This window comes from Salminus brasiliensis, chromosome 13 (assembly GCF_030463535.1).
Source record: "Salminus brasiliensis chromosome 13, fSalBra1.hap2, whole genome shotgun sequence".
NCBI classification, from domain to species: Eukaryota; Metazoa; Chordata; class Actinopteri; order Characiformes; family Bryconidae; genus Salminus; species Salminus brasiliensis.
Genome location: NC_132890.1, coordinates 18787896 through 18859984, shown reverse-complemented (window position 1 = coordinate 18859984; position 72089 = coordinate 18787896). Strand labels below are relative to the sequence as shown.

At 41.1% G+C, this 72089-nt stretch overlaps 1 protein-coding gene across 1 annotated transcript; it reads left to right on the top strand.

Moving 5' to 3' along the window:
• Positions 1-51733: 51733 nt before the first annotated feature.
• Positions 51734-58677, top strand: LOC140574660 (uncharacterized). The gene is made up of 5 exons (XM_072694539.1): positions 51734-54952; positions 55122-56186; positions 56445-56600; positions 56858-56950; positions 57072-58677. The coding sequence occupies exons 2-5, from the start codon at positions 55149-55151 to the stop codon at positions 57234-57236; spliced, it is 1452 nt and encodes a 483-aa protein (XP_072550640.1). The 5' UTR covers positions 51734-54952; positions 55122-55148; the 3' UTR covers positions 57237-58677.
• Positions 58678-72089: the final 13412 nt, after the last annotated feature.

Here is a 72089-nt window from a genome sequence, read left to right as displayed (position 1 = left end):
ATAATAAGAAAAAGAAAATAAAAACAGTAAAAGCTATGAGTGGAGAGGTAGGAGTAGCAATAGTGGAGGTCCACCAGCATTAGGACCGAAACTAAAGCACAAATCTTTAATATATTACAGTTTCCAAATGTTCACATTTCCAGAAACATAGTTTCTCAAAACTCTAAACACAAACTCAAGAGTTAGCAATTTTTTTCATATATGTTTAGCATCATGAGGGCATGCTACACATTCAAATACATACAAGAGTGTGAAAATATATATTTTTTCTCATTTTGGTGAAGTGTCGGGTGTTCCCAAAAAGCATTTACTATAATGTATGTATAAGCAACATAAATGTGACCAATTTATGTGGCATGTGGCAAAACTAATAACATTTTACCTGTGTGAGTACAATAAGAAACACTAGAAACACTATAATGCAGCAGTACAAAAAAGTCCTGTCTCTTCTTTTAATGACTACAGTAGTACTGTAGTAAGGTTTGTAGCCATGGCCCTTACTTCCCGCGTCAGGTCTTAGAGAGGCTAGTGTTGTCGCACCTTAGACCTCAGGTCAGCCCTTTTTTGGACCCCCTACAGTTTCCTTACCAACAGAACATAGCTGATGCTATGATGATGCTATAATCTAGTTACTGCAGGGGTGGCACAGCGCCACTGTGAGGATCACTTTTTTTTTTTTTTTTACCTCTCTAGTGTGCTTAACACAATCCAAATGCTCATGCTGGGAAGAACCCCAATATGAGCAGCTGGGAAACTGCCGATCTGATTGTCTAGTCAGTAGCAATGGAGCATCTCATGGAACTGTGCTCTCCCCTTCCTCTTTACCCTGTACACCACTTCAAGTACAGGTCGGACCTCTGCCATCTTCAGGAATTTTCTGATGATGTGGTGGTCTGATGCATCAGGGATGGGCAGGAAGGAGAATACAGAGACCTGGGGAACAGCTTTGTTTAGTGGTGTGCAAGAAACCATCTACTTCTCAATGTGACCAAAACCAAAGAAATGGTGTCTAGTGGACTTTAGGAGGAAGAGCACCACGATGAATCCCGTCGCAATTACGGGTCAGAACGTGGATCAGGTGAAAACACAAAGATTGAAAACACAAAGAGTGTACTAGTAATGTACAACAAGAGCAAACTTAAACCACTGGGTAAATGTCAACTGAAACTGAGAAACCCCAGAAATCAGTCAAGTCAGAGCTGGAGGAAGAAACCTTGGGAGGAACCAAGACATACAAGGGGGACCCATCCTTCTCTGGTCAGAACTATTTAAACATTATTGATAAAAATTACCAAACCAGATACAACAGATAGTTAATAGTGGTGATATTAATAGTGGCAGATAGTTACCAGTCCATTTAGGTTTTAACATGGTCTTAATGAGGTAGCAGTGGTAGGAGGGTGTTCCGCTCGTCTGGTATGGGTGGTGGTGGATGGGGGGCCTGTAGGTGGCAGCTGGTCTGCCAGGCAATCTTCCAGCAGGTCGGTCTGGGTGACCATTTACTCAGAGAAGGTTAAGAGACAGAGTTAGTTCTGAATGGATTTATGGAGAGCAGAGAATGTTGAGCAGTCTCAGAGTGTTTCAGAAATCAGAAACTGTTGGAGTTGGAGTTCCAGGTTGTGGATAAATGCAGTTTGGTGCCTCTACTCTGTAAAAGGGCAAGTGAGGGCATGCAGTTGATAAAATGCACTAGAAGAATATTATGGCAATTGAAAGCATAGTTACAGCTGTACCAGAGTATGCTGACATGTTCATGGGTGATGGCTGCCTGGAAGAAGAGTATAGTCTGGAAATAGATGACACAGTGAATCCAGTACAGCTGCCAAAGAGGCGGGTGCCAGTAGCCATGATGAAACCACTTAAGGCCTAACTGCAGGACCTACAGCACAGAGGAATCACCGCAACCCAGTAGAATGCAGCGCAGATTGGATTAATGGGATGGTTGTCAAAAAACAGGCCATGGAGTTAAGGGTATGTATTGATCCAAGACCCTTGAATAACAGACCATGGGCTATTTGTTTTCTTTAGACAACAAAGACTTATCGTTGTAGATTATTATTCTAATTCCTGGGAAATAGATTATCTCTCAGACCCCAAATCTACAACCGTGATAAGGAAACTGAAAGCTCACTTTGCCAGACTAGGTATTCCAGACATTGTCATTTCAGACAACGGATTGTAATACACATGAAAAGAAAAACCCTGTCAAAAGGCCTGGAAGTGGAACCGGCACAACAGATACTGAGAAGTAAGCAACAGCGCCAGTGTGCCTATTAAAACAGATCAGCCAGAGACCTTATGTGCGCATGCAGCCATTCGAACCTCAAAATGTCTGGAGACCATGCCCAGTCATCAGGGCTATGGGCACAAGGTCCAGTTGTAATCAGGGGGAGTTCTCAGGAGGAATCAGAAACACCTCCAAAAGGCTCAGGGACTGACTGTTTCACCACAGATTGTCCCTGAAACACACACCGGATCAGACATGGATGACAAAGACATGGTCTTTGGTGACAATTCACCAACTCGCTAAATGGCTGGATGTCCAAGTGGTGATCGGGAAATCATATGGGCTTCACAGATAATTGGTTAAAGTTTGAAGGAAAGCCTGTTTTTTAGGTTGAGACGACATCCACCCCATGCGGGAGGGTGCTCTGGAATGCCTCACTGAAACCTGAATTAGACCTGATCAATATTTAGCATTAAATGAAGCCACCCCCAGGTTATAAAAAGGAGTATGCATAATCTACCAGAATACATTTGATATTATTCAAAAACACTAACACCTTGACTTCTTTTGAGATTCTCTACAATAACATATCCAATCCAGTCACAAATAAGAATGCATTGGTGTTAGCATTGATAACTTAAATATTCTACCTCAAAGCAAAGTAATATAAGACCATTATCTAATCTCCAATGAGCTACATTTTAGGCAAAATGTTAATTTGTCCTGTCTAAAGTGCACAATACTGTCTAAAGTGCACAATAACCCCATTGACCGCTGTCATCACCACCCATGCCAGACAATGTTAAAACTTAAATGGACTCTTCTCAAAATTGTGTGCATACTTCCATTCTATAATTCATGAAGAAATTGAAAAGATTCTACTTTTTACACAGATTATTTACTACTAGAAAATGAGAATTCAAATGAAAAGCGTTTTACCAGTAGCATAATATATGTTTTTAAAAGTAAGGTATGTCACAATACTATCTGTAAGATAATATAATTATAATATAATATGATGATATAATAATTATATGTAAAATGTATCACCATTTAATTTTAACTTTTGTCTTTAATTTATTACTTCTGTATGCTGTTTACTGCTGAAATCAGATATTAATGTCATTATTAGTGTGCATGTAAACATATTTATAGATTCTTATTTTAGATCAACAGCATAGAGTCTAAGACACCCAGAGTAGAGTTACTTTAACAGCATGTTTATTTTGCCAGTTTTAGCAGAAGCCAGACATGTATGTTTTATCCTTAATTTGATTTTCCAAGTCAAAACTGTTGGAATCTGCATTCCTGTCTGTCTACATCCTTATTGTCCTAACATTACTCAGAGTAAAGTGTCGCATTTATGTCTTTGTAGCATTCCAGCTTACGGGGCTTAAACAATGTCAAAAGGAAGGAGGGGGGGTGCAAAACAAAAATGAAAACATAGGCCAAAGTAGGCCAATTATCAGTGACTATGAAAGCAAATGCTAATGCAGACTGGCAGGATCCAGGAAAGGATACGTGGGGTGTCTTTAAGCTCTGCTCTCCCCATCAGCCACTGTGAGTGTGCACTCGGAAGGAACACGCAAACAAGTCACTCAGTTACATAACCCAGATTTCTCTCTCTCTGGCTGGAATGTCCAGCAAGTACTAAAAAAGCATACTCAGAAAAGTGTGAGGAGAATATATTAGAACAATGGTGTATCCTTAGCACATTTTGTGACAATGACACTAGCAAAGAATGAAAAAAATTAAATGCTCTATGCTCTTCAGCTAAAGGCTAGCAAAACATATACTGAATATAAATCATTTGATAACCATACACATTAGGAAATTTAAGCTTTAATATTTTCTCAATGCTGGATTTATACGTCTTCCCAGTGACTTCATTCGCCTTATGTTCTTGGTAGGGTGGTGGAAATACATCAATGCAAATCAAAGAGCTTTTTAACAAATAACAAACTAATTAAATTGTTTAGGTCAGAGGTATACAGCCTGAACTTATATACATGTATCTTCAATATAAATCTCTCCACTTTGTTTCTATTAAAGCAGGATCATAGTGAACTGTTGCTTTGTGGAAATTCTTTTTAAATCCCATATGCATCATAATATACAGTGTACAGAAGACACTAAACAGACATGGAATACCCATAATCCATTGCATTGTTTGTTTTGAAGATTCATGTCACTCTGCAGCCAAAACACTAGTTTTTGCAAAGCAGGGGGATCTTAATGCCACTGTGTTGACTCTCTTGGCGTATTACAAATGATGGTGACTGAAACTGAGTGGACTATTTCAGAGTTGGAGCAAAATAGTGGTTTAATTTTAGTAAAATGTCTGCAATTAAAAAGAGATAGGAGGCCAGAGGAGAGGAGGCCACCGAACTGAGGCAGAATGAGAATTAATTTTGTGCTCGTCTGGAAACTGACATACGTGGATGTGGAAATGCAGGTAGGTTTGACAATCTATGATCCATGGTTGACCAGCTGAATTTAAACGTTGCGGTCCGTGTCACAGCAACACATAGTTCTATTTCTAGAGAAGTGTGTGTCAGGCTATGGCGTAGGGTATTGAATTTCGATGCAGAAGCATAAATTGGCATTAAGTCAACATAGCACGGTATCTTGTTCATGCAAGTCATCAGGCCAGTTAATAAATTTCAAATAAAATATTGATCAGCATGCTTGAATAAACTTCTGAGCTTTTGTATGAGAACAGATTTCCAGGTCAGCTTCAATCTAAGGTAGCATACATTCTGAATGAGAGTTACAGTGGCGTACTGGTATTTTGATACTCACTCAGAGAAAGCTTTTGGAAGAAACACAGTCATGCTGGTCCCTAGGGGTGAGTGGAATCCGCTTGTAGAATGTCAATCTGAGATTTTCAGATGTCTCTATTTGCCACTGCTCACTCAGGCACAGCAATCTCTTTGTGAATGGTAGGAACCAATGCACATATGTTTGAAATATAAAAGATATGCCTCACAGTACATTTCAGAGAACTGACAGGCTTTGCTTCTGTTTTGAAGTTCTTGAGCAACTGGCACAATATGTCTTGACCAAAGTAATAATATGCTTGACAAAAGAGCCATTTTCTTAACGCTAACTTTATGTTGTCAATGTCTTCTTCCAATTGTTAAATTTTACTTACTTAATGTAAATTCTTAAAAATCACTTAACCAGTTAACCAGCGCCAGGCAACCTCTGTGGCCTCAGCGTGCTGTCTCCCAATTTATGCTCATAGCACCATTGTGTCAACACAGATTAGGCACTCAACACCCCTGTTAGGCCATTGTCAATAAATACCACAAAAACAGAAACAGCCTGGGTTCATTCCACATAATGACAAAAGCAGGTTTTGAAATGGTTTGTGTAAATCCTTGTTTCTCTTGTTGGAAGAGCTAAGCTCCTTACTTACAAGAAACATACTCTGCCAGTTTTTAACGTTAACCGTTTTAACTCCTTTAGGTATTGAATTCTCCCCTGATTTTGAGGGTAATTTGCACATGCAAGGCTGTGTGAGTGTATCAGTTAGAAGTTATCTGTCATTGTAGTTCAATACATTCAATACAAGATCAGTTTGTGAAACTAATGTTGCAGTTCTACCATAAACCGTTATTTACACTCATGGTTGTGTTCATCTATCACTCAAACATTTCAATAAGGATAAATAAATATGCCTGAAAAAATATATTTTTTAAAGTACATTTTCTATTAGTACATTTTAGTCTCTAATTTTAAACGTTTACAAAATGTAAATTGTACTTTAACTTCTACTTAAATATTTTCTGAAATATTTGTACCTTTAACTAAGTGTGGTACCTCTGCCACCTGTGGCTAACACAGTTTTAGCTTTGTGTGAACCTGCAAGTCAAAAACACTGAAAACTGCTGTAATTTTTTTTTTATCAGAGAAAGCTGTCATTTTTAGTCACTCTTCCACAAGCCGCACACTTTAGCTAAAAGGTGCTAAATGCATGCAATTCTGTCTTAGCAAACTAAGGACATGCTTCTTTTCAAACAGCATATGATATATATTATGTACCCCATATAAGTAAAGGTGCTGCAACAGGGTCTTTGAACAATGGCATAGAAAATATAACCATTTTTGTAAAAAAGCTGTAAGTGTGAAGAACCTTCAAGTTGGTGAAGAACCTTGACATTGACTCCATTAAGATGGTTTTACAGTCACAAACACCGTCACAGTTGTGGAGCTCAGAGGCGGATGTAAATGCCAGTAATAACTTTAGAAGAGAAAACGAAGCAAAGAGAAAACAATGAAGCCAAGTACCCAAACCATTAACTGGTGTGAAACAAACACAAAAGACCAGACAAGGAACACTAAAACAAAGAATATATCTACACAAAGACTGAAATGTTACACCTAGGGAAGACAACGAGAGACACAAACACAAACAAACAAAACAAAGTTATTTGCTGAAGAGCACATGGGGAAAATCAAAATAAACAGACAGAAGGAAAACAAGAGACACAGAGCAAAAGTGTGACACACACCACTTTTACAAAAAAGGCTTATTTATGGAACCAAAAATGGTTATTTTATGGCATCAGTGTTATGGCCCGGTCTAGGTAAGGTTGCTACACAACGGTTATAAGGGGTAGAATGAAACCCAATCAAACAGTAATGACTGAACGGAATTATGGTTATGATGTATATTATGAATTCACACAACACCAGTACAGACTTCAAGAGTGACCTTGTTTAATAAGGGACCAGCGCATCAAGTGTTGATTCATGTTAGCCATGCGCTGTAGAAACACTTAAGGGTTGTGATCAGTGAATGCAGTAACAGGAACTGATCTGCTGCCAAGGTAAACATCGAAGTGCTGAAGTGCAAGGAAAAGAGCAAAGGCTTCCTTTTTGGTGGTATTGTTTGCTAACTGGTGTTTAACAATTTTCTTTTTAAAAGTAGCAAATGGGATGGTTGATCTCATTTGCATTAGACTGTAGGAGACTGGAAAGGCAGTTTTCAGCAGCTGCATGTGGCGTTCCCAGGAGTCAGAGTAAACAACAACAACATCGTCTAAATAGGTTTCACAGTTTGGTATGTCGCCTAGAACAGCAGTCATAAGGCATTTTGTGACCCGAAGAGCATCACTGAGTAGTGCATAAAGTTGTCTGGCATAGCGGATGCAGAGATTTGTAAAGCATGAGGGGTAACAGGGGTTTGCCAATAACCTTTTAGAAGGTCTAGCTTGCTAACAAATTTGGCAGAACTAAGGCAATCACAATCTTCCATTCTGGAAAGAGGAAATTAATCTGGGACAGTGATGGCATTCACTTTCCAGTGATCTGTACAGAATCTATACGTGCCATCAGGTTTCAGAACCAAAAGGCAAGGGGAACACCATGGGCTGCTTTTTACCTTACTACCCATCAGCTGGAACTAGTGGTAATAAGCTCTGTCCATGCAAGGCCAGTGGACATAACACAATGGACTCTTGGACATACACATTTAATACTGCTGAGCATTCTCAGTTAAAATACCAAAAAACATACTTTCTGCATTGCCATGCATTGTTTCTCAAACTTTGCCATTTTTTACATTTTTTAAAAATTATATAGCATATTATTTAGCATCCAAACATTTATTCAAACAGAATAGCAACTCAAACATATAGCTTAATATCCACTATAAGCATCTGTCTCAAGCTTCTTAAAGAAATGTTCAATGAACTTTCTCTATATGTCTACAACAGGTGTAGTGGATCATAACTGAACGCTATACAGTGCATCAGTCCTCTTTCCCTAAAAGGTTTTTTTTCTTGTCATCCTATATATAACCTGGATTTCTGTAAAGCTGATTTGTGACAATGGCTAATATTTGTTCGACTTAATAGACAAACATCACATTACACCTATTTGTGAGCTACATGTGTGTGCAGCACTGTGCATAAACAGAGCATGTGCAATTGCAGGATTAGTCTGACTTGGTTTGCCTCAGCTCCAAAAAAGAGACGAAGGGCGCCCGCCCATAGAGCTGCATTCCAAAACTGATAGAAGTGGACAAGTGAGCACTAGTGAGCAAGTGTTGCAGAAGAGGGTTGGGGGAAGGTTTTATTTTAGTTAATCTATGCTTTTTTAACCGCTTTTTTTAGGATTTTGATTGAAGGGGATGAATCCTATATTAGCTCCTGTAAATTGTTGTAAATTGTGATTCATGAGGTTGTGTAACAATTATGAGGTGGGTAGCAACTATGTAAATGTGTGAAAATAAATATGATCACGTTTTGTGTGTGTCAGTATGTTTGTGCTAATATATTTGTTTTTCTAAGATGAGGACAGATTAATCAGAATGTGATAAACATGTGCATTCACCAGAAACCAACAAGCAGCCTATAGATCATGGCTTATTCCTGCATATCATAGAAACAATCTTTTTTGAGATGTCACTATTTCAAACTGTGGTAGCACATCAGAGGAGCAGAGATACAACTGCAAATTGAAATTACCTTTTGAAATTGCATTTTACTTTGGATGAAGAGTCATGCATATAATTTCTGTCCACTTTCAAAGTAACATCTAAGGATTCCCATCTGCTTAACCTTTGCAGTCAGATGACAGGGCAGATGTTCTAGCTGTGTGGTAACATAGCTGCAGCTCAAAAATCTCAAGTTGACACATCAGAGGCTTAGTGTGATGACTAAAGGAGGTGTGCGGTAACACCCAGTGCCAGGCTTGTATGCTTCATCATATCTGTTTGAAAAATAATTTTTTGAATTGCCTGAATGATGTCTCCTAGCAGTATCCCAAATACAGCAGCATGTTTCCTTTCATGCTTTTTGTTTAACAGAACTTGCAAGAACATATGATAATTGATTCAACTGTACTCCTCAAAATAGAGCAATTGACTTTCTGTACATGAAGCCACATCTAAAGGGTACAGACTCATCAATCTGCTTTACTGTGAAGTTTCTGCCTGTTTATTTTCACCACAATAAGAAGCTTCTTCATGCACTGTAAAGCAGAAATACAAGAGGGTAATTTTAGGGTTGCTAAAATTAGTCATTTCTCACACTACTTTATTTGCCAGTGGTCACTGTGAACTGGTTAGAATATATTGTGTTGCCATTGTCCTACACAGCATTTTCTGTATAGAATCAGAATGGTAATCCAACAATTTATTTTAGAACAGTCTACATGTGAAAATACACAATCTAATTTTAAATTCTAAATCTACTTCTAATCTCCACAGAAGCGGTTCCTGCTTAATTGATTTATTGACATCATCTTCATGTCTAGCCTCAAATTTCGAAAATGCTTGCAAGAGAGACAGACAGAGGCAAAAAAGACAATGGTGTGAAACAGGCAGAGCAAGCAAAGGAGAAAGCACAGCTGACTTCCTTTGTCGTTACTTACACCTGCAGTAGGATGCGATCTCCATAGCAACAAGACTTGGCAACAGTGTGCAGAGCTGATATTTGAGGTGGTGATCTTAAACACCCTCCTTTCTCTCCCTTTTACTGCAGTGTTACTGGGAAAGCATTTGTAACTCTCTTTGCATCTACGATCTGGTGTCACTGCTTCCACTGCAATGATAAAAACGGACACCATATTCAGAGTTTGTGTTCATTTGATTTTCAAAATCTAAGCAGAATTTAAAAGCTTAATATGAATACTAAGGGACAGCTCTGTAACAGATCTTTCTGAATTCACACTGGAAGAAGGGGTGGAATTGCCTGCCGGTTTTTATCAAAGGCTCAAGAGCGTTGCAACGTTTGCCAAGACACACATCCACCCCTATTGAACTATGTCAGTGGGCTTGCCACAGTGAACAGACACTTGTCTGCATATAAATGCATGCATGCATAAAATTGAGTCACAACTCAGATCACTGCAGTCATGCAGCCTCTGTATGCACACTGCAGCCATATGTATTTAATGTAACATGCAGTCGCCCTGTCCCTCTCTCAAAGCAGCAGTCGTAGCACCTTAGATAGGCTCAACACATACAGGACCATTCATCCCACCAGTTCATCAAGCTCATTGCTGTAAAACACTATGTTAAAGAAACAGGACAAATCCTGACATCATGGTGCTTCAGCCCTATAGATAAGAGGACAAAGTGTGCAGTTAAAATAAATGCCCTGGCACTGAGCCCTATTTCTAGCTCACTCAGACGCATCCCTTTAGCCTGATGACCATGCAGCATTGTATTGTCAATGGATTGTATGTGAGCTCCATCTGGTGGACAGGTTGACCACAACCCCCACTTTTTTTCTCCCACTAGCACAACTGCATTGGACAACTCAACACGTTTGGAAGAAAGCACTAACTGTCATTTCTGTTAAGTCAGCTAACAGATGCCTAAAGTGACGAGAAACATGACAAGTCATGAGGGAGCATGCCATCCTACCCACTTAGACAGAGTGAGGCCAGTTATCTTTCAGGCTTGGTCATCGCTGGGAATCAATCTCGCTCTTTCCAGATTATTGTGTTAATAATCTGAGTGTTAATCTAGAACATCTTGATCTGAAACTAACTAATTATCTATTCTCAGGAGGATAACTCTGCAAAAGCAGATTTGTAGATAGAAAAATATGTTTAGTGTTTCTAGTGAAATTATTTTAAACACATTTTGCTTCTTTTAAGGATTATTACTATGTGAAATTATCTGCCTAATTTCTTGCAAAATGATTTGCCATACTTAATAAGACACTTGTCCTAGACAACTACTTACAAGAAGTAAAAAATGTCTAGAAATGAAATAATGAGATATTTACACTAGAGGATTGCAAGATGTAATTTTTGTAGCATACAGTGTCATGTGAGCAACAAAAATGACAAACTGTTGCAGCCAATGAGAAAAGTGCATGTGGTAAACAAGAGACATTAGTTCTAGAATTTAAATCTGGGTCCATATTTATTGAACTTCTCCAAGAGTGCTGAGCTAGGATCTATTTCTGTGGGGTTTTTTAGTATGCTCACTGTAAATAAGAGAGAAATTGCACCACTTTCATTTCCTATTATTTGTAAATTTCTATGGTGAGCAGTAAAATATACTTTACTACTGTACCTAAGAACTGTATTTTACATATCTGAACTGTATTAACATATTTTTACTTTTACTTTCACTTCACTACATTTCCAAATAAAATAGGCCTCCTGCATTTTCTACACGTCATTACACATTAATATGAAACTGGAGAACACTGGACTAGCGATATTTTGCCAATATTCATTACACAATATAGCCTGAATATAGCCAAAATAACCTGTCTGCATTCTATTCTATTCTCAGAGCTGAAATGACAATAAATACCTCTTGACTCTTGTGCAATACTGAACCATTTGCATGGTTGGTTTGCATGCATATATATCAAATTGAAGAATTTATGCATTTAACCACTGCTTTCACTCAAGAAACATTAAAGAAACTTTAGTAGTCAGTCTGTTTCTCTGCATTGTTAGCACCCTTTTACCTTGTTCTTCATTGGTCAGGACCACCCCAGAGCAGGTATTAATGGATGGTGGATCATTCACAGTACTACAGTGATGGTGACATGGAGGTGTGTAGTAATGTGTGTGGTGCCCTCAATATCACTGCTGGACTAAGAGTAATCCACCACACAAACAGATATATAAAACCACATCAGTGTCACTGCAGTGCTGAGAATGATCCACCACCCAAATAATACTTGCTCTGAGCCATAACCACCTCTCCCTGGGTCAGGTTTTCCCAGGCTTTTTTTAAAGTGATATTTCTGGTGGCCAATCACAGCACTGCACACTAGCAAAGCAAGAAAAACACAAGAAAGCAGCAGCAAACACATAAAATTAACAGTGACATTCAATGAGGCTATACCTGCAGAACACCTATATGGTCAATGGAGCTGATGTGTGGCAAGTGTAGGGTTGCTTGTCTTAATTTTCATTCCATTACGTACATAGCTTAGTCCTACTCCCTGTACCATCACAGGATAATAAATGCGGCCATTAGAACTGAGATGAAACTTTGTTGATCAATTTCTCTGGAACAATTAGATTAACAAATCATATCACTGATGCACTAAGTGGAAGTAATACACCATACCATCTGCATTGTAGACCATTTGCATTGTAGACCAAGAAACTAGAGGTCCATCAAAAATTGGCCGATTTCTTAGTTGGTTCATTAATAAAGTCTTAATAAAATCTTAATTAAGAAACTCTTGTCTAGGACCACCACATCAATTCCAACTTCGAAATGTCACAACTTTCTAAATAGGTTGCATGCTTGAAACCTCGAACTGCTCCATCCCACACATCTGACCTTAAAATGTTGAACCGGCTGACTCATCCATGATCAATAGGATGTGACAGGTTTGCAATAACATCAAGAAGTGCAATATCTGCATTCTCCCTATAATTACAAAGTGACCTATATTGGTGGAAATTCAAAACAGTACACCATTTGCTGTTTTGCACAAAACTGATGTGAAGTACTAGGTTGTTTTCAAACATTATTACAATTGAACTACATCTTAATTAGCAAATGTAAAGAGAAATCTGAGTTGCCATTGTCAGCTTACATGGTCGTGTCTAGTATACTTCCAACGGTTTACAAGGAGGTAAACCAGGGATGTATATATAGATAGATAAAATAACTAAACAATAATCAAAATAATTGACATGCAATAAAATTAAGTTTAAAACCCTACTGCCCTTCCAAGTATAAAGCACAACAGACCTTACTAAGCCTCTGTTGAACCAAAATATTGGCCAGCATTGTTATTATTAAAATGTACTTTTCCCTAATTATTTGTTTAATGTTAACTCACCACAGTGTCCGCCTGATTGAATTCAGCTCTGCTACTAGTTGTGATGACAGAATCAGAATCTGGGCCAACATCAACTGCTGTTGCAAGAAACAAAGTCAATGTCATGTATGTCACAGTATTTTAAAATGTGATATGTAAAAAAAGTAAAGTACTAAATTGTCAGATCCACAAGCCTTCTCTATAGTGTTTTTCCTAGACATATGAACAATGAGATCCAATGGAAATGGCCTTTCAGTACCAGGCACATGGAGCACCTGAGAGCAATCTGAATACAAAAGGACGTATGGTCCCTCATCAACGGCCTAGTAAAATACTCTCATTTTCTGTACAGCTAGTTTTAGGAAATCAGGTGCTGCTATCTCCGGGAGTGTAAATAAAGGGAGGGTTTTCTGTAATTACTGTAAATATAATATAGCCTATTTTTGTTTGTTGCACAGAATGTTGAATATCAAACTGGCCTACTGATTAAAACACAGCTAAACTGTAAATCTATTCTATTGCAGATAGCTGTAATTTATACATTACACAAAACAGCTGAGTCACCTTACCTGAACGTCTCTTTTTGTCTTCTCTTTGGCCCACAACTTAAGGTCTTTTTTTGTTTTGATGTTTCTGTACTCTCTTTCTTTGTTGTTTTGCATCTCTCAGCCACCGTACACTTTCCAGTGTATGGTTGAACACAACTGTCAACTACAGCACCACCCTGTGGTAGAATCAGGTAAGGGCATAACACATTGGGTTGGGAACACAGCGGAGGATACATGAGAGAATTCTACCGGGAAAATGGAGAAGGCCATACACGTCATAAATGAATATAATAACTTGGATTCTTATCCAATACAGTAAAGCAATAAAGCAAACAATAACAATACAAATGATTATTGTTTATATTATTATTTATATTATTATTATTATTATTTATATTATTATTACAGCAATAATATACATTTAGAGTTTAGATAAACTAACATGCTCCCCTGCTTATTTGCCACCTGGCTTATATAGCTATTGGAAATTAGCTTAAATGTTTTTCATGCAGTTATCACAACCGCAAGTACTCGATGGTCAGTAAAACTTTAATGGCCCTATTTCTAACAACTTGTTATTATATTTTACATTATTATATTTACATTATACTGTTCACTGTCTCTCTGCAAAGACCAGGAGTTTATTTCACAATTAACGCAGTTAAATGGACAAAATTGCTCTATGCAGTTTGCTGAGATTGGCTGGGCAGTGCTAGGGTTGTGCTGAGTGAGTGTTGGAATTGGCTCAGGTCATCAGTAGTCATCATATCTAAAAGGGGTTCAGCTGTCCCATTTCCCCAATTACTGCTCCTTCTCTCCATTCCTCCAACTGGGGTAAGAGAGGAGCAGTAGGAAAAGAGGAGGAGTAGCAAAAGTTTCTGGACGCAGCCCATTCCTCCTGCTTCTCCCCTCAATTCCTTCACCTTTTTCCGGAGTAGGAGAGGCTTTTAGCACACCCCTAGTACTGCCTAGCCAATCACAGCTGTTGCATAGAGCGGCACATATATGACAATTCTGTCCTTTTAAATTAAACTCTTGCTCATTGCAGACATACAGTGAATATATATAGGGGCATTAATACTGAACATACAGTACTTGCGGTTGTGTTAACTGCATAAGGAACAAAATAAATTAATACATTTATATTATTGCTTTAGATAAGGATCCTAGTTAATATATATCCACGTTTATGAAGTGTGTTTTGCCTTGATCTCTGGGCGTGTATGCAATGATGTCACTCTTTAAAATACTTCCTACGTCCTGGGAACGATACTCTCATGTATCGTCCGCTGAAAGCTGCTTCAAGGAATATTTTAAGCGGATTCTTTCATTTCGAATCATGAAGGAGAGGAGGAGGAACAGTAGTAAAAAAAACTTTAGGGGTTTCTGAATGCAGTTATTGACTGGAAGCATAAGGCTGTTCACACAGGTGGAAGAGAACAATACTCACTTAGCACTCAGTAGGTATCTTGTCACTGGGGCCCTGTCAGCCGGCATTGCTTATTAACTGAGCAGTAAATAATAGCTATTGAAATGTGTGAATTCAAGCTCTCCAAGCCATTCATTATTAGAGAAAAAGCCCCTTTGGTTCATCACACAAAGATGGCGACTGGTCAAAAAAAAAAAACATACTCTGTACTACAATTAATGATGTGTATACACACACAGACACACACACACATACACACACACACACACACACTGTACCCTGTGTACATTTTTTCTGCCTTCATAGGTACTATACAATATTTAATGTCTCAGTGATGGACATTTGTTTATTTAATTTAGTCTGAAATACGTGTTTACTTTCAGGTGATCATTTAATTTTTATTACTGACAGCTAAATAAATAATAATATAAAACCTACTAAAGGGGTTGGCCTACCCTAATGGTATAGCAGTGCAATATGAATAGAATTGTAGTTTCTTGTTGTAATAGCTGGATATAGGAATAGAAGGAATAAAGGAAGAAAAAGGAAAACAGAAAATGTTATGTTAAGAGAAAAATATAATCTGTCTTCATAGCAACTAAATGCTGCACAGCGTTGTCAAGTCAAGTCAAATTTATTTGTATAGCGCTTTTTACAACTGTTGTCGTCACAAAGCAGCTTTACATAATTAGCACTTAATAAAGGACAGAGACAGAGAAAAAAGAAGAAATAACATGAAGGGTCAAAGACCCCCGTAAGCAAGCCAACGGCGACAGTGGCAAGGAAAAACTCCCTCAGAGCTGGAGGAAGAAACCTTGGGAGGAACCAAGACTCACAAGGGGGACCCATCCTCCTCTGGCCAGACTACTTAAACATTAATGATAAAAATTACCAAAGCAGATACAACAGAAAGTTGATGGTGGTGATATTAATAGTGTCAGACAGACACGAGTCCATCTAGGTTTCAGCACGGCCACCAAACAGGCAGCAGCGGCAGGCGGGTGAGCCATGGGTGGTGGCGGGTTGGGGGGGACCCGCTGGCCGGACTGGTAGGTGGCAGCTGGTTAGACGCAGGTAGAGGGGACCTCAGCGGGCAATCTTCTAGCAGGTCGGGCTGGGTGGCCATTTACTCGAAGAAGGTAAAAAGAGAAAAGTTAGTTCTAAGAGGAATTTTATGGAGCGCAGAGAATGTTGAGAATCAGCATCTGGGTATGTCTGACGACTCCGGCAGGTCTGATTATCACAGCATAATTAAAAGGAGAGAGCCAGAAGGTAACACGGACACGGGCGCACCCTGAGAACACCAGCATCTATCTGCTCCACCGTCAACAAACATGAGTGATCACGTGTAAGCAGTGAGACGACAGCTCCAGCATCTCAGTGTACTACAATTCCCTGGGTCCGCGAACCCCTGGACCTGCAGCCCTTATCTAAGAAACATTAATTACCAAAAGCTAAACTAAACATATAAGTTTTCAGCTTAGATTTAAAGATTGAGACTGTGTCTGAGTCCCGAACATTATCTGGAAGGTTATTCCAGAGCTGGGGGGTTTTATAAGAAAAGGCTCTTCCCCCTGCTGAGGTTTTCTGAATTTTGGGAACGAGTAAGAGGCCAGCACCCTGAGATCTAAGTAGTCTTGATGGTTCGTAATATACAATAAGATCCTGCAGGTACTCAGGAGCGAGGCCATGTAGGGCCTTATATGTTAATAGAAGAATTTTGTATTCGATACAGAATTTAACTGGGAGCCAATGAAGTGCTGATAGAACTGGACTGATATGGTCAAATTTTCTAGTTGTCAAAAATGGTATAGGGCATTTCTAAAGTGTAAGACGATATATGTCCTCAGCATATCCTGAAGACAGAACAGAATCAGATTTTGCATCATTGGCAGGGCACGGCAGGATGCACGTCAGACAAAAGTTTGACAGCATTATTATCTGATATCATTATTATTTTCAAGCCTAGACTCAGTAACTGTTCCTCTAATGTTTCCTTTTTTAAACAACCATAGACAGAAAAAAAAAAACTTAGGCAAACTGTATTTATTCAGATCACAACTGCTGCTTCATGTGCAAAATATCTCGATGGCTCCTTTAACATGATCAGCATTGTGTGCAGGGATGTTATGTGCAGTTATGTCTAAGATAAATGCAAGCGTGCTTTGTTTAGAAAACAGAGGAAGTCTATCTGCAAAAGCTGCTCCCTGCACAAATAAATTGCTATTTCTAGAATCTCACCAGAAACCCCTCTGCTGGAGAGAACAAGGCACTTTTTTGTGGCTGAGGCTGCGCATTTGAGAGGGAGGATATGTTGCTAAATGCATAAAGGAATTAGGCCATTTTAAGCATTGGGCCAATAAAGCAGCTCTCGCTGGGTTAGTGTGAAACATATGTAGACTATAAATAAAACCAAGGTGAAAGAGATGGGTATATTAAGCTTAGATATCTTCATATATGTGTGTTGTTCAGTGCTGAATGAAGATTTCATTAATAAACTGTACAAAAAAGGAAAATAAAACAAAAAAGACAAGTAATGCATACTGACTGAGCTGAAGCCTAGGTGGAGAAGAAATGTCTTCATGGTGGCAATTATAACACAGAGTTCTCAAGCTGAGCCTGCTGTCATTTCTTTTTTTGAGAACCCTTACATTAGGTCTGCAACACACAGGCACTTGGTGAACAGCCATTAGCTCAAGCCCTCCTTGCGTGAGGGTTTAATCAAGTCTCAATTAATTGAACAACCCTTGGTTTTTAAAAGATAATAGAGAGGTAGCAACCTGTCCCAGCCACACAATTATCTTTCATCAACTCACAATTAGTGGGATCTGAGAAGCTACTGCAGGCATGTTTTCAACAGGGATTTCAACTGCATTTGTTTGTGCGTGTATATATAAGTGGCTGCTGTGTGTGTTTCCTGTTTGTGGGCCTCAAAGTCCTACTGACGATAATACAACAGAAAGGGACATTTTCTGACTACTGGAAAATTGTAATACACAGTCATATGCAGTGGTAAGCAACATTATTTGTACTGTGAATTGATAAGCAAGATGACCTAATTTTCATAAAGTTTAAGGCATAAAGATAAAGATGACTCATTTCAAATTAATCATGTTTTTTGTCCCATCACATTAACACAGGTGTAAAGTGTCATGCTGGCTAGGCGAGACAAGGGAACACTCGCAGGGACAGAGCAATGCAGAGAAACAGTCTTTAATGACAAAACCAAAATGACCAAACACAAACAAAACGAGGCAGCAAAGTACAGGGTCCAATAAACAGAAACAGAAAACAAACAGGTGACAACTGAAACGGGGATAAACCTGGCAAACCACCTGAGGCTGGAAAGCAGTCCGGGAGCAAAGCGAGAGGGGAGAAATCAAGCGGGGGGAGGAAGGCTAGAACGCAACAGAACCAACGAAACTAACAAACCAAAAACCTCACCCAGATGGCCGGCCAGATGCCTGAGAACCCAGAACGTCCGGGAGCGGGCCCACTCGGTCCGACGAGACGGGCCGTGGCACCTGCCGACTGGAGAGCCCTCCACGGGTGGGGGCCCGCGACTTCTTGGGGCGACCGCGAGGCCTGGGAGCCGGCTTGTCCGGACAGCGTTCATGGAACTCCTGGACCAATGCCGGGTCCAGGACGTTACTAGCCGGTTCCCAGGAGCGTTCCTCCGGACCATACCCTTCCCAGTCCAGCAGATACTGCAGTCGGCCCCCGCGCCGTCAGGAGTCCAGTACTCGCCGGACCGTGTAAGCGGGAGTCCCTTCCACCTCTACAGGCTCTGGCGGCGTGTCCGCCGGGGTGGCCTCGTCCAGGGGACCAGACACCACAGGCTTGAGCTGCGAAACATGAAACACAGGATGTATACGTGAGTGTGGGGGTAAACGAACCTTAACAGACAACCTCGAATGGACCCATGTACTTAGCTGCCAGTTTCTGAGACGGAAGACCAGTCCGAATGTCCCGTGTGGAGACCCATACGCGATCTCCGGGCGCGTATGACGGGGTCTCCCCACGCTTCCGATTGGCCTGTGTCTTGTAGCGCCGCAGGAAGGTCTGGATGTGCTGATGGGTCTTGGCCCAGACGGCTTCGCTGCGGCGCATCCATGCATCGACTGCTGGTACCTGGGTCTCCGCAGCAGTCCAAGGGGCCAACGGGGGTTGGTAGCCTAACATACACTGATAGGGGGTGAGGCCAGTGGTCGCGCACCTCAGCGAGTTCTGGGCCATCTCGGCCCAAACCAGATACCGCGACCAGTCGCTGGGGTAGTCGTGACAGTAGATCCGCAGAAACTTCCCCAGCTCCTGGTTAGTGCGCTCGCACTGGCCATTGGTCTGAGGGTGGTATCCTGAGGAAAGACTTACACTCACCCCCAGGTGCTCGCAAAACGCACCCCACACCCGGGATGTGAACTGGGCCCCTCAGTCTGATACTATGTCCTCCGGGATTCTGAAATTCCGGAGGACGTGGTCTACCAGGGCTTGGGCTGCCTGCATGGCTGTGGGCAACGCAGGGAACGGGATGAACTTAACCCCCCTCGAGAAACGATCCACCACCGTCATCACCACTGTGTAACCCCCGGATTCGGGCAGATCCGTGACAAAGTCTACCGCCAGGTGAGACCACGGGCGGTCAGGGATGGGCAGAGGCATGAGCTTCCCCGAAGGGAGCGTCTTGGGGGTTTTGCACAGGGCGCAGGTGCTACATGAAGCAATTATACGGTGAATGTCTGCCCGCATCCCTTCCCACCAGTACTTGGCTGCCAGTAGGTGGAAAGTACGGGTCTCACCTGGGTGGCCGGCCGTTGGAGAGGCGTGGGCCCAGCCAATGAGCCTCTCCCGGAACGTGCTCGGTACGTAGACCTTGTCTGGGGGGCACACCGTGGGAACGACGTGCGGGAAAGCGCCTCGGCTATCTCCGTATCTAGGTACCATTGAATCGCCGCAACTGAGACCGAAGGTGGTAACAAGGGTACCGGGTCGACCTCCCCCCCCCCCTCCGCCGTTTGGTGGATGCGGGAGAGGGCATCCGCCTTAGTGTTACGGGAGCCCGGTCTGTACGTGATGTGAAACTGGAACCTGGCGAAAAACAGGGACCACCTGGCTTGCCTGGGGTTCAGACACTTAGCTTGCTGGAGATACTCGAGGTTCTTATGGTCAGTAAGGACTAGGAATGGGTGGGCAGCTTCCTCCAACCAATGACGCCATTCGGACAGTGCCATCTTAACCGCCAGGAGCTCCCGATCCCCTACCCCGTAGTTCCTCTCTGCTCCTGTGAGCTTCTTAGAATAGGACGCAACGGGGTGTAAGCGGTCGCTTACCTCCTGTCTCTGTGACAGGACGGCCCCCACCCCTGTACCGGAGGCATCCACCTCCACCACGAACGGCCTACGGGGATCGGGGTGTCGCAACAATGGGGCCGACGTGAAAGCACGCTTGAGTGCTTGGAACGAGTCCTCCGCGGCCGGCGTCCAAGTGATGCGCCGCGGGGCTCCCTTAAGCAATGACGTGATGGGCGCTGCCAAACTACTGAAGTCTCTAATGAACCTCCTGTAGAAGTTTGCAAACCCTAGAAAACTCTGTACTTCCTTGACCGAGCCTGGTGTCGGCCAATCCAGGACCGCCTGAACCTTTGCCTGATCCATAAGAACCCCCCGCTCGCTGATAACGTAACCCAGAAAAGGTATCTCCGGCACGTGGAACACACGCTTTTCTAGTTTAACAAACAGCAGGTGGGACCTGAGTCTCGCCAGGACCAGGCGGACGTGGCGCACATGGGTGACCAGGTCGGGGGAGTACACCAGTATGTCGTCCAGAAAGACCACCACGAATCGTCCGAGGTAGTCCTTCAGGACGTCATTAATGAATGACTGGAAGACGGAGGGGGCGTTGGCTAGGCCATGCGGCATGACCCGATACTGGTAATGCCCCCTGGTGGTCATAAACGCCGTCTTCCACTCGTCCCCCTCCCTGATCCACACGAGATTATACGCACTGCGCAAATCCAGCTTGCTAAACACTCGGGACCCCCGCAACTGTTCGAGGGCAGACGGGACCAACGGCATGGGATAGGGGAAGCGCCTGGTAATAGCGTTAAGTGCCCGGTAGTCTATACACGGCCTCAACCCCCCCCCTTTCTTCTGAATGAAGAAAAACCCTGACGCTACGGGAGACTTAGACGGCGTGATGTACCCCTGTGCTAAGGCTTCGTCTATATAATCCTCCATCGCCCGTTCCTCCTCCCTAGTGAGGGGGTAAACTCGTGCTTTAGGTAAGACTGCTCCCTCTACTAGGTCGATGGCGCAGTCGTACGGGCGGTGGGGGGGAAGCTTAGCAGCACCGGACTTAGAGAAGACCTCTACAAGGTCCTCATACTCGGACGGCAAGACGACTAGGGATTCTGGTTCAGGGCTCTCCACCGAGGTGGACCCGACGCTAAGGGGGGCGAGATTGAGGCAGTGTGTGCGGCAATATGAGGACCAAGATACTATCTCCCTGTCTGGCCAGGAGATGTGAGGGTTGTGTTTACTAAGCCATGGCAGACCTAGTATCAGAGCATGCTCGGAGGCCGGGAGTACCAGCAGTGAGGCCTCCTCCTGGTGTAGGAAACTCGCGGCTAGGTGGACCCCAGTGGTCACGTGGGTAATGGGGCGAGGACCCATGGGCTGCCCGTCCAGGGTGGTGATGCGGAGAGGTCTCTGGAGTTCCTCCACCGGGATTCTCAGACGCTCCACGATGTCGACCCTCAGGAAGCTCCCCTCCGCGCCGCAGTCGATCAGCGCTGCAACACACACACACTGGGACCGGTAGGTCACTAATACTGGCAACGTGATCGTCCTAGACACTAGCCCCGGAACGGGCAGACTCACCGCATTAGTGCGAGGAGTCCCCTCCCCGCGCCCATCGGTGTTTGGGCGAGAAGCCATCAGGATCCTCCTCCGGCAGTCTCTGCGACGATGCCCCGCATCCCCGCAGTAGAAGCACAGCCCCTCCCTGGTCCTACGACTGCGTTCCTCTGGTGCCAAGCGGCCGATACCCACCTCCATGGGCTCACTCTCCAGTGTACTTGGTGAGGCGGGGGCCGCCTTACCCGCTGAACTGGAGAGCCCTATACTCCCTGGCGCACCTTGGCTGGCCTGCTTCTTGGGGCAGGCGACCGATCCCCCAGCTCCGTGGGGTCTGAGGTGAGTAGGGCGACCTAGGAGCTGGTCCAGCCGGATCGCGAGCGCGATGAAGTCGTCCAGCTCCAACGTCTCGCCCCGACAGGCCAGCTCCCGCTGCAGACGGGGGTTCAACCCGTTACGAAACAGGGCCAAGAGGGCCGGCTGATTCCATCCGCTCCCTGCCGCCAGAGTACGGGACACCTGTTGCTGCGCCAGGTGGCCAACAGTCTCTGACACGCTCAACAGTGTGTTGCTGCTGCCCCATGAACTGACCTTGGGCGCGAACAGCATGATCCAAGGCATCCATCCCCACTGTTCGGAGGGTGTCGGCCGAGAATTCTGTCATGCTGGCTAGGCGAGACAAGGGAACACTCACAGGGACAGAGCAATGCAGAGAAACAGTCTTTAATGACAAAACCAAAATGACCAAACACAAACAAAACGAGGCAGCAAAGTACAGGGTCCAATAAACAGAAACAGAAAACAAACAGGTGACAACTGAAACGGGGATAAACCTGGCAAACCACCTGAGGCTGGAAAGCAGTCCGGGAGCAAAGCGAGAGGGGACAAATCAAACGGGGGGAGGAAGGCTAGAACGCAACAGAACCAACAAAACTAACAAACCAAAAACCTCACCCCAAAACCGCGCTCGTCAGGCGCCGATGAACTTACTCGACTCAGGTGCAAGGGAACCGGACGCCAAATCACCCTGGCGACCAACCGGTGAACCAGACAGCGAACTCCTGAACGTGAAACCGCTCCGATAGAGCATATACTACTTGAACTTGTAGACCTCCCTAGAAGTCTCCAGAACATGAAGCCAACCTTACAGCTTGGCATCGCAAGAGTAATTCTCGGCGCCGAAGCATCTGCGTTTGCTCCCTTTGTACCCCAGCACTCAGGTGAAACAAATCGGACATAAACATAAAACATGGCGCCTTACTGCGACCGCTGTCAACATAAAAGTCCTTAGAGAGAAAACCAACGGGAGGAACAGAAAGTACGTGAACACTGAAATTAACCAAACATTGACTGAAAAGTCCCAAGGAGCCTGTGGACCGCAGCCCGAAGCCGCCCCTGGGGGGGGCGCGGTGCCGCAGGGCTGACATAAAGGTGAGTGAAAAACTTCCTCATGGTAGTAAAACACAAATATAGACAATATAAAAATACAGAATACACACCCACTGAAATCATTTTTAATATACATAAACATATGGACATTTGATCTTCATTTAAACAATATAAAGATATGGAGATACAATAACTAAACCATTAAACCTTAAGAAAAGTCAGCAAGAGAAAAAACAGTTGTTAGGACATATGGTGTCCTAACTTTGCTGATTTCTAATTTCTAATTTCTGAGATGTCTAAGATCTTTTTAAATCCCTTTCTTGACTCTTATGCATCTAAAACATTCTTTCTGAAGGCCTCAGAAAGCTTTTTGGATCTCACCATGGTAATAGCAGTCACTTTAACAATAAAGAGCAAACTAAACTAAATGTCTGAGATTTAAAATTTTAAACTTACATAAGCTAAACTTGCATACAATACATTAATTAATACATACAATACAATACATTAATGTCTCGGATCAGTTTTACTTCGTCTTGGGATTCCAACTCTGGTGGTGATTTTGCTCCTCCTTCTCCTGCCCTGTCTGTCTCCACCTCTCTCGAGGATCTGCGGCTCTTCTCTCGACCTGTTGCTCCTCTGCCTCAGTCTGCTAGGTCTCTGGACTTCCAGGGTGGCGCTGCTCCCGATCATCAGATTATCTGCATCCTGCACTTGATTGTGTCCTCTGTGCAATGCTTGGAATCTCGGGTTGTGGTGATGGAGGATCCCGGGGAGCAGTTGGATCTCCCCGGCCCTTCCGGCTCTGCTGCTCCGGCCCTCGACCCTTCTCAGACAACAGCGTCTGCTGCTCCTCTCCCCGACTCTTCAGCAGCTTCACAGAAGGTACAGAAGCTTGAATACCAGAACCAGTTGGTTCAGAGACAGCTTATATCCTCAAGCAATTAGGTTGCTGAGTGAACAATAGCTTGTGGACTATCTAGACTATCATCTGTATCATCACACTTCCTCCCCATACAAACACACTCTGCACCCTGCACTTACAACTGGAAACCCTATGCACAGTCACAACAATTAAACTCACACCCATCCAGTGCATTTTGTAAATAATGTAAACATTCAGATTATATCAAACCTTTACATTTAACTTGCTTTTACCAGTGCTATATTGTAAATACAGAGTATGTATAATGTGTGTATATGTATAATACACTGTTAAAAAAAAATAAAGGGAACACTCAAATAACACTGAATGAATGAAATATTCTCATTGAATACTTTGTTCTGTACAAAGTTGAATGTGCTGACAACAAAATCACACAAAAATCATCAATGGAAATCAAATTTATTAACCAATGGAGGCCTGGATTTGGAGTCACACACAAAATTAAAGTGGAAAAACACACTACAGGCTGAACCAACTTTAAAACAAGTCAAAATGAGGCTCAGTATTGTGTGTGGCCTCCACATGCCTGTATGACCTCCCTACAACGCCTGGGCATGCTCCTGATGAGGTGGCGGATGGTCTCCTGAGGGATCTCCTCCCAGACCTGGACTAAAGCATCTGCCAACTCCTAGGCAGTCTGTGGTGCAACGTGACGTTGGTGGATGGTTGGTGGATGGAGCGAGACATGATGTCCCAGATGTGCTCAATTGGATTCAGATCTGGGGAACGGGCGGGCCAGTCCATAGCTTTAATGCCTTTATCTTGCAGGAACTGCCAGTCCATAGCTTCAATGCCTTCATCTTGCAGGAACTGCTGACACACTCCAGCTACATGAGGTCTAGCATTGTCCTGCATTATGAGGAACCCAGGGCCAACCGCACCAGCATATGGTCTCACTAGGGGTCTGAGGATCTCATCTCGGTACCTAATAGCAGTCAGGCTACCTCTGGCGAGCACATGGAGGGCTGTGCGGCCCTCCAAAGAAATGTCACCCCACACCATTACTGACCCACTGCTAAACCCGTCATGCATAAGGATGTTGCAGGCAGCAGATCGCTCTCCACGGCGTCTCATGACTCTGTCACGTCTGTCACATGTGCTTAGTGTGAACCTGCTTTCATCTGTGAAGAGCACAGGGCGCCAGTGGCGAATTTGCCAATCCTGGTGTTCTCTGGCAAATGCCAAGTGTCCTGCACGGTGTTGGGCTGTGAGCATAACCCCCATCTGTGGACCTCGGGCCCTCATACCATCCTCATGGAGTCGGTTTATAACTGTTTGTGCAGACACATGCACATTTGTGGCCTGCTGAAGGTAATTTTGCAGGGCTCTGGAAGTGCTCCTCCTATTTCTCCTTGCACAAAGGCGGAGGTAGCAGTCCTGCTGCTGGGTTGTTGCCCTCCTGCGGCCTCCTCCATGTCTCCTGGTGTACTGGCCTGTCTCCTGGTAGCACCTCCAGCCTCTGGACACTACGCCGACAGACACAGCAAACCTTCTTGTTTGGGTTGTGTGGGTTGTAGAGTCCGTCTCATGCTACCACGAGTGTGAAAGCACCACCAACATTCAAAAGTGATTAAAAAAGTGATTTCGGCCAGAAAGCATAGGTACTGAGAAGTGGTCTGTGGTCCCCACCTGCAGAAGCACTCCTTTATTTAGTGTGTCTTGCTAATTGCCAGTAATTTCCACCTGTTGTCTATTCCATTTGCACAATAGCATGTGAAATTGATGGTCAATCAGTGTTGCTTCCTAAGTGGACAGTTTGATTTCACAGAAGTTTGATTTACTTGGAGTTATATTGTGTTGTTTAAGTGTTCCCTTTATTTTTTTGAGCAGTGTATAAGTTGTTCTATTTGTAAATTTGTATTTTGTTTGTACTACTTTGATGGCGTGAAACACAAGTTTTTCACTCACCTTTATTTGGTTGGCCCTTTTAAGTCCCCTCCCTTTGCTCCTTTTTGGATTAATTCATTAGGTGTGGCTACTTGCAAATATTCTGGGAAGAAATGTTTGATGTCCTCGCCCCATTCTAAATTGTGATGCTAGTGTTATTGATTGCATTCCTCAACTTTATTCCTTGTTCTATGCTTCTGTGGATAATGTCTATTTGGCTCATTAAGGTGGTGGGTTGTGGCACACTGCTGGCTGAGGCCGATAGTTGATGCTTCCCCTTTACCCTTCCGACTGGCCCTTATTCGGAGTTAGGTAAGCTTCTTGGTTCTTTTTTGTTGTCTGGCTGACATTTGGATTCCGGAGAAGCCCTCGCATTTTTGATAGTTTTGCAGAGGCTCTATGTTGGATTTTGCTGAATCTGTCTGTCTGTTGTCTGCCCATCATTTTGCATCTCTTGGACAATTTTCTGCTGGTTGATTTCCTATCTTCCCATGGCTTTGCATTGGGGGTTTTGGTTGGAGTGTTTCGTTTGTTGGGCGTTCCTCTGTCTGAAGATAAGACCATTGGTCCTTCCACTTCTCTGGAATTTTTGGGCGTCCAGTTGGAGTCGATCTGCATAATGGTGTCTCTGCCTTTCAATAAGCTGTCTCGGCTTCGGCCCCTACTGAAGTCTTTTCTTGACTCGATGTGTTGTCCAAAGCCATGCAAAGCAATCTGGCCCAAATCACTGCGGATATATCTGATTACCTTATTACTGCAACCGGGTCACTGCGCCGGATCAGGAACGCTGATCTGAACGCAGTCTGATCACTGCAGATGGACTACTGCAGCTGGATCACTGCAGTGGGACACAGCCGCCGTTTATATTTTCTTATTCTTATTTCTATCTGTTTTTAGGATAATTTTATATTATGTGTCAAACATATATTTTTAATTATGTCATAGATTATACCTAAAAAAAATTATTAATCTCCCTGCGTTTCTTTCAAAATCTTCAGAATGAAATTGGCAGTTATGTGCACACAGTGCTTTTGCATCCATCCAACCACGGTGGATCAATGGTGTGTGACTGAAGTAGTTAATAGAGCATCAGTTCCTTTTTCCAACATGTGAAAATAAAATGCATCTTTCACACTTAATTGCAAAAGTCCTACACTTGGCTATTGTCTGTAGTCTGTGGTAATATTGGTGTGAGGTTTATATCAGGGTTGTGGGTTTGGTACCAGGTTCGCTAGGCTGCCACTGTTGGACCATTGAGCAAGACTGTTAACTCTCTCTGCTCCCTGGGCATTGCGGTGAAGGCTGCCCACTACTCCAGGCACATGTGCTCAATTTATCACTATATGTGTTTGCTTACTAGTTTGTATGTGTGCATTCCAAATCCCATCTGTGTCCGACACCAATGGTGAATGTGGTTGTCTTTGTCTCTGTACCACCAAAGTGTTAAATACATGACCACACAGACACAAAGCCTGATGAGGGCAATGTGCAGTGCTATGACAGCAGTGCTTACCCAGGGGCTATAAACCCGCCTGCCAACTCTCTCTCATCTCTGTGGCGAGGAGACGACCAGCACATCCCCTCATCCGTGTGCGCGCTGGAGTGGAGAAGTCATCCGGCACTGGATCAACAGAGCAACAGAGCACACACACCCATTCCTCCCTTCGTTTGCTTTGCTTTCGCGTTCCCACACAGCGCTGAGAGAGGAGCTGGATTTAGATGAATTACTAAACACACACAAACTGAAACGTGCGCGCCCCCACGGCCCCCTTTCTAGGGTAGCAGCGCACTGAGGCGTCACCAGAGATTAGCAACAGGCCATGCGTAAAGACATCAGCTCCGGCGCTTCAGGGCGTTTATTATCAGTGTGTTTGTTCGCATGACTGTTCTAAAATCCTCCCGTTCACGTCTGCTAAAGTTCTCAGCCGCTGAAAGTGTGCAATCTGAAACCGATGTCGAGTTTTACCTGACTGTGTTGCACCTTCACATGGCCAGGCATGTAAATGAGCCATTAAAGTGGTGATTAAAAAAAACTCAACCTTAACATCTTCTCACCCAAAATGTAGATGATGAATCAATCCACCGCTGTGTCCTTCCTCCACTTCCTTACTCAAATACACATGCCTATGTTATCTGTATATAACTTGCCAAAATAGAGAAGAGTAACACAATTAGTTTTTTGCCAAATGTTTTAAAACATAAATTGGATAATGTTCTTTCTCAAGCAACCTATAAATCTGTTTTTAATGAAAATGAACTTTGTTTCCAGCACCTACCTCTTATGAACTCAGCATTTCAGCCAAAAGTAACATTACTGGAAACCTTATAACTACTCACGTTCAAAACAAAGATAACTGTAATTCAGATGAGCTTTACATTCTAAAGACATAAAATAATCTGCATCACAATACATTGATTAGTGACCATTTTTTTACCAGAAAGTTGGACAGCTAGTATCAGAATGATGCCATTTAAATATATGTTATTCACATAACATCTGTAGTTAAATGAAAAAAACTATATAACTATATAAAATTGTGCTCAACTCACTGTTTTTACTGCATAAAATGTCAGTTTCATTTACTTTACATTAGTTTGTGCCCTCCATTCCCTTACTTATTATTGTCTATTTTTACACAGAATAACGTGTATTCACAATTACTTCAAGCAGGATTATGTGAGAATTGGCATTTCTTGCTCTTTGGGTGCCCAGCAGTCGGAAAATGTAATTCACACTTTAAGACATGATTTTATCTTGGCAGTATAAGAACGTTGTGAATGATTTTTGCAATCATTTCCTGATACTGATGATATTCTGTTCTGTGGTGTGAAGATGATGGGATGGTAAAGCCAGTTGACCTGCACGCTTCCCATGCTTTCGCTTCCTCACACACAGCTTTTAACTCTCCATTTTTTAGGTCAAGCCAGCTTCAAATAGCAACCCAGTTTATTATCTTGGTTTGGTGGTGATACGCATGCTCACAGTAGATTCCAGTCTCAGAAAACTAACTTCAAGTAAAAGACAAAAACCAAAATGTTTCCTGTTCAATTTTCTGTTGTATGACACCTTTCAGGGTGCTGTCAGTTTATCTTGTCAATCTGTTTATGCTATATGGTCCTGCAAGAATTTAATATAAATTCTACTAAAGTCTTTGATTTTACTATTGATTCATTTCTTTTAAAGGATGTTCCCTCTGTTGGATTTATGGTGGGCAGAACCATATTGAAAGAAGCTGGTGTATAATATTTCTTTCTGCAGACTATCAAGATAAAATAACATTATAGGATTTTACACAAATATGACTATGGCTACACAGCATGTTCTTGTGAACATTGTCCTAGCTAGCTAGTGTACCAACACAGTGTACCTACACCAAACTGATGAGGTCATCAACTAAATGTTGCCAGATAACATCTACCAAAATGTCATGCACTAATGACTTATTTTAGTAATGCTATGCACACTGGCATTCTAGCTAAGAAAGGTGAGGTCTCTAGAACATTTTTCTATCTTTCAGTGAAGTGTAGTTAGTGTAACATAACACTGCAGTACCAAAGAATGGCAGCAGGGAGAGTTAAGGTCAAGTTCCTTATTACTATTTTCTCAAATAAATTGAAGGAAATAAAGCTTTCACTGCCACTTTCCATGTTGATATCAGTTTACTACATCTTCACAGACTGACTATCAAAACTAGTATCAGATTTGGAAATAATGAAAAATGTACTGCTGAGGACTTGCAGTGCCAAACATGTAGTGCCAAACTGCTTCCAGCCCCACTACGAGCGACAAGACACTAGACCATTGCTACACTCCAAGCAAGGACAACTACAAGGTTCAGTGTCTTGCACCATTTGACAAGTTGGACCATACCACCCTCTTTCTCATGCCAAATATAAACAAAGGCTGAAGCGAGAAGCTCCGGTACAGAGGGAGATGCCTTGTACTCTGCAATGTCATAATGGTAGCCTGATTTTGGGACTGTATCATCCACCAGTTTCCCAACAACACCCACAACTACTTCCGTAAACACAATGTCCTCAGAGCTGCTTGGGAACATGTCCCAGTCTACATCCTCCAGGGCGTTCTGCAGACCAGCCACTGATTACAACCTTCCTCTGTATCATGCTGAGGTGGTGCTGCGGAATGCCCTTCTACATGTGTTGGGGTCAGAGTTGTAAAAAATGCTTCTCAACAGACTGTTTGTAGGTCAGTCTGGCTTTTTTCAGGTTTGCACTGGCTGTGCTCAGCGTCACCAGCTCTGAAAGCAGTGTCATGTGCCTACATGTGTTAATGTAGTTCATAACGGATGAGGTGTATGTGTCCAAGGGTGTGGAATCATCACACTTGGGGGAACCAGGTGATAACATTGTGGTTGCCTTTATTACTGCTCAGATGTGCTTATAGCTTCACAAGGCAGAATTGACCAGAACTTCTTTTACTCTGATTTTAGTGCTTCCTTCTTTTTTAAGCTCTTTTCACTGCCCTCTTTGCAAGTCTGTTGGACGGTACAGAGCTGTGCTGACATTATTAATGCCATTTCTGGTCATGAACTCTGCAAAATAACTGATAATATAGCATGTCCAATTGCCCATTAATAGAATCCTTAGAATGCCATGCTGATTAAACTTTTTCTTAGGCAATTTACTCTTCTCCATGGCTGGCTATTACCATGGGTGTAGGGGAGCTACAGCTGGACAACAACTGCTTTCTTGACACACTTGACATGTCTTAACCAAGGCTTCAATATCAGAGTCAAGCATTGGCCACCAATGTACACCAAATGACACAAAAAAGCTGAAAAAGCAGTCCTGTAATCCTGTGGCAACCAAGACCACCCCTTTCCTTGACAAAGAAACTGCACTTGCTCCTTTTAAGTCTTAGTCCAATATCTTTTTCAACACCTCTCTAGCTATCATTTTTCCACTCACCAGTATGTTGTCAGGATATACCATCACACATGGTGCATGCATTGTAAGATGTTCTCTATGGTTTGCTGAATTATTGTGGGACTTGATCACACACCAAAAGGCAAATGACAAACTTTGAGCTGCCTCTGAGCTGACCATCTACTCCTTCCAGACCTATGAATGCTTTTCTAACACTTCCTCCAATTAAAGCTTCTCTGTAGAGCCTATTTGGTTAACTGATTGGATCCGACTGTTTTAACCACTAGCTGTTCTAAACAAGACATTGTCGTGTTGTTGTGATGCCCTGCACCTCTATCTGCCAGAGCTTGGAGTATTGGTCTCTGTTCATCACAGTCACTCCACAGCCAGTCTCTATTTCAAACATTGACCACATCAACATACCTTTTACTGACTTTCTCTGAGATGGGTTTTACTCTGTGTTGTGTGCTCTTCTATGATGTAAATTGTGTGCATCTCTCCATCTTCTCCTGACTCTTCTTTTGCAAAGTCCTAAATTTCTGTACAGTTCCACTTGGAGTTGAAGTGAGCAAGTTAACTAATTCCTCAATTGGTTAAAGTTTTTTTTTTCCTGGATTTTGTGGGTTTGCTAAGTTTCTGATTAAGCTATATGTAGCAGGACCAACACAGCTTATCCAAATAGCTTTTTTTATTGTCATCTTCTAGTGTATCATTTGCCTTGAAAAAGTAGTCAAGCATTTCACAATACTCTTCCCAAGTTTGTTACTATGAGTCAAATGAAATCACAGTGTTACCTGGGACTAATGCTGGGGCAAGCCACTTGTTTGTTGCCTTGTAAACTCTAATTAATCCCTGATACATTCTTTTACTGGAAGAAAAACAGAACTGACCAGAACTGCTTTATCTGAGCCTTACCAGACTCACTTAGGCATATATATTGCCACTTTGTGTAACTGTTCCTTTGTTAGTAATCTAACCATGTGCTATTTTCTAGTTTACCACAAAGTGACAATATATAGGCCTACATGAGTCTGCTTAGGCTCAGATAGGCCTATATATTGTCACTTTGTGGTAAACTAGAAAATAGCACATGGTTAGATTAATAACAAAGAAACAGTTACACAGCCAAACATGAAAACTGCCTAGAGCATCTGTGTGCTAGCCTATTGTTGCTAAGAACTATGCAATTGTGCTGTTTTTGATGCATCTAAATCACACTGTTCTCAGTTTTATTCTGTGCTTTTTTGTTGCACAATGATATTATACATTACACATAAAGTGTGTAAAGAATTTTAAACAGTATACACTAATTAACAGAATAATAAAAAACATCAAAATAATTAACATGGCCAAAATGATGTCAGTTAGAGGTTTTGAATGTCAGTTTAGAGAAATTTTCTTGACCAACCCAACTCTTAAGCCTTCAACAGATTTGCACACACTGTAGCTGGTATTTTGGCCCATTCCTCCATGCAGATCTCCTCTAGAGCAGTGATGTTTTGGGGCTGTCACACAGACTTTAAAGTCATTTTTTCCCATTAACCACAAATCTTCTATGGGGTTGAGGTCTGGAGACTGGCTAGGCCACTCCAGGACCTTGAAATGCTTTTTACAGAGCCACTCCTTCATTGCCTGAGCGGTGTGTTTGGGATAATGGTCATGCTGGAAGACCCAGCCACGTTCCATCTTCAATGCTCTCACTGATGGAGGTTTTGGCTTAAAATCCCATGATACATGGCCCCATTCATTCTTCCCTTAACAGGATCAGTCGTCCTGTCCCCTTTGCAGAAAAACAGCCCCAAAGCATGATGTTTCCACCCCTATGCTTCACAGTAGGTATGGTATTCTTGGGATGCAACTCAGCATTCTTCTTTCTCCAAACACGACGAGTTGAGTTTTTACCAAAAAGTTCTATTTTGGTTTTATCTGACCACATGATATTCTCCCAATCCTTTTCTGGATCATCCATATGCTGGCAAACTTCAGACGGGCCTAGACATGTACTGGCTTAAGCAGGGGGACACGCCTGGCACTGCAGGATTTGAGTCCCTCTCTGCGTAGGGTGTTACTGATGGTAACCTTTGTTACTTTGGTTCCAGTTCTCTGCAGGACATTCATCAGGTCCCTCTGTGTAGTTCTGAGATTTCTGTTTACTGTTCTCATGATCATTTCAATAGCTTCTTAAAGAAGAAGTTACAGGTCTGTGAGAGCCAGAAATCTTGCTTGTTTGTGGGTGACCAAATACTTATTTTCCACCATAATTTACAAATAAATTCTTTAGAAATCTTTCCTAGAAAGATTTTTTTTCTCATTTTGTCTCTCATAGTTGAAGTGTACCTATGAAATTACATACCTCTCTCATCTTTCTAAGTAGAAGAACTTGCACAATCAGTGACTAAATACTTTGTATACTGGTAATATAAAAATAAGCATTACAAGTCTGCTCATGGAAGTTCCAATGAGACTTAACATATATACTTCACAAAAGTTCAAATTTTTACAGGATTTTTCCCCAACTGTTGACACTTTTACTTTCCCTTTGGATCTTTTAAAAAAACACAACATTGTTGATAGCAGCTGTGTGGCTGCTGTTGCAATTTCACACAAACTTCACATTTGAAGAAATCACTTTTCTGCAGCCAAGCTAAAATATCCCACTTCCCTTACTGCAATCTAATATTTTATTTACATCATTTGGTTATTTGAGACCACGACCTAAAACCAACAAGTGATCAATGTCTATTGATCATTCAAAAAAGCTAGAATTTCCCGTTGTGTGGATGTTCACAAATGTATGTCAGTCAAATTGAGCGTTTGCATTAGATGTTTGAATTTTGCCCACAATTTTTAATCAAAATATCAACATCTAAAGTCAGTATTCAATGTCAATATGACTTTGGTTTGTGACTTTTGGATGACATTAGATTTTGGTTAGGCAGGGTGGCCAGATTTTTGCAATAATTAGTATAAGACAATAATTGTATTATATCACACAACAGTTTTGTTTATTATGCCAAGAAAGCCCTTTGTTACCTTCAGGCCAATCCACTTTTCTGGAGTGTTTTGGGGTGATTTATTAACTTATGTATCAAAATATTAAACAAACAAGCTACCATTTTTTGAACAAAATTTACTTTTTACAATAAGAAATGTGTAACAAGTGATGTATGCATGCAGTATGAGTGAAATGAGTGGAAGAATGTGAGCTAAGAATTCTTTCTCTGCAAGCAGTGTTCTTCAGGGCGTGAGGATGAATAAACAGCTGACAGGTATGTGTACTGGAATGTGTAGCTGAACCACACCTGCATGAATATGACTTACTTTGACTTTTGTGCCATTCCACAGAAGTACAAACACACCCCTCAAACCCAGTTGGCTGCTCCCGTGGGTTACAGAAAAAGAAATGGGCGTGTATTAACTGTGGACCATTAGAAAATTTGGTAAAAGGTGAATGGGGCGGAGCTTGTATGAAATAAAAAAACCCTCATCAGCAGGGTGTGTCCACAAAACCTTTTCTCTGTCTGGGTGTCAGTAAAGACTTTTTGATGAAAGCCTTGTTTTAGGTTGATTAAGTGGACTGCGATGAAAAATTGGGTCAGACTACTTCCAGACTGAAGAATTCCTGATTGAAGAATGGTAAGAACTGTTTTTCCTGCTGATTTTAATTTCTTGTGCTTTTTAAAGAATATCTAGGACCTTATATTTTTGGTCATCTCTACATTGACCCCATAGGGTTTTCTCTTGGGTGTAATTTCAGAGTTTCTTCAAAATAGACAGTGGAATCTGAGAGCTGGCAACTGAGAACCCCTGCTAATTCCATGTCCAGTTCTTGGTCGACCACATCTCCTTATCATTTTTCCAGCCCAGCTTTTTTTAAAGTGCCCGTTGGACGGAGAACTGATAAGGGCATGTGCCCGATAGACCCTGCCTGTGCACAGGGATGTGCTAAACATAAGACAAAGAGATGGAGCCAGAACCACAGCTTCTCATTTTCTCTCTGTTGTGTCCAATGCTCCTGTCACCATAATCTAAATATGTACACCTTATGTGAAGTGATTATGTTTGCTGTATGAACAGGTAACTGATGCCCATTTGTTAACTTGACTTTTAAATTAAATGTACACAAATTATGCAATTTGCAATGTAAGTATTTGTGTGCATGACTTATACCTGTGCCACATTGCAGGAAAATCTTCCCCCTTCTGCTCACAGTCCAATCATGGTCGCGCCAATTTCAAATAATGAATTACCAATACTTGTGATTCAATGTCCTGTAGATGACTGCACAACAACTATTGACTATTAAGAAATCTATCATTATGAGTGGTGTCTTAAAAATCTTCAAGATATATGGTTCAAAACAAAAGAATATTCAAAACATCCTGTACTGTGGGCCAGGCATTAGGTATTTATAGCACAATTTGTACTGTATATTGTCAATTGTTGTCTGCCTTTGTTGTTGTCTATATGTCACTCTGCATTTCTTTCTTTCTTTTTTTTAAAACATAAAACACAATATAAAAGTGTAAGTATAATGCTAATAATTGAGTTCAAACTGAAAAAGCCTAAATGAAGTTGTTTATAATAAGTAAGTCTGAACCATCACTAAATTCAGATAAAATGCAAAAACCTTAGGTACCATTTGATTCCATCTTCAATGATTATCAGATGATTACTTCACAGTACTGAGCAAAATTATTTCAAACTATCAATCTCAGCAGCAAGTGTACTATTGCCTGTAAAACATTACTTGGATGTTAAATAAATACAATAACAAGTAAGAAGAATGTGTTTACCTACAGTAAAGTTACTGATATGTTGAAGAAGATTACAGATTTGGTTGATGACTTCTCTTTGCTCTCCAACAACTATTAGTTTAGTCTACCAGCAACTCACCTGATTAGATTAACTATGTTTAGAATGATAACACATACATCACAATCACAATGTTCTGTTTATTTGAAGTTGCTCTATTGAGGTGTTTGACTAAATAAATGCTTTCTGCACAAAGAAATTGTTTTAAATAATTTTTTACACTTTTTCCAGATGGTTTCGGAACATTTGCACTGTACTATAGCTTTACAAATGTTTTCATTACATAGGCATCACTTTTTAATGACTGAGGCCAGCTTCAACAGTAGCTGTTTCTTCTCGTTTCAATGTTCTGTATGCAAGCTATATGAAATTACTTAAATTCTCTGGAAACACTGTGGCGAATACATTTGGTAGCTTAACTAGCCGATTGAGTGTCTGTTAAAGCCTCCAGGCATGCATAAACATGTAAATTTATGTAATTATTCTCTCAAAAATAAAGATGCTACTAAGGATTCATACTGGTAAACAGTCCATTTTATCTGTTGCTGAGGTGCTGAGCAGAGCTACAGGACACGGCACACAAATTCACTATAGACACTAAATTTCCCATAATGCCCCAGCATTTAAACCAAAAGTGAGTAGCTAACGCTTTCAGTCAGAGCCAGTTTATTTCTTAAACATTTAAAAGAATGTTATTAATGCAACAGACAAGGTAATGAAGCAAAGACAATAATTAACCTATCAAAGGCATCAGTTACATTTGCATAGGCTTTATTTATGCTGGCTGGTAAAAGGATAATTAATAAACTTGCAAAATGAGTGTTGTGATTTAGCCAATATAACAGTAAACTACTCAGCCCTGAGTGATTCCTTTGAAAAAACATTCCCTAAAAATAGTTCTTGTGGTTTCAATGAAAGTTCCTTGGTTACAGTGGTTTCAATTAAAAGGTTCTTTAGGTTCTTCTATGCCAGCACTCTAAATAAATATTTTCAGCATCTTTATTTTGGAGAATGTATGTATGTAGTAGCATGACATGCATGCATGAAACATCCTTTTAGACAGTCTATTGAAGGCACCTGATGCTGCAGCTACTTTTAGGCACAAGAGTGTATTGTCTCCATTCTCTTCACTTTTTTATGTCTGGACAGACCTTATTTTGCTCACTGAGTGCTTGAGTTGAGGATGGGGCAAGACATCAAATTTGGTGTGGCAAATTCAAAATGATTAAGGTCTGTAATTTATATAGTTAAATTTGTAGGGCTTGTCTTATACCTTAACATAATTAAACATATGAATATTTGATCTTCATTTTAACAATATTGAGAGATGGAGATTACATAACTGAACAAATAAGACACATTTTTTGCCAAATGTAATTAATAGAGATATAATTATGTTATGTGTATATTATGTGAGAAAAAAACGTGAGGAAAAAGCTATGCCACTTTGGCGCAAATAACCTCAGTTAGACCTATATCCGTTTACCAGTCCCTAGCATTGGCTGGGAGAAAGTTTTTCCCACTTCTCCAAATACAATGTTTAAACTTCAGTTTTGGTATAGATGGTTTCACTTTTTCCTCAAGCACCCTCTGATATAATAAAGAATTCATTAAGGGTTCTATGACGGAGAGCTTGCCAGGACCTGCTACAGCAGGGGCCTTTTTAGGCATTATAAGTAGAAATGTGGGTGTGTCCTAACTTTGTCTTCACTATCATTATATCTTCACTACCGCATTATATTTTACAAATTATTTAAAATGACATTTCTTCAAGTTTAGGTGTTTTAGTTATATTACATCAATCTCTTAATAAGATCACATAAGATCACATGTCTACATGTTGTGATATATTAAAAAGGAAAAATATTTTTAATGGGGTATCCTAACCTAGCTCAAGTGCTTAGAGATTAGTTAGTGAGTTTAAACAGTGTTGGAAGCAGGTGAACACTAAAACGTGCAGGAAGATCCACTGGTATGTAGTGGTGACCTCTATTGGTTGGGTAGTGAGTGGACATCCCCTTAATTCATGATGCAAGGATGGAAGCCTGTCACCATGACAACGGAATGCTAGGGAAAAAAGCGAGATGGATTGGTAATCAAAAAACCTGGTGGTAGGAGGATGGGGAGATGTAGATGAAACACTATAGATGGATGGATAGCAAACAGCACATAATAAATTAATTACAGATTCTAAAGCACCATTCAGTGAAATAAATCCATTGCTGCCAGGTGTCTCCAGCACATTTGGACTCCAGTACAACTGTTTAGTACCCAGACAATAACACAGAACTATAGTATACACAATAAGCACATTTCAGCAGTTATTAGCTGAAATTCATTACCTATACTTCATTTCTGCAAATCATGCCACGTGCTTCAGTTGGACACCTACAATTACGTGGCTAATCAACTGGAAACCTCAATATGACCAGCTTTGTGGCATTATTGACATTAAATTATATATAAAAGCAGCAGACTACCTGCCAGAAGCTGATGTAGAAGATGTGTTAGCTCAGTAAAACCATTTAGCAGGTGACAAAGAATTGTAGGATGATTGTCAAGGCAAGAATCATAAAAACATGTACACACTAATTAAGCCTGGCTGAGCATCCGGTGTGTAAACAGATTTCATACTTGGAAGACAAGCTCTTGTCAAAAAAGTGGATGAGAGAGATGTAAAAAATATTAAACAAAATAGTAACCTACAATATGGGAACATTATACTAATTTAACATTTAGGTACTCATTTAAATAATTAGATTATTTTGGAAGGTAATATATTATCAGAATAAACTATATTTAGAGAGTGGCCTTAACCTGATTAATTAGACACAACAAATCCTACTCATCTCTAACTGCAGGCATTACAGCACCGGAATTCTCTTCTTTTTACATAGAGAGAGAGGATGGGCTTTTAGAGCAAGCATTTGTCTATGGCATCTTTATGTATGCATCTGCTGTAGTTTCCAAGGAAGCTTAGCATTGCATTCTTCTGTTAAGCAGATCCCAAATCAGATCAGCTAATCAGCGCAAATGGGTAGAGTGCTTATCGAAGCTACAGGATGTGACACTCTTGCCTATTTTTCACACTCCCCTGCCCTCCCAGTTGTCCAATGAATCTTAAGCTAACACACATGGTCTCACTAATGACTGTTATTAGCTTGTTTAGCAGATTGATTGGTGCAAGTGTTGGTGTGTGGCTGAGGAAAGAGGAAAAATGATTTGGAGGCTTGAAATCAAAATGCATCAAAATGTAAACACTGGGTAGCCCATATCAAACATGATCACCCCCCAACCCCTCCCAAAAGTCTCACAATATAAGGAAAAAACTGGTTCTGACAGGAGAAGCCCCTGGGTAGAGACTGCAGACTGAGCAGTGACACAGCAGACACAAAGACAGAGCAGTTTCTGACCTTTAGCACCACATGGGAGAGACACAAGATGAGCAGAAAGTTGACAAAACTGTTTATAACAGTATATTACATAAGATAGGTCATGCAACATAAACATATATTTACAGTGGCATGCAAAGGTTTGTGCACCCCATGTCCCCAAAATAAGACTATTATAAGATTTTCAGGTAGCCATTACCCCTGATTGTAATGTAATTAAGAAATGACAGTTAACAGGAATAGTGGAGGTCAATTTGAGGTCTGAATCGCAAGACATTCAGAAAGATTTAGCTCTCATATCTCGATGGAGATGGATGTAAATGCAATGAAATGGTTTAACTGATAGGAAGTGCAAAACAAAAGTACTAAATAAGCAAAAAAAAAAAAACACTGAGGCCAAGAGGCACCTTAACCAAACACGCAAGAAGAACTAAGACAACAGAGACAACTACGACAACAACCGTCCAAAAACATTGAAACATAAAAACTATATATTACAAACAAAGAACACCTGGGAAAGATAACAAGAGGGCAGGGCTACAAAGAAGGCACAGATAGGAACACTGGGCTGGGACTGGGAGGGGCTAGGGTGGACACAAGGGCAAGACAAAAAAAATTAAAAAATGTGAAAAAGGATTTAAGCGGTCATGTGTAAAAAAACAATAGCAGAGTAATGTCCCAGTCTTAAATCAATCAGATACATTCTGGCACCTGAGGTGTTATAACAAATCCACCATTTAAAGTGAAATTGGAAAAATTTAACAGGAAGAAACAAAGTTATGACTTGTTTATCATATCATAACTTGGCTTTAATACTTCAGAGGTGTTAAAAACAAATGGAAAATTGGTACTCTGCCTCAGCCAAGCACTCAGTTTTGCTGCTACTTCTTTAGCCATAGGGTTGCATTCTTTGCCCAAGATTGCAGTTCTCTCCATCAAAATAAAAGTTCCTGTAACAAAAATCTGTGTAATCTGTATTGATATGGTACATAAGCTTATCAGGGGTGAAGCAGTATTGCTGAGAATAAATAAATAAATAAATGTACCCTTTAAAACCTTCTGCTTGGTATGACCAATCAAGTGTAGTTCAACTTGGTTAAATGATTTTGTTATGTCTGGCTGTTCTTTTTAAACTTTTTCAGTAGATTTTAACAGTACCACAATAATATTGATTATAATCATTTTGGTCAGGAAAATCATGGTATTGCATTTGTATAGCATAACATCTCTAACTTTCTAAAACAATTATACTGCTTACTGACATTATTATAATTGAATTAAATGAATTAAAATGAATGTGGAATAACCTAATTAAAGACAACCAGTAAATACAAATGTCTTTTGTCAAGTTTTATCCACAGAATCATTAACTATTGATGACTCAAATGATGAGGAGATGAATCCGCCTTCAAAAGCGAGATCAACAAAGCAAGATAAACTGGGTCAAACTCGAGGTAATAACTAATAGTGATTTTAATGTACTTTTGCAATGGTTCCGTGGCATATCTGCATAAAGATATTATTATAAAAAATATATAACAATAATGCGTTACAATCGTGCCCTACATGCCTTAAACCAAGGTGGCTTAATTGAGAAAGCATTACAAAAAGTGTGGGTGGATCGCAATACCATCTCAAGTACATCACCAATTCCAACTTCCAAGTAGAGAAATTTGTGGTCAGATGTCGTGAGGCCACAACTGACGAAATCAAGGAAAAAAATCATGCAGATGAAGGCTTGTGGAGAAGTTACTTATGACCCAATTTTTGAAAACCTTTTGTTAAGTAAATGGCACTGAGGTTGTTTAATATTGTTTTGAATGATAAAGCTTTTGTTGTATTAAAACAATATTTGTTTAAGATTAAACATCAGAAATTAAGTTATACTGGAAAACCTAATTTTATTTGATAAAAAAATAGAGAGATAAAACCAAGTGTATCCATGTATGCAAATCAGTGCCTATTTGATGTAAATTAAATAAATGATGACCTGTTGAAGGTACAAACTTGTGATTGTTTTACTCTTCTGTTTAGGCATTCTTATATATGGCAATCCTACTTTACTTAAAGTCTGTGAAGACCACTTATAGTGATTTATAAGTTGATATAGTGATGATCAAAAACATCACTTTACCTACAGTCTGTAAGGAGCACTTATAAATGTTCATTAAATGTTTTGTGCACATAAGTGATTTTTATTTTAAAGATACTGATGAGCATTACAGAGTATGCCAGTGAGAATGGGGTTATCACTGTGAATCATGTAAAGCATTATAAGGATAAACAAAGCAGTTGATATTACGCTTTATGATGATGGTCTCCCATTCGAGAGAATAGGAACATTATAAAGCCTTATGAATGCGCTGTAGATGTTTATGAATGCACTTATAATGCATTATAGATGCCAGATTTATAGAATGTGTTACCCATATACATTAATTAGTAAAAGTAAGTAAAGGTAAAGGATGCATCTTCAAATTATTGGCACTGGGCAAAAAAAGAAGACCACAAGAAATAAACTCTATCCCGACACTCTTTATTCTCCTTCTAATTTTAACTCGGACTGTTGGGCACCAACTGCAGGACTTGGCCCCACCAGCACACAAAAAGCTATGATACACCATGTTTGGTAATATTGTCTTCATCTTTCAAGATTAACATTACGTCATTAGGCTAGGTTCGCTTTATTACCTCCTCACACACTGCAGTAGGATGTCAGCTCAGAATGTATTAAAACCCTTTAATGACAAGTGAGACCTCTGCAACATCATAGTGATAATTAAATAATTATATTAAGTATATATAAATACCATATAATAATACAATACAATCATAATATCTAATTATTTGTCAATAATATAAACAAATAATAATTCATTACATGAATAAAAACAGGTATATGTTTTCTGCTCCTTGGTGGATTATCTGTATACTGAATATACCAGAAAAATATATACAGTAGGGCACTGCATCTCATTTTTTTCCTGTAGGGACACCCTCTAAAGCATTGGATCACATTTTATCCACTGGGAGGGCACTTCATTATTACATTTTACATTTAAGGCATTTAGCAGACGCTCTTACAAAAGTGCTATTTACCCAAGAAAATCATGTTTTATTTACATGTAGGGGCACCCTATACAGCATTACATGCCACTTTGGGACACTGTCAAATAGGGGCAGCATAGAGGGTACTGCATAACAGAATCCTGTTTTTCTGGAAGACACATTGTCAATGCACATAATTTATTGCAGGAAAGAGCAACCTAGAGGCCATTTTAGAAAAGCCTTTTTAACCGTGCAATGGATGATTGTCCAGTTCTGTTGCATTTTTGCATTCTGCGACACATACAGCTGAATTTGTGATAGTTAAGTAGAGGTGAAAAAAAACACCACTTCGACCATCACTTGAGCTGGCTAAGGAACCTCATTCCTTTCATGTTTTGTTTATTGAGCGGATACATCTTGCATTTCATATGTCTCATCAGAGTGCTCTGTAGAAATCTAATGAGCGTCATCATCCCCTGCCATCATAAATGCTCTACTGCCATGTCTGATACTCTACTCAAAATCTTTGGACTGGACATTTAGTCAATGGTGCCTTGGATGGACTAAATGGATGGATAAAACTGCAAGAAACCAGTAAATCGATAGATAGATAGATCAATCAGAATCTGTCAGATACAATCCAAATACAAATCTATTCTATTTTAAAGTTTCCCAGAAAGCAAACCAGTATTTGTAAATCATGGTGGTAAATAGTCCCCGTGGGAAACTTTGATTGGACAGCAAAAGCATTCCACACAGAGATGTATACTTCAACTATAATCCAGGAAATAACATTGTAGAATTTTTAAAGTATTAGAAAAGTATTTGTTATTCATGGTGGAAAATAAGTATTTGGTCAATAACAAGTTCAAACGTTTCCTGTAAGTCTTTACCAGGTTTGCACACACTGTAGCTGGTATTTTGGCTATCCCTCCATGCGGATCTCCTCTAGAGCAGTGATGTTCTAGAGGTGATCTTGCATGGGGCCCCAGATTGAGGGAGATTATCATTAGTCTTGTATGTCTTCCATTTTCTTACAATTGCTCCCACAGTTGATTTATTCACACCAACCTGCTTGCCTATTGTAGATTCACTCTTCCCAGTCTGGTGCAGGTCTAATATTCTTCCTGGTATTGGCCATGGTTAAGTTTGGAGTCTGACTGTTTGAGGCTGTGGACAGGTGTTTTTTTATACAGATAACGAGGTCAAACAGGTGTCATTAATACAGGTAACGAGGTGGAGGACAGAAGAGCTTCTTAAAGAAGAAGCTACAGGTCTGTGAGAGCCTGAAATCTTGCTTGTTTGTGACCAAATACTTATTTTCCACTATAATTTACAAATAACTTCTTAAAAAAATCCTACAATGTGATTTCCTGGATTTTTTTTCTCCTTTTGTCTCACCTAGTTGAAGTGTACCTATTGTCACGGTTTGCCACAAGACACAGGCAGATGTATTTGCAGGATAATTTAATGCCAGATAAGAAAACAGAACAAACAGGAACCAAACAAGCAAAGCTTACTAAATAAACACAAAAATCCCATAAACAGGCCAAATCTACAAACCGTGAACTGACATGGATGTGAACACAACAGGAACATCTCACATACATGCACAAGACCAGACAAGGGACGACTGAAACAAAGGGGTACTTATACAGACACTAACAAAAGACTCATGAGGAACACCTGGGACTAACAAGGGGGCATATGACCTGGGAGCCGGCACTGGAGCATTCGACCTAGGAGCCGGCACTCGAGCAGACGCGGCGGGCACACACTGGAGCCGGGACGGACTCCTCTGGTGCAAGGGGCGCCTGCATGAGAAAGTCTAGAATGTCCCTGGTTAGCCTTGTCTATATTGTCCTCAGAAATGCTAACCGCACCAAGCCCTATCTCTCCCTCAAAATCCTCCCCATTCCATAGAGGAAAACCTTCATATGAGGAAGAGACCCGGGAACCACACTGTCGCCCTCTGCTGCGGCTTCAGGTGGAGGAAGGCTCCTTCTCCTCCCATACATACCCAACGGGGGGTCCCTGCTCCAGCCACAGCAGCAGGTTGCCCAACTTGAGCCCCCCTCGGGGACGCTGAAACACCGCCTTGAAATGCTTCAAGTACTCTGAGAAGGGCTTCACACTAAGCTCCTCCCAGGTGGCAATGGCCCAATCCAGAGCTTCGCCAGCGAGATGGGATACAAGAAAGGCGACTTTCGCCTAGTCAGCGCTGGTTCCTTGGCAACTTAAATAAACCGAGCACTGAAACAAGAACCCCTCGCAATGCTCCGGATCGGCAGAATACGTATCCGGGCTGTCCATCAGATACGGACTACTGATATGGCAGGGAGAAAGCTTTGGGATCAGTCGCACACCCGAGAGGCGACTCAGAACAAACCAGAGTGATAGTACTCTCCTGAGCGGTGAAAGTCGAGCAGAACCATTGGAACCGTGAAGGACTCACACGGATGTCTTTGTGAAGAGCTAACCAGACACTTGACTACGTGGACCAGATAAAGACGCCAACTCACCAGGTTGGCTCAGAACCGTGAAAGTGTGACTGCTAGCGGTGGCTCCCTAAATACCCCAGCCTCAGGTGAAAGGTGAAAGGAATGAACAAAACCAATGAACATGAATCGACACATGAAACAGAGCATGTGAAACTAGGCATGAACAGAATGTCAACTTAAAAGTCCTTGAAGCCTGCGGACTGCGGCTCGGGACTGCCCCTGGGGCGGGCGCGACGGCGCGGACCTGACATAATGTTGCATTTAAAAGAAAAACCTACACTGAAAAAACAAACTTTTTGGTGTAGTAAAATATATTTAATTAATGCTCATACAATCTACACTGTAATATTAAAATTGTGATAACTATTATTTTTTAAGTAAGAATGTAAACATACACAATTTGTTCATGTAATAAATTAACTGTGTGGTGTGAATAAATGTTATTGAAAGACCTCAGTTGTATTTATATGTTTTTTTGTCACAGTACATAAACCTAAAAATACTGAGTAAAATTTAACACAAAAAAGTGCGTTGCGTTTAACTACGCGCATGCGCGTTGAACGAGACTTGATTCGCGCTATTTTTAGACCTGTTTACAGATGCCACGGAGGAGCAGTTGCTGCAAGTTATGGCCGTGTCTGGAGTGAGGTAAGCTCTTGTTTATCTTATCTGGAGATAGAAAATGAGTCTGTGTGTCATTCAGTAGTTTGAGTGGGGAATTAGGCGAAGCAAAGTCAAAACTAGAGTCAAAAGAGAGAAAATGTTTGCTAACACCATAGCTAACGTAGCTAGCTAAAGTTCAGCCATGTACCAGTTCATCATATTTAGTCTCATTTTCTCAGGTTAACATGAGTTAGATAGAGATTACAAGTCAGTGTGCCTTTTAGTAGTTTGAGTGGGAAATTAGGCAAAGCAAAGTCAAAACTAGTGTCAAAAGGGAAAAAATGTTTGCTAATACCATAGCTAACGTAACGTTAGCTAGCTAAAGTTATGTTCAGCCATGTAACGTGCCAGTTCATCAACTTTAAGTTAGTCTCATTTTCTCAGGTTAACATGAGTAATTTCGCTGTTCAGCAGGTGTAGATTATTTTGAGCTCATTGTTTAATGACCATATTATTTTTGGTACATCAGAGCACGTTTGCTAATTGCTGTGCTGTGAGCACACAAAAAGGGTGAAACTACAATGCCTCAGTGCTAATGTCGACCCGCTCTTGGTGTGGAGGGAAGGTTAGAGCAGCCAGGAAGAGGTGCCTTCACTTTATTATGCAAACAGTGAACCAAAATGAGTATTTTTGTAACTTAGAGGTTTATTTAGGGTGGTCACACATTCGTTTTTTCAGCAGCGTAACACCTGTATGGACGCCTATTGGTAACGTTACGCGTTTTGGAACGAGCTAGATAATACCTGCGCTGGCTCTTGAGAAGCGTTTATCACAGTGACTCAGCATTTATGCCATTTCAGACACATCATATGCGTGTCATTGGATCACGTGTCAACAGAAAATGTTTTGATTTAATTGGTTTAACAGAGACACCCCCTTACATACACTTTGGCGGTGAGATGTCCCCCTTTTGGGGGTTATGAAAATGGCCAACCTTTAAACCTTTTGTTCATTAAATTGTGTATAATAAATAGTATAAAATGATCATAATGTCTGTCCAGGGCATATTCTGCCTTTTGCCCTGAATGCTGGGATAGGCACCAGCTCCCCTGACAGGTTTGAGAGAGAGATGATGATGATGATGATGATTTTAATAATGTTTTATTCAGTGTATAATACATAGTATTGTAAATAAAAACTGTTCTATTTTTGTTAGCTTAGAACGAGCTGATTGTGCTCCCATGTTTCTGTAACTTAGAATGGTTCAATCAAGTGTCACACAATTTGTTTGTATTTATCAAATTAGTTACATTTTAACAATTTATTAAATTCGTTATTAAATATGTGCCCCTTTACAAGTGTAAAAACGACTGTGACCAAAAGCTCATGTTCATGTTAAACAAATACAAAATATGTAATGCTCTTTTATTGATAAGATTAGTAAAATGTTAAAATGGAATGTTTCTAATTTGATACATTAACTATAGTTAATTTTGTTTGGAAAATGTTTCTGACGAGAAGAGTTTCCTGTATATTAAAAAAATACATGCATTTTATTTAGCTGCCTTCATTTGTATATTTTAACATCGCTTATCCAAGAGATTAGTCTTGTCATGTTATTTTCTTTATATGAATTAACGTGCAAGTTCATTTGTCATTTGTTGATCAAAATCATAATTTTTCTTTCTATTAACAGGACACATGCAGGCCAGTGGAGTGTAAATCGTCTCATTTAGGCAAGTAAAAATATTCTGTATGCATAATATTTTCTCTATTCATCACTGACTGCACAATGTAAATGTAAAAATGTAGATCAACGTTTTAATGCCACACATTGTCTTTTTATTTACAGGGTTTTCAAGACAAGCCAATGCAGTGGACAGCTTAGGACTTAGGTCAGCTTAGGAGAAGGACAGATTGACAGGTTTCCACGCTGGTGTCAAGTCAAGTCAAATTTATTTGTATAGCGCTTTTTACAACTGTTGTCGTCACAAAGCAGCTTTACATAATTATTACTTAATAAAGAACAGAGACAGAGAAGAAAGAAGAAATAACATGAAGCGTCAAAGACCCCCGTGAGCAAGCCAACGGCGACAGTGGCAAGGAAAAACTCCCTCAGAGCTGGAGGAAGAAACCTTGGGAGGAACCAAGACTCACAAGGGGGACCCATCCTCCTCTGGCCAGACTGTTTTTTAAACATTAATGATAAAAATTACCAAACCAGGTACAACAGAAAGTTAATAGTTGTGATATTAATAGTGTCAGACAGGCACGAGTCCATCTAGGTTTCAGCACGGCCACCAAACAGGCAGCAGCGGCTGGTGGGTGAGCCATGGGTGGTGGCGGGTTGGGGGGGGAACCCGCTGGCTGGACTGGTAGGTGGCAGCTGGTTAGATGCAGGTAGAGGGGACCTCAGCGGGCAATCTTCCTGCAGATCGGGCTGGGTGGCCATTTACTCGGGGAAGGTAAAGAGAGAGAAGTTAGTTCTAAGAGGAATTTTATGGAGTGCAGAGAATGTTGATCATCAGCATCTGGGTATGTCTGATGACTCCGGCAGGTCTGATTATCACAGCATAATTAAAAGGAGAGAGCCAGAAGGTAACATGGACACGGGCGTACCCTGAGAACACCAGCATCTATCTGCTCCACCGTCAACAAACCTGAGTGATCACGTGTAAGCAGCGAGACGACAGCTCCAGCATCTCAGAGTACTACAATTCCCTGGGTCCGCAAACCCCTGGACCTGCAGCCCTTATCTAAGAAACATTAATTACCAATAGCTAAACTAAACATATAAGTTTTTAGTTTAGATTTAAAGATTGAGACTGTGTCTGAGTCCCGAACATTATCTGGAAGGTTATTCCAGAGCTGGGGGGCTTTATAGGAAAAGGCTCTTCCCCCTGCTGAGGTTTTCTGAATTTTGGGAACGCGTAAGAGGCCAGCACCCTGAGATCTAAGTAGTCTTGATGGTTCGTAATATACTATAAGATCCTGCAGGTACTCAGGAGCGAGGCCATGTAGGGCTTTATATGTTAATAAAATAATTTTGTATTCAATACGGAATTTAACTGGGAGCCAATGAAGTGCTGATAGAACTGGACTGATATGGTTAAATTTTCTAGTTTTAGTAAGGACCCTGGCTGCAGCATTTTGCACCAGCTGAAGTTTATTGAGGTTCCTGCTGGAACAACCTGACAGTAATGCATTACAGTAATCTAGCCTTGAGGTAATAAAAGCATGTACTAGCTTTTCTGCGTCTTGTAGTGATAAGGAGTTTCTTAGTTTGGAGATGTTCCTAAGCTGCATAAAGGCTGTTCTACTAATATTAGCTATATGTTGCTCAAATGATAAATCTGAGTCGAATGTGACGCCAAGATTTTTAGCTGCTAAACCAGGAATGATGGGAGAATCTGCCAAGTCTAACATTAAGTCTGATAGTTTATTTCTAGAGTCTTTTGGACCTAAAAGGAGAACTTCGGTTTTGTCACTGTTAAGGAGAAGGAAGTTATGTGACATCCAGAGTTTTATATCCTTTACACAGTCCTCCATTTTCTGTAATCTAAATTTATCGTCAGGTTTGGCTGATATATAGAGCTGTGTGTCATCTGCATAGAAGTGGAAATTAACGCCATGTCTGCTTATAACTGAGCCCAGTGGTAACATGTATAATGTAAATAATAGTGGTCCTAAAATTGAGCCTTGCGGAACTCCATATCTTACTTCTGCGTAGTTTGAAGATAAATCATTTATCTTTACAAATTGGAAGCGTCCCGTTAGATATGATTGGAACCATGATAGGGCTGTCCCTGTGATTCCAACCATTTTCTCTAATCTTTCTAGTAATATAGTATGATCTGTTGTATCAAAGGCTGCACTAAGGTCTAGTAGGACTAATAAAGATACGTAGCCTTGATCAGAGGCAAGAAGGAGATCATTCGTAATCTTCACTAGGGCTGTCTCTGTGCTGTGATTGAGTCTAAATCCAGACTGGAATTTCTCATACATGTCATTTTTACTCAGGTATAAGCAGAGTTGTTGGGCCACAGCTTTTTCTAATATCTTAGATACGAATGTTAAGTTTGAGATGGGTCTATAATTAGATAATACGCTAGGATCAAGATTTGGTTTTTTGATTAAAGGTTTTATAACTGCTATTTTAAGGGTTTGGGGTACATGCCCAAGGCTAAGGGATGAATTTACAATTGTTAAAAGAGGTCCGATTATAATTGGGAGAATTTCTTTTAGCAATTTAGAGGGAATCGGGTCGAGTGTACATGTTGTACAATTAGCTGAGGATATAATTTTTTCTAGTTCTGGCTGTGGAAGTGGGTAGAAGGCTTCCAGCCTTTGTTCTACAACTAAGTTTTGTTCTAAAGCAACTACATCGGGTGACGGCCATGTTTGATTTAATAAGCAGGGTTGGATTTGTTGTCTAATATTTTCTATTTTATTATTAAAATAGTCCATAAAAACATGACTAGTTAAAGATGTTGGGATCTGGGGTTGAGTATCTGCCTGGCTTTTAGTAAGTTTAGAGATCTCATTAAAAAGAACTCTGGGATTGTTTTTGTTTTTCTCGATCAGCGAGGCCAGATACGCTGAGCGAGCTTTAATGAGTGCCTTTCTATATTGACTAAGGCTGTCCTTCCACGCAGAGTGGAACACCTCTAGTTTGGTCGTCCGCCATTTACGCTCTAGTTTCCGCACTGTTTGTTTTAAGGTATGAGTTTGATCACTGTACCACGGTGCAAGCCTTTTTTGCCTCATCATTTTATTTTTGAACGGTGCTACTTTGTCTAAGGTTGATCGGAGGGTATTCTCTAGATCGTTTGTTAATTTGACGAGCTCCGTTTGGTCTGACTGAGTGTAAGCTAAGGTCGATAGGGGTGGGAGATTTTTAGTAAACTGTACAGCTGTCATTGGTGTTATTGTGCGTTTTAGGCAGTGTTGGGGAGAAGAATTTACATTTTGCCTTAGATGTAGCTCAAAGGAGATTAGATAATGGTCTGATATTACTGAGCTTTGAGGTAGAATATTTAGCTGATCAATGCTAACACCAGGGTCAGGACTAAATCTAGGGTATGATTACAGTAATGTGTGGGTCCAGTTATGTTTTGTATAATGCCAACAGAATCTAAAATTGATACAAACGCCTTTGTTAATGGATCGTCTGCTTTTTCAAAGTGAATATTAAAATCTCCTACTATTATAACTTTGTCACTGCACACTGCCAAGTCTGCAGAAAAATTACTGAATTCTTTTAAAAATTCAGAATAGGGCCCTGGAGGCCTATAAATATTAATCAGTGAGAAAACATTTTTATTTGTGGTCGGATTTGATATATTAATGTAGATAAGCTCAAAAGAAGTGAAGGTGTTACAGTGTTTTTGAATAATCTCTAGTGTATTCTGGTAGATTATACATACTCCACCTCCTCTGCCTGATAATCTAGGGCTATGTACATATTTATAGCCTGCGGGGGTGGCTTCATTTAGAGCTATATATTGATCAGGTCTAATCCAGGTTTCAGTGAGGCAGAAAACGTCTAGTTTCTGATCACATATAATTTCATTCACGATCACTGCTTTTGAGGATAGTGATCTAATGTTAAGTAGACCAAGCTTTAGGTCTGAGGTGCTGCTGTTATCGTTGAAATGAGAGATTTTAACACTGATTAAATTATTAAAACGAGCTGATCTAGATGTTCTATGTTTGGGTTTAATTCGGGGCACAGATACAGTCTCAATACAGTGAAACCTGGGTGACGCCTCAAAGCAGCTCGCAGACGGTCGGTTTAGCCTGTCTGTCTGCGGCCTGGTCTCGGCTCTGGATTGTCAGCAGCCTTTTACACTCCTCTGCCGACTAACTAGCAGACTATGGGCTATGCTGCACGAAAGTAAGGCAGCACCCTCCCGCGTGGGGTGGACACCATCCCTACCTAAAAAACCAGGCTTGCCCTCAAACTTTAACCAATTATCTATGAAGCCCACATGATTTTCGGAACACCACTTGGACATCCAGCGGTTCAGCGCTGTGAGTCGGCTGTAGGACTCATTGGGATGGGACCAGAGCAAATTACGGCATCGGACATAGTCTGGGCCAGTTTAACCACCTCTTTAATATTATCCTTAGTTATTTCTGACTGCCGCAGACGGATATCATTGGCCCCTACATGAATAACTATCCTTGAATATCTCCTGTTTGCTAGCCGCTTAAGGTTGCCGCTAATGTCCGGCGCTCTGGCTCCCGGTAAACAGCTAACGGTCACTGCTGGAGCCCCTAAAGGACTAGCTATCTTCACGTGTCGAACAATAGAGTCTCCTATTACCAGAGTACTGTGAACAGGCTCCTCAGCGGGTGTTTCGCTGAGCGGGGCAAACCTGTTTGACACGCGAATCGGGGGGGGAGCGTGGTGTTCCGGTGGGCTAGCTTCGGCCTTTGCGCTAGCATTAGCCTTAGCTTTCCGGCTATGCTGCCGAGACGTCACCCATTCGCCCCGCTGTGAGGGCTCTAACGCCGGAGTGGGGGGGGTGCTAGCTCTCCCTGAGGCAACGGGGGGCAACTCTTGCTCTCTATCCTTCAGTAACCCCATAATGCACACCTCTAACTGGTCCACCTTTTCCACCAGAGAGCTAACTAACTCACATTTAGTGCAAACACTATCATTATCACTAGCGGTGGAAAATGGGTCTAGACTAAACATGCCACACTTCTCACACTCAAAAAGCCCAGCAACAGCCATAATAAAATACAAACTTACCGCTTTCAGCTGATTTAGGCACCGAAATAAGGTTGTTGTTGTGGGGTACTCCGCTTTTTTAATAAACCTGTGGACTGTAAACACAACCTAAAAGCAGTTACGAGGAAAAGCGCTAGAAAGTGATAGAAAGCAGAAAGAACAAACTAAACACGGAGACAGTGATTCCTCCAAGGACCGGGTCTGGAGTAAGGATTTCCCACAAGCGTTAGCGGTTAGTGGTGTCATCAGAGAGAAACAGTAGGCCTCCAGTGTTATGAGATTGTTATGTCATGGTCATGCAAAATTTGTGATTTCAGGGCATCAAAACGTTTAGAGCTCTTAAAGCATTATAGGTTGAAACATCTACATACAATTCAAGGCCGCTCACTACCCTGCTTGTACTCAGACTGCCCTTGTTCATTTAAAGGTTGGGGTGCACTTCGTGCACATTTGTCTAGAGACCATACACAAAGTGAACATTTAGGGCAAAATGTTTTGTTTTCGTGTCTGACATGTAACTCATGTTTTCACACTGAGAGGCAATACTTTGAACACCTTGGAACTCATCTCAAAAAGCATCAAACTGTTAACTGTGTTTTTAAAGATTGTGACTACAGTACTAATATATATTCAACTTTTGCTTCACATAAAAGTAGGAAGCACAATCCACATTGCCTTGGAGATTTTAAACATGCTGTGTTTCAGACATATTCAAGCCAAGTAGCAGAAGACAGTTTGTTGGTAGATGAAATTGAAGCTGAATCTCAAAAAACATGCATCAGTGAAGGTGAAGATTTAGTTAAAGTCATTGTTGATCAGCTTGGTTCCTTATTTCTTAAATTAGACTGTGTCTTCAATGTGCCGAATAGATGTATAGATGAGCTTGTAGAGGAGCTTCGGTTTATCACCTGTACAGCATCTGCACCTGCTATAATTAACGTTGTCCGTGACACATTAGAAAAATATAACTGTGCTGTTGAAGAATTGGCAATCACAGATTTGGTAAATAGTATTTGCCAGTTAAATCCTCTAAGTGCAGCCTTAAGTGAAAAAGGTCCACTTGGCACGGCATACCAGAGAAATAGGTATGTAAAGGAACTTTTCTCTGTTGTTGAACCAATAGAGTATATACTTGATGCAAAAGAGGGAAAAACATTTCAATATGTACCTATTTTGCAGTCCTTGTCACAAATTTTGAAAAATAGTGACATTCAGGAGAAGGTGTTGAGAGCACAACATTGTGGTTCTTCATGCGGATATACTAGTTTTCGTGATGGTTCCCACTTTAAGGAAAACAATTTCTTATCTGAAGAGGAGTTAAGACTTGCACTTTTGTTGTACTCTGATGATTTTGAAATATGTAATCCTTTAGGAACCTCTCGTAAGAAGCACAAAGTAAGCTGTGTTTACTGGGTGTTCCAGCTGATATTCCAGCTGTATTAAGGTCTACATTATCATCAATTTACTTAGCCGTTTTGTGCAAGGCAGATGACATTAAGAAATTTGGCTATCCGCGAGTGCTAGAGCCATTGCTAAGTGATTTGAAAAGCTTTGAAGAGGAGGGTCTTTTTGTACCATGTTTGGGAAAAATCATAAAGGGAACTGTGTTTTCTGTAATTGCTGATAACCTTGGAGCCCACTCACTTGGGGGGTTTGTTGAAAGTTTCAGTGGTTCACACGTTTGCCGATATTGTGTTGGAGAGCGGTCCCAGTTTCAGCAACTTTAAGTCAGGACTGGAAAGTTTCCTAGCAGAACAAAACACCACCACCAGTTGGATGTTGAAGCAGCTTTGGCTAGTAACACCCATAGCCGTGGAGTTAAAAGGCAGTGTGCAATTTCAGAAAGATTAAATCATTTTCACGTCACAACAGGTTACCCGCCTGATGTGTTGCATGATTTACTGGAGGGTCTTGTACCTGTAGAACTAGCTTTGTGCTTAGATAGCTTAATAAAGAAAAAATATTTTTCCCTTGAAGAGCTTAACAGAATCATCAAACAGTTCCCATATAAGTGGAAAGACAAGACAAATTGTCCCCAAGTTATACCACCAACATTTGCCTCAGGTAAAACCATTGGTGGTAACGCACATGAAAATTGGTGTCTTCTAAGGCTGCTTCCACTTATAATTGGTGCCAAAATACCAGAAGAGGAACAGACATGGCAGTTGTTAATGACACTGAAAGATGTTGTTGAGTTGGTTATGTCCCCTGTACACACAGATGAAAGTATTGGTCATCTAGATAGCCTGATTGCTGAGCATAGATGTAGATTTATCAGTGTTTTTCCTCAAGAGAAATTGCTTCCAAAACACCATTTTGTAGAGCATTATCCACAGCTCATTAAATCATTTGGCCCTCTTTTGTCCTTATGGACAATGAGGTTTGAAGCGAAGCACCACTTCTTTAAGAAGATAGTGAGACACACCAGCTGCTTCCGTAACATTTTAAAGTCTATGGCAAAAAAACACCAGTCTATGATTGCATACCATCTCCATGGGTCAAATGCCAAAAGTGCAGTTTCTGTATCAAGCATGTCAAGAGTTCCACTAGAGGTTGTACATGAAAACATACAAGAATTTATATCACAGAAATTTCCTGAAGAAGTAGTCGTTCATTTGACAAACAGGGCAGAATTTCATGGTACCAGTTACAGTATTGGCATGATGTTGGCATATAGCTCCATGGGTGGGTTGCCTGACTTTGCAGAAATACTACAAATCATCATTGTTCGTGACAGCTTGGTTTTTGTAGTGAAATTACAAAGTGCGTGGTACTTTGAACATTTTAAATGTTTCAAGTTGGAGTCCACAAGCATAGTCAAGGTAGTAGAACAGTCAGAACTTGCTGACACATACCCATTGGCTGCCTATGTAGTGGAAGGCAATCGAATGGTTTCTCTGAAACACCACATCTCCTTTTCCAACTAGGTGAAGTATCGATTTACCCTTACTACCTAATAATAAGTATTTAAATTTGTATTAAGTATTTTTGTCTATAGCATGCATTAGTCATACACTCTTAAAAGGGAAGTTTTGCTATTCTTATTAAATAATGTCTGTCTGTCTGTCCATCTGTTTTTTTTTTTTTTTTCTCCAGACATTCTGCTTTCCCAAGGCTGTGATAATGTCTGCCCCAACTCAACTACGTGTTGTAATTGAGGATTCACAAATTCACAAGCTGGTCCTTGCAGATGGAGTCCCTAGCACTGTAGAGGCACTTTTGGCAACAGTCCAGGATCACTTTCAGCTCCAAGGGAGTTTTACTGTTTTGTATATGGACAAAGAATTTGACAACCAGTTCTTCACTCTCTCATCAACGGATTTCATTAAAGACAAAGACACAATCAAACTAGTTAAAACGGAGTCTGTTATTCTAACATTTACTCCCATCACTGAAACCACTGCTTCCTCCTCTTCCTCACCACTGCTTCTTCCCCTCCCACTGGATCAATCTTTCCAAGATGATAATTCTTCAGTTAGTTCATCTGACACAGTGCTTATATCTCAGTCCCCAGAGCTTCGATCTCAACGTTGGCCTGTTAATTTCGTGATTCCCACCTTTTCTTATAATGTTGAAATGCTCCTTCAAACAGGATGTAAGGCTTATGAAAGTGATGGCACCCTCCTTCAGAATCCAAGCATAAACTCTGACATACTAGAGAAACTTGCTGAAGCAATTTTTCACTACACAGCCTATCCCACTGGTCTGCAAATACAGGCAGTAGTAGAAGCTCTATTAAAAAAGTACCCATGCTTAAAGGAGCCTGGAACCTCATTTTCTGGTATGTATGGGTGGCAGCAGCGTCTGAAATACAAGATGGCAAATTACCGTTCTAAAATGAGAAAACGAGAAGTACCTTGTCCTGAGCTTGATATCAACTCATTGAAAAGGAAATCCCCTGGTGAGAAAAATCCAGCAAAAAATTGCAAGAGACCAAAGAGCGCAGAAGTGAACTACCTTCCTCCACATCCAAGTGGAGAAACTAGCAGCAGTCTGGAGAGGGAAAGACAAGAACTTCTTAATGAAGTAAAGAAGAAGAACAACAACACTAAGGTTATTCAGGCCAAAACATTCTCCTATCGAAGGCTTGAGGTTGTGAGTGGTAGTCCAGCTGCGGATGAATTCAGAGAAAGATGGCCTGCCTTGTTTTGTGACGCTGAGGTAGGTGACATTAACAAAACTTTTTAATATGGTTGGATATATGTTCCTGGTTGACCACATACACATTAGTAAACTTCACACATATTTTGTGTTTTTTAGTTGATAATTGATGATAAAAAATGGTGGCTTGTTTTTTGGTATGTTTTTGTGTCAGTATTAGGATTTAGAATGCCCTATATATAATGTACACTCCTTTCATTTTGCATCAGACCATGCGGTCCAGTTCCTGACATGCTTTCCGAACTTTTGTCATTTCAGATTAAAGAGGAATTTAGGAGAATAACTACAGTTTCCCTAGAGCAGAGCTTCATGTACAAACTTGACTACTACACTCCAAAACTTCTTGTCCTGAAGAAGTCCAAGGGTGGTGTTGTAGGCACCAAGCTGAGGCCTCACTTGGACAAAGTATATGAGGTGTGTTTATTACAATTTGTGCTTGTTAAAATTTTTGTTAGTCTTTCTAAAACTCAGACATACTGCCCCATGCATACACATACAGCACATGTCCTCGCCCTCCATGCATACTCTGTGCTCCCCAAATCACTGCTCCTTGCAAATAAATGCTTGTGTGCTTACTTGACAGTTCATTGTGAATAATATATGGTATGGTATGGTATGGTATGAACCATTAATAATGATGCATTGTTAACGCCGTTTTCATCTGTTTGCAGAAAAAAAGCATTGAAATGAGAAGAGATGCTGTTATACGCAGCCTCATACTGTACCTGGGTGAGAAAGAAGAAGAACTGTTTGAAGATTGCCTGGTAAATTGTGCTTTTTCAGTACAGTTTAAAAATTTATTTAATTTGAAATTCAAGTTAACCCTATTCAAGCCATTCTACTTGTTTTTCAATACATTTTTGTGTTATTGTAAATTCTGTGCAGGAGGACAATCACAGTGATGTCACTGAACACATCTTCAAGATCTTGGTCACCCGTGGTGCTGATGGCGAGGATCCAGTGGACGTTTCCATCCATCTTGATGGCACAGAGATTTTGCCGGGATTTGTCGCAACACTGCTAAAGCTTGCGCGCTGCTCATGGGACTGATTTATGCTCTCAATCTGGCATACCCTCCAACGCTACGATACACTTTTGAGGTCTTCCAGAAGCTTTTCCTCGAACTGGATGCGATCAAACTGTCCCCAAAGGTACAAGCATTAAAGTCTAAGCTGCTATCTTAGATACTACTGCAGTGGCATGCACTTTACATCTTACTGCTGTCACACTCCATTTGACTGTTTTGCATCCTACAAATGACTAACAACAACTTGTCAAGGCTGATCGCTACACTGGACCTTCCCTTCATGAACAGCCGTTTGTCTCTACATGGAACATCCACTGTCCAGACACAGACATTAAACCTTTGAAACGTTTATCGATATTTTTGGGCTGTCTGTTTGCATTCATGTGTCCAAGTTCCAAGTTGTGGGACATTGCCCATCTCCCAGAGTTTGCTTGTCAAGTCATGCCTCTCCGCTCTTTCCAAATAGTAGGGCAGAACTCTTCAGAGGTACCCCATGTTTTTCCTTTTACTAACATTTATTACAGTTTAATGGGTAACAGTTTAGTCTTTATTGAGAACTATTGAAGGTGAACTCCACTGAGGCATCAAGAGTGGTGGAGATGGGAACAAGACAAAAGTCTCTCAAGGTTGATTGCTGTGAAATGCTGGTTTATGAGGCATTGCTATTGTCATAGGTGACCAAGTGTTTTCTTCTAAAATATTTCATCAATACATTTAATTCCAGATGGAACTATTACATCTGGGGTGTTTTTTGTCCCAAGAGAACTTTTTTTTTTTCTTTTCTTCAAACTTTTACTTAAAACTTGTTGAAAGCCATGTAGAGTACCTGGTCATTGTGGATATTAACATTGCTATTGTTATATACATGACAACACACAGGTTTCTATCTCCACAACTGTAAAAACAAATCTGTTTCTCTTCTCAAACACTGAAGTATAAAAACATTGGAAAAAATGTAAATCATAAATGTTTTAATGCATTAGTACACTAGTTCAGAGTGTGAGTTTGAACGTTGTAATTGCAGTTTCAAATGCCAGTTCCATTTAAGTTTTATAAATGAATGGCACCAAATTTGTAGAAGATTTGTTAAATATCCAAGATGATATTTACTGACAAGCCAACAAATGTTTTGACCCAATTTAAGTTAAAGTAGTCTACAGCATTATATACTGTATAATCCTTGTGCAAGAACATAGTGTTGGGAGTGGTGCTGATTTAGATGAGCATTGTTAATGTTGATAATTCCAAAAACGCTGCTAGAATGTCAGTATTTTCTATCTCTGTCAGGTTAAAGCCCTTATCTTCTGTTGGTGTTATGTTATGTGACTTTTTTTTGTATATATTTTTCATATATATTTTGTGTCTATACTAATAATAATGCATTGGAACAGCAGACAGTTTTACTTGCATTTTTCAATACAGTAAAATTGCCATTCTAAATTGGGTAACGTTTTTTTTTTTATTATTATTATTGTCATGTTGCTGTTGCATAATTGAACAAGATTTTATTTTTCTTCATTTCTCTTGTTTAAAATAATTTAAAGTTTATAATAATTTAAAATTTATTTTTTTTATTCTGCAGTTGCTTTAAAAGTTGGTCCTTCATGTTCATGGGTTTTTTTTTTTTCAGGGTAAAAGTATATTTAGATGACATTTGGTAAAGTGTAATAAAAAAATCATTGCAACATTTATGTAAAAATAGTGAATAATAGAAATTTGTAAAACCAAGTAATTGGAAATGTAGAACAGAAAAAAACATACAATTTATGTATATATTTCATGACACATTTACTTAATATTTTGATGTAATTATATTTTGGTCTAGGAAGAAAAACTAAATGGACTGTACATAATTAATTTAAGTACATATAACTTTTACCTTTAATATAATTAAGTAACCTTTACTTAATATATTTAAAGATGTAAAGTTTAGTGGTATGTACATTTTACTTGATTTTTACAAGTAAAATATACTTAATATTACAGCAGTAAGATTTACTTAAAGAATGTTAGTGCAAATTGTTATGAGGATTGAGCAAAGTAAATCTTACAAGTTTGTTTTTTCAGTGTAGTAACACAAAGAAAGAAAACAGGAAAGAGAAAGAAAAGTTTCCTGTGAAATCCATGTGAATATTAACCTTAGCTTAGTCTATAGTGAAATAAGCTAACATTTGTTATTTAATATCACAAAAATTATTAAATGAATTATGTCAGTTGGTGTGGCAATTTATTTTTCAGGGCTGGTGAAGCCGGTGGAGGCACCTTGTGCCCAAGAACACCCATATTTAAATTGTGCATCCTTTAGAATATTCTAAGAATAAACTACAAATGTATAATTTAATTACTAATAAAATAATACTTTCTTTAATAACCACTGTAAAAGCTTTGTAGTCATTGTTAGAACCGTCTGTTGATAGTCTGGTTCTGGTTCGACCTCAGTACTAGAGCTGTACAAGCATTAAGCCCTCCGTCCTTCCTGATCCTGCAGCCAGCTGGGGGGAACTCAAAGAATGACAGAGACAGGTCTGTACTCAAATAATTTCCTGTTTATTGGTCAGAAATGTATACATTGAGAAGAGGAGAGGCACACCTAGTCATTACGTAATCATGTGATAGGATAACAGTGATAATAGATAATAGATAATATGTTCTGTGCCCCAAGGACGGTCATGACATCTTGGGTTAATGAGTCTAAACAACAGATAAATTGGAGACTTGTTCATCTACTAACACTGTCACTAAAAGTTATGGCCAGATCATATGAAGCACAAGCTACAGCTTACGTGTCATTCAGACCTAAATCCCATGTCTATCCCACAATCATGGGTATGCACTGACACAGATTCTAACAGCCATGAGAGTAAGAAATAAGTGTGTTTTGAAATCAAGATTTAACTCCTAACTTTCCTTTACATTCCCATTAGACTAGATCCTAACTATTAAAATAGTTTTAGTTTGAAGAACAATTCTGACACTGAGAAAAGTGCTAAACTGTGTCATACACAGCATGATGATGATGAACAGTCTGGCTGGTACTTCATAACTTGGGACTTTGAGCTGAATAGTACATCTCTCACACCTGAACCTGCAGTTACTGCCGTTTACAGTACTCTGTACTGAAATAACTGAATTTAAAACACACATCAATTCTATGTTTCATTACTGGACAACAGAGAACTGTTAAAAAAAGTAATTGTTGCTTAGATATTTTATGTAAATCAAATGTTGTTAATTTGTACATGAATAAAATATGGCAACACAATTTGTTTATTTATTTATTTATTTATGAACTTTTGGCAAAAGAGTGTTGATGTTTGGTTAGTCAAGGCGCCCCCTGCGACGGCTACGGCACCCCCAGTGTCAGCCCCTGCGACGGCTACGGCGCCCTCCTCGTCGATCCCTGCGACGATTGCGGCGCCCACAGCATCGGTTGTAGAGCCTGCGTCCCCTAGGATTGCGCCTGCCTGGGGCACTGACCATCATCGCCCCCCAGGTGGGCCGCAGTGGACTCAAGCCACAGACGCCTAGACCCCGCACAAGTTAAGTTCTTGTGGTCTTTCTTTGGTTTCTTGTTTTCATGGTCATGTTCATGTTTTCTCCCCAGTCTTGTTTATGGTTCATGCTTTCCAGTTCAGCCTGTGGGGCCTGGTCTCCTGGACTTGGACACCCCGGCGGACACGCCGGCAGAGCCTGCGGAGGCGAGGGGACCCCCATCACGCGGTCAGCCAGTGGCTGGGTTCCCAGAGGCGTGGGGTTCGGGGGGAATTCTTCAGGGTCCGGGAGGGGTATGGTCCCGAGGTGTGCTCCTGGGTGCCGGCCGATCAGGGTTTTGGCCCCGCACGGAGCCGCGTCCCCGAGCCACGTGGTCGTCCCAGGGAGGGTCGCCTCTCCCCTGGTGCTGTGCCCTCGCATCTTCGGAGGTCACGTCCCGGCTAGCCTGGCAAGTGGGGTTCTGTCGTTTAGGTTCGGCAGATGTTCCCTCGGCTTGTGAGTGAAGTAAGTTCAGAAGCGCCTGACTAGCGCAGTCTTTTGTGTTTCTCTACTGTACCCGGACACCGCCTGTAGGTTTTGGTCAGTGCTATTGTTCTGGCTCATTCCTGGCACGCTAGCCTTACTTGGAAGAGAAGGCTTAAAGAGAGCAGTGTGTGCAGCATGAATGCATGCTAGACCCTGGTTTGGGCCAGTCATCCTCCACCTGGGGCTCCTGTGAAAAAAGTGTCACTGAAGCAGGCTCAGGCACATCAGGCACATATTATAATGAATAATGAGTCATGATTGACATGACTGATAACTAGCATGGCTGTAATTGATTTGATTACTTATATGTAAAGTTGTCTGATTGGATTAGAATATCAGTGTGACAAAACCTGCCATTTGTTATGGCGTGCACGGCCAGACATAACAGGATGAATACTCGTAGAGATGGAACTTAGCAAGTTGTTTATTAGGACACAAAAGGGGTAACAAAGTAAGCTGTAGAACAAACAGGGTGCAGCGATCTAAGGGTTAAAACTAGAACACAAATGTAAGGTGACAAGCAAAGTGGCGAACACAACATAACTGGGACTGGGAGGAGCAGGGAGAGACTACTAGTAGGACAGCCTTTATGCAGCTTAGGAACATCGCTAAACTAAGAAACTCTTTATCTCTACAGGTTGGAGAAAAGCTAGTACACTTTTATAACCTCACGGCTAGATTACAGTAATGCACTTTTGTCAGGTTGTTCCAGGAGGAACCTCTATAAATTAATAAGTTCAAAATGCTGCAGCTAGGGTCCTTCCTAAAACTAGAATTTTTGACCATATCAGTCCAGTCCTATCAGCACTTCATTGGCTCCCAGTTAAATTCCGTATTGACTACAAAATTCTTCTTTTAACATAAAGCCCTACATGGCCTCGCTCCTGAGTACCTGCGAGATCTTATTACATATTATGAGGATGCTGGCTTCTTAGTAGTTCCCAAAATTCAGAAAGCCTCAGCCGGGGGAAGAGCCTTTTTTATAAAGCCCCCAAACACTGGAATAACCCTCCAGATAATGTTCTTGACTCAGACACAGCCTCAATCTTTAAATCTAAGCTGAAAACTCATCTGTTTAACTTTTGGAAATTAATGTTTCCCCTTAGATAAAGGTTGTAGGTCCATGGGTTCGCGGACACAGGGAATTGTAGTATACTGAGATGCCGGAGCTGTCGTCTCGCTGCTAGCACGTGACCACTCAGGTTTGTGGATGGTGGAGCAGATGAACGCTAGTGTTTCAGGGTGCTCCCATGTCTGTGTTACATTCTGGCTATCTCTTTTTAATGAGGCTGTTATAGTCAGACCTGCCGGAGTCGTCAGACACACTCAACATTCTCTGCTCTCAATAAATCCATTCAGAACTAATTCTATCTCTTTAGCTTGTCAGCCAGTACAACCAGCAGGCCCACATGAACGAGAATCAAATACAAATTACCGGAATGAACACAAATGAACATGAAACAAGGTGGAAATCCTTACATTGGCCTGTTGGCGGTGGCCCAGTATCACCCCAGGGGAGGGCGCGATAACGAGGGCCTGACACCATTAACAACCTTTTTAAATTAATCTTTGATTGTTTTCTGAAGAAACTACAATACACTCTTAAAGACCATGTCAACAAAAAAATTACTTATCAGATCATTATTTGCCTGGTTTAGACCATCTTTAAAGAACCCTTTAGCATCAAAGTGTTTCCACTATTGTGAGTTTAAAACCCCTTTTACAGTACTATGAAGAAAACAAGTAGATGATTTTAACTATGAATCTGGCTTTTAGTATTGTTCCTGTTCCTTTATAAACCTCTGATTAACATATGAAACAAGGCACAACAGGATACAAAGAAACATGAACTAGATGTTAATCTAAACACTGAAAAGCTTAACTCAAAACAGTGGCCAGAACAGGACAGGAACAGGGGTAGCTTGCACTGCTTGTCTTGTAGTAGGCACAGTTGACACTGCCAAAACAGTAACAGGGGCAGCTGGCACTGCTCGCCCTAGAGCAGGCGCAGATGTCACTGCCTTGCGTGCAGACACTGGAGCCAGGACCTTAGGCGCAGACACTGAAATCCGGCCCATAGGCACAGTGGAGCCCGGGCCATGGGTGCAGACACTGGAGCCTGGGCCATGGTCGCAGACATTGGGGTTCGGATGAACTCCTCTGGTTCGATGGGCGCCTGCATGAGAAAGTCAAGAATGTCCCACGAACTAGAATTCTCATGCCAGGCACCCCTGTTAGCCTTGCCTCTCTTGCTCTCGAACTCAAGGCAAACAGCACCAAGCCCTACCCCCCCCCCCCCAGTCCAAACGAGAGGGAGACCTGGGAACCTCGCTATCGATGTCTTCTACAACCTTGGGTGGAAGGGGTCTCCTTCTCATTCCATACATACCCCACAGTCTTTTGTCACTGTTGCTAAGCTTGGAGGCGGAAGCATTCATATTTGCAGGTCATTTTAATGATTAATACATGAAAAAAGGCATGACAGGATACTAAGAAACATGCACTAGATGTTTGAAAAGCTTAACTCAACAATGGACAGAAATGGCAAGCACAGGCCAAACTAACCAACCGCAAACCGACACAAACACGTATAATATTCCTGGGAACATGTACATGAGAGCAATGTGCACGACCAGACAACAGCAGGCTGAGATAAAGGGATCTAAATAAATGAACAGACAAGCAACATCTAGAGTTAACAAAGGACGTGGCTAGAGAGCATACACAGGTGGGGACACTGAGGAACAGGAGGAGCAAGGACAGATCAGAAACAAACAGAGCCAAATTATTTGCTTGACAGATGCAACAAAGTTTGTTATTAAAATAGCCCATGATTTGATTACATGTATGCACTGTGTCTATGTTGCACCATGGTCCTGGAGGAACATTGTTTCATTTCACTGTGTACTCTGTATGTAGTTGAAATGACAATAAAACCCACTTGACTTGACATGGCACTCATGGTCCAGAAGTACTTGTAACATTATTGCAGGATGAGTAATACATGGTGAACTCGGGGGCATTCTGGCTTTATGTGGGGTTATGCTTTTTTTTTTTCGTTTTAATTTCTAAGCTTGAAATGTTTATTTATATATGCACCCTGATATAGTCAATAATTTGTTCAATAAATTATTTAATTTGTACAACAAAACTGATGTGCAGTACCAGAATTTGTCCAACAGAAACTGAAATTGTATCGTTGAAAAGTGCAGTTCAGACACAGACAGTCCATATGTGAGTTAAATCAGTATCTGCAGACTGGCACCCATTGCAACAGCAAACTAAAGAGGAACCCCTCCACAGATCGATCAAGGTGCACTTGCATGCCGGATAGAGAACTACAGCCAGGGTAAAAGATACATTAACAAGACAACAACAAAAAAATATATAAAATGATATGACTGTAAAATCCGGAAGTAACATTTATGACTGCAGTTAGAAAAAGGAACCTGATTTTTGGTGTTAAGTAAATGTGGTTCTGTTTATCTACTTCAGTTTACAAGCTAAACAGTAGCTGATGCTAACAGTAAGCTATCCTTACTCATTTCACAGTGTAGATGTGAATTCTCTACCCACACAAATCTCCTTTTTGTAGTTTTTTGCAAATAATTATTTTTGCTGATAAATGTTCCAATAATATTGTGTAAATTATTATTTGAACAATGTTGACCAGACATTTCACAGCAACTCTTCATCTGATCACTGATCATCACCTACACCTGTATAATGATCAATGTCTGTGATCATTTGCTTCCTTGTGTCATGACTGGCTAGATCAATGACGGGTGAACACTCTCAGGGATGGTGCGATGCAAGATTTTAATAAAACAAACAGGGGAAAACACAAGAATGCAGCAATAACACAAGGGATAATGATTAACAAAAATACAAACGTGACAAACAAACATGGGCAAAAACATGAAAGCCACCTGAGGCTGGTTGGTAGCCAGGGAGCCAGGCGAGATGGGGAAGATAGACAGGGAGATAATGCTAGAACAAATTATGCTGGCCGTGCCAGTTCAAGAAACACACGAAATACCGCGCTCGTCAGGCGCAACTAAACTTACCTGACTTGAGCAGGGACTAAGGGATCAGTAGCCAAATCCCCAAGGTGACCAGGTAGGAACCAGAGCAGCGAACTACACTTGACCTTGAACAGACTGTCGAGTAGTCCCCCTAATAATCCACCATGGACCTACTCGCGCATTCGTTGACTCTGGGAATCAAGGGTAATCACTGATACCACACAAGTGAAAGTTTACCTCGGAAACACCCCTCCCTGTAATATGGTGTGAGGACAGTTGTCTCAACCCCCAGGACAGGTCTCAAAATGGTTTTCTGTCAAATTTCTAGTTGAAGGTACATTGTGCATGTCTTCACGTACATCTGTATCAAATTTGTACCCTTGTGAGAAAAACTCATGTATCAGCTCCTTGCAGCTGCTCTCTTAGCGCCTCTGTGGCCTTAAAAAAGAGAATTTACTGTCCTGTGGCTCCGGACTGTCTGTCCTGACACTCTCTCCCTTAAACACAAAAGTTACATTTCAATCAAGTGCACCCACACATGGTTATTCGATTTACTGGCAATACTTGGGTTATGCAACTGAAGACAATTAGGCCTTTCAAACACCACTGATCAGTACAAATTATATCTTTTTATAATTTCTTAGCCTAATCAAAGACATTCTATAGTTAATACACAACTAATCAGAAACATTATACATTTAGTACACAGCAATCATTTTTGTAACAAGACTCTCATAGATGTCCGCGTGAACAACACAACAGTAGACTAGCCCAACCCTCCAGATGGGCTTAGCAAGGGAACCAAGACGCCAACACTCCAGGTCAGCTAACGAACCGTACACAGACGCCGACACTCCAGGTCGACTAGGGAACCATAATTCTCCGCAAGGGGAAGATCGCGTTTGCTCCCTATATACCCCAGCTCTCAGGACCTGACACCTTGTTTGCATTTTTTACAATGTTTTCTCTCGTAGGGACTCTGTTTCTGTGATTCTGACCTAGTAGCCAAATTATGTTACAGGGAGTAACATAATACCTCTGTATTTTGGCAGCTGTAATCATGCTCTCAGAGTCAGAGACCATCCATAATTTATTTGATTTTCAGTTAAGTACAAATTATTTATTTATTAGCATCAGCCTCAACAATTAAATATATTAGATGTTTAGTATTTATTGTGTCTGCCCATTGCCTGTATTCCAGCTTCATTTCCTTTTCGGGAGGGTTTAGTTTAGAAATCTACAGTTCAGTTTTAAAACATTGCAAATGTTTTCTGCTTCTCATCATCCAAGTACATTCAATGATGTTGAGGTCTGAGAACAATAGACTTGTATGTGTCCTTAACCCAGTAACAGCTTCTTGCTCATCTCCACGTGCTTTCAGACTTATAGTGTTGAGTTGTCTCACAATAGATGAAATTACATATATGCCAGTGGATTCTTTGAGATCTAAAGCAAGAGTGGAGCTTAAGATAAGATAAGATAAGATAAGATAGTCCTTTATTAGTCCCGCAGTGGGGAAATTCACAGTGTGACAGCAGAAAGGGATAGCAAGACACTCAGTTACAAAAATTTAGATAAATAATTTACACTATGTACACAATATAAATAAGAATTAAAAAAGCAATAAACAATATTATTTACAGCAAAAGACTCTTAATTGCACATGGGGGGGGGGGTATTGCACATAGTATTCCCTGAACATGAACATGTGTGTGTAGTTAAGTGTGTGCGTATGTGGTCCGCTGGGAGCAGTGCTGGTTGTGCAGTCTGACGGCAGCAGGAAGGAAGGACCTGCGATACCGCTCCTTCACACACTTGGGGTGAAGCAGCCTGTCGCTAAAGGAGCTGCCCAGTGCTGCCAGAGTCTCATGCATGGGGTGGGAGCTGTTCTCCAGCATGGATGCCAGCTTGGTTGTCATCCTCCTGTCTCCCACCACCTGCACTGGGTCTAGGAAGCACCCCAGGACAGAGCCAGTCTCTTCTTATCTGCCGTCGAGATGCTACTGCCCCAGCAGACCACTCCATAGAAGATGGCAGATGCCACCACTGTGTCGAAGAACGTCCTCAGGAGCGCTCCCTGCACTCCAAAGGACCTCAATCTCCTCAGCAGGTAGAGTCTGCTCTGGCCTTTCTTGTAGAGTGCAGCAGTGTTGACTGACCAGTCCAGTTTGTTGTTCAGATGAACACCCAGGTATTTATAAGAGTCCACACTCTCGATGTTCATACCCCGGATGTTCACTGATGGAGGGGGGTGTCTGCACCTGCGGAAATCCACCACCAGTTCTTTGGTCTTTCCAGCGTTTATCTGCAGATGGTTCTGCAGACACCAGTCCACAAAGTCCTGAATAAGTTCTCTGTACTTGCTGTCCTCCTCATTGGATATGAGGCCGACGATCGCTGAGTCATCAGAGAACTTCTGGAGGTGACAGGTCGGTGAGCTGTACATGAAGTCAGCATTGTACAGGGTGAAGAGGAACGGTGCCAAGACCGTTCCTCGAGGAGCCTGTGCTGCTGACCACCAAGTCAGAGACACAGTCCCGTGCCCTCACATACTGTGGTCGGTTGGTGAGGTAGTCCAGTATCCAGTTTGACAGGTGACTGTCCACTACACAATGTCCCAACTTGTCCTTTAGAAGCCCTGGCTGTATGGTGTTAAAAGCACTGGAGAAATCGAAGAAGGTAATCCTCACAGTGCTGCCGGGCTTCTCCAGGTGAGAAAGAGCTCTGTGTAGAAGATAGATGACAGCATCATCCACCCCTTAAAGTGCTGTTTATTTGATAGCGACAGTTTTGCTGTTCTTCCAGGTCATGTATCTAGTTTTTATTTTTGGAGCAAGCAACAGTATCGAGATAAAAGCTACTACATTCCAACAGTGTCAGCCTTTGCACTATGAATGTAGGCAAGTGCTAACTAATGTACATTTTAATATGGCTTAAATGGAAATATTATATTCAGTCTTTTTATCTGCATTATGGCTATTGCTCTAAACACAAGTAATTCACTATAAAAATCTGTTTAGGTACCTTATATGACATGTTTTTCAAGTGTAAGAGTCTAAAGAGCCCTAACAAATTAAAAAAATATGCATCCAGGATGAAGAAAGGATAGACCAGACAGAAAGTTTGTTGTTGACAGTAGATCAACACCTCACTATGCAATAACAGGATGGACAAGACAGCTAAGGGAAACTAAGGTCAACGTTTATGGTTATCTGCCCCTGACAACATTATTCATTTTATTTACAATATACAATATTTTTGTATTGTATTGTTTTAAAAAATTCAGCCAGTAATTGTGGTCATTATGATTCAATAGTCACTCATCCCATTATTTAGTAGAGTCTACTGGACTCAAATATAGCCTCAGCGTCATAAGAGACATTTTCCATGTTTATCCTTCAATTTTCATAATTCTTGTTTGGCACAAGAATGGATTTATGTAAAATTTTCCATGGAACTCTAAGTCAGATATCACAGATTTGAATTTTGACTTTTCATGGATAATGAGTGAACAATCACAATTTAATTTAGATAATCCTTTAGTGGATCCTTTAATATCTGTTTCATTATCAGTATATTTTGTGTAGACCTTCAAGATGGACAATCATGAATTATTATGAGCACATTATTATTCATAGAGTTCATTTTTATTGTTAAGTGTGATTGCTGAAAGGGGCAGGAGGGGTCAGTGGGGTTTTATTTTGTGTGTTATTTCTCTCTCTTTTTGTCTCTCTGTCTCTCTTGCGCTCTCTTATTTATATCTCAAACACAGAAGTAGAAATGCTGTATACCAATACCGTGGTTAAAGAAACAATAAGTAAAAACATAATAACATATATACGATATGGACAAAAAGTGTCGACACACCTGCTTGTTCATTGTTTCTTCTGCAATCAGGGGTATTAAAATGTAACTGTCACGCCCGCACCGCTGCGCCCGCCCCAGGGGCGGTCCCGGGACGTGGCTCACAGGCGATCAAGAATTCCCCTTTCAAAGTCATGTCATGTTTAGTTATGCTCTGGACTTATGTTAAAAAGGACTCTTGTGTTGACACCCATCGTCGCCATCTTGGTTTTAGGTTGTGTTTGTCATGTGTCTGTTCATCGTTTGGTGAATGTGTTACACCTGTGGGCTGGCGTATTTAAGTAGGGCTAGTGTCAGCTGCCGGTTGCCAAGAATTACTCTTAGTGCAACCAATGCACTCAGGATACTCAGCTAACCTTGGGTACCCAGTGTTCACCGGTCTAGTCTGTGAGTCCGGCTGTATCTAGAGGACTCTTCTGGCCGTAGCTAGTTGAGCATAGCAAGCTAACTAGCTAGGCAGTATTATTCTCAGGGTCTGTTTGGGGGCTACTGCAGGTCTGCGGCGATCTCGCCAGGCTTCACAGTTTTAGCATGCTCAGGTTCATGAGCTCCGGTAGTGAGCAACTCGTATGCTCGTTTTGGCATGCAGCTTCCCCTCCTTCGGACCGGTTCGCTCGTCTAGGTTTGGCGGCTGACTCCCCACTCCCACGAGTCGTGTAAGTTCAGCGCGCCTGACTAGCGCACCTCTTTTGTCTCAGTTGAGAGTTTTTCCCAGGTGTTTTTTGCCTGGTGGTTTATGTTTCTGTATAGCAGTTCAGGCTCAGCCCCGGCAGCTAGCACAGCCCTAGTGCCTCGCCAGCCCCAGGTGTGTTCTTTTGTTTTGCCCCTCTTGGTTGTCACGGTTGTTGTTTCTGTTCCTCTTTGCCCCACATAATTCTTGCTGCGTTTTCTGTTCGTTTTATGGTTTATTGTCCCACAATAAACTTCTCGCTTTGGTCCATTCCCTGCGAGTGTTCACCCATTCTTGTCAGACCGTGTGGATCATGAAAGTAACTCAGTGTAGCTCAACCTGACAAGCCCACACCTGACATTAGGCATGGTGCCTCACAAGGGACTTACCGTCTTGTGGTCAAAAATACTTGTTATTGTAATTATTGATAAAAAGTCACCATACCCCCACATATGACTGTTTCTTGCTCAGGTGTGTTGATATAATCATACTAGTATTAAATTAATATAATCATAGTAGAGAAGAAGAAGAATGAACATGATGATGTTATTGAGGGTAATAATAATATGGTGGTGGTTTACAGCAACAGAAGCACAGTCAAAAGTGTCATTTCCTACTGTTTGCAAATAATGTCAAGTCAAGACAAGTCAGATTTATTTGTATAATGCGTTTTACAACTGTTGTCGTCACAAAGCAGCTTTACATAATTAGTAATTAATAAAAGACAGAGACAAAGAAGAAAGAAGAAATAATGTAAGACATGAAGGATTAAAGACCCCCAGTGAGCAAGCCAACGGCGACAGTGGCAAGGAAAAACTCCCTCAGAGCTGGAGGAAGAAACCTACAAGACATACAAGGGGGACCCATCCTCCTTTGGTCAGAACTATTTAAACATTAATGATAAAAATGACCAAACCAGATACAACAGATAGTTAATAATGGTGATATTAATAGTGTCAGATAGTTATGAGTCCAAGTGGCAGATAGTTACGAGTAATGAGAGTAATGATAGTTAATAGTGGTAATACTAATAGTGGCAGATAGTTAAGAGTCTATTTAGGTTTTAACATGGTCATTAGACAGGTAGCAGTGGTAGGCGGGTGAGCCGCTGGTCTGCTATGTGTGGTGGTGGGTGGGGGACCTGCTGGTTGGACCGGTAGGTGGCAGCTGGTTTGACGCAAGTAGAAGGGACCTCAGGGGGCAATCTTCCAGCAGGTCGGGCTGGGTGCCCATTTACTCGGAGAAGGTAAAAAGAGATAGTTAGTTCTGAGAGGAATATTATGGAGGGCAGAGAATGTTGGGCAGTATCCGAATGTCTCTGACGACTCCGGCAGGTCTGACTATAACAGCCTAATTAAAAGGAGAGAGCCAGAAGGTAACACAGACGCCAGCATCTATCGCGTGTAAGCAGCGAGACAACAGCTCCAGCATCTCAGTATAGTACAATTTCCTGTGTCCATGAACCCTTGGACCTGCAAACTTTATCTAAGAAACATTAATTACCAAAAGCTAAACTAAACATATAAGTTTTCAGCTTAGATTTAAAGATTGAGACTGTGTCTGAGTCCTGAACATTATCTGGAAGGTTATTCCAGAGTTTGGGGGCTTTATAAGAAAAGGCTCTTCCCCCTGCTGAGGTTTTCTAAATTTTGGGAACGAGTAAGAGTCCAGCACTGAGATCTAAGTAGTCTTGATGGTTCGTAATATACTATAAGATCCCGCAGGTAATCAGGAGCGAGGCCATGTAGGCTTTATATGTTAATAAAAGAATTTTGTATTCAATACGGAATTTAACTGGAAGCCAATGAAGTGCTGATAGAAATGAACTGATATGGTCAAATTTCCTAGTTTTAGTAAGGACCCTGGCTGCAGCATTTTGCACCAGCTGAAGTTTATTGAGGTTCCTGCTGGAACAATGTTTCCCCTTAGATAAAGGTTTGCAGATCCATGGGTTCATTGACACAGGGAATTGTATAACACAGAGAGGTTTGAGCTGTCTTCTTGCTGCTTCCACACAATCACTCAAGTTCGTGGATGGTGAAGCAGATGGACACAAGTGTTTCAAGTCAAGTCAAGTCAGATTTATTTGTATAGCGCTTTTTACAACTGTTGTTGTTAATAGAAGAATTTTGTATTCAATACAGAATTTAACTGGGAGCCAATGAAGTGCTGATAGAACTGGACTGATATGGTCAAATTTTCTAGTTTTATTAAGGACCCTGGCTGCAGCATTTTGCACCAGCTGAAGTTTATTGAGGTTTCTGCTGGAACAACCTGACAAAAGTGCATTACAGTAATCT

Bases quoted from the DNA above. Each gene is read 5' to 3' on its own strand.
- LOC140574660 (XM_072694539.1), top strand. From the start codon at position 55,149: ATGTCTGCCCCAACTCAACTACGTGTTGTAATTGAGGATTCACAAATT. The intron at 56,187-56,444 runs GTAGGTGACATT...TTGTCATTTCAG, and splicing joins CCTTGTTTTGTGACGCTGAG to ATTAAAGAGGAATTTAGGAG. The intron at 56,601-56,857 runs GTGTGTTTATTA...ATCTGTTTGCAG, and splicing joins ACTTGGACAAAGTATATGAG to AAAAAAAGCATTGAAATGAG.